This window comes from Nelumbo lutea, chromosome 4, assembly GCF_056320005.1.
Source record: "Nelumbo lutea isolate HS-2025 chromosome 4, American lotus-T2T, whole genome shotgun sequence".
Taxonomy (NCBI): Eukaryota; Viridiplantae; Streptophyta; class Magnoliopsida; order Proteales; family Nelumbonaceae; genus Nelumbo; species Nelumbo lutea.
In genome coordinates, this window is record NC_142687.1 from 100592910 (window position 1) to 100663599 (window position 70690).

A 70690-nucleotide genomic window follows, 5' to 3' on the forward strand; every position below is an offset into this window, starting at 1 on the left:
AATACATAATTTGTTATACCAAAAAATAACTTTTATACTTATGTTAATTAATAAATGAATATGTACAAATAAAGAATGAGCTAGATTGAAAATGACTATTTTTTTTATAGCCCCAAAATTTACTCCCAGTTGGCCACCATAAAATTTTAATAAATATAAACATAACAAAACCTATGAGGGGGTGTAAAAGCCTCACCCCTCTAAAAAATCTATATGCATAGAAAACATTCCCAAATAAGAATATAAACACATAAGCAAATAAACAAAAAAGGGCATTCTCTAACTCCCCCCCCCCCCAAAAAAAAAAAAAATATGGAATGCCTAATTTATTCATACAAATAAAGCTATATATCTCAAATGGTTTTTAAGTTGGTGGTTTACTTTATGAATCTAGGGTAGTAGTTTAAAATTGGTGATTTACTTCTTGCATATACATCATCTAACTCCATGTTCCTTGATCATTCAAAAATTTTAAATTTTCCTTCTATTGTCACTTTTTTTTTTTCAAGTGGCAAATGTGGTTCCACCAATCTGTTATATGATCCTCTTCAATAGTTAATTTCATAAAACTTTGCCAAATTGGCTCCTTATCCTTATATTCATTTCTTATTTGAAGTTCATTTTGAGATTCTTGATGTAGGTTTGATCCCTTTTTACCAATGTCGGTTTTAATGCACTTGCAATATAACATAGGATTCTTTTTGTTATGAATCATCATTCTTGTTCATCTCCCACTATCACTCTCCTTTCGTTCTAGATGGTTGCTTTTGAAATTTTGAACTTTTGGAAATGCCAATTATTTGAATAACCTTTTCCTAACCCTAGTTTAGAAATTTAAATGGGCTAGAATGACTTATAGTCTACATTTATTTCTGGTCTTGGTAAACATAAGCTTGCTCTATATACAATGGAGTACATTTTATGGGGATAGGAGTGGAAATTGGATGGATTGGGTTGAATGCATGTTGAAGACCAATCAACCAATAAACCAACCTTGCTCATTAATAACCCGTATTTTTAATATGTACTTGTGATGCAACCTTCCCTTCCTCACCCATTTTGTCCAACTTGAATATTTAAAACTATTTAAATAGGAAAAAAATTATGATGTTAGGATGACATGGAAATAATTTAATGGGTTTCTCCCATATTACTACATGTCCCTACCATGTTAACATAAGCTAAAAAAATAATATTCACTAAAATGCTGGAGAGGGAAAGGTGATAGAAGAGATAGAAAAGATGGAGAGAGGAGAGAGGAGAGAGAAATAAATGAAAGGGAGGATATGTGAGAGAACAAACTGGAGAAAAGACTTAATAAAAAGGCTGGAGAGAAGGAAAGAGAGAGAAGAGAGTAAGAAATGGAGCAGAAAGTGGATGGAGAAAAGAGAAAGAAGTGAGGGGAGAACATATGATGAAGAAAGATGGAGGTGAGATAAACGAAGAGAAAAGAGGGGGAAGGGGAGAGAGAGGAGAAAGGAGAAAGAAATTGTGAGAAAAGAGGAGAGAAATTACGAGGGTGAGAAGGGAAAGAGGAGAATGTAAAGAGATGAAATTTTTAGGAAAGGAGAAGGAATTATGAGGAAAGATAGGAGAGAAATTATGGGAGAAAGAAAAGAGAGGAAAGAGAAATAAGGGAATAGGGAGGAGAGGAAACAAAAGAGGAAAAACTTGGTAGGAGAGGGAGATAGAGAGTGAGAATAACAGTTGATAAGATGGTGACATATCTGATTTCTATTATGCAGTTGATCCAAATGGATATTCATGGCCCAATGAAGCAAAATCCTTTCAATTTAACCCATATTCAACTAGTATACTAAATGGGTTGGTTATAAGTTAATTTAACCCATATTCAACTAACAAAATTATCATTTCTATATTGCAGGCCTTGGATGTGTTATATCATTCCGAGGCTCAACCTAAATATCTTTTCTAACTATTGGTCTTACCAAAAGATAAACAAAATCATTCCCATGTATGCAGGAATGAGTGAAGAGGCAAAGAATGAAATAGACGAGAAATCAGAAGGCAAGGAGAACATTCCATCTATTTGTTCACGAGAGGTAAGCAAGCCTTTACATATACAAAGTGTTTAGCATGGTTCTATGACCACCTTAATATTAATTCTATCAGTCAACCTAGAAGCTTAAATTGTTAGGTGAGGTCCCTAGATAAATTTTTATTCTCTAACATGGCACTTACATGAAAACCCATCGAGCTTGAAGGTGGACAAGTACAAGCCAACCCATACATTGTGCTGAAATTCAATTAATTATAATAGGACAAAGAGGATCCAACGCTAGACCACTTGGACATCAAACATGCTTTGATACCATCTCAAGGAAATGTTCAACCTAAAAGCTTAAAACTGTTAGCTAAGGTCTCTCAATATGTTTTTGTTCTCTAACAAATTCTCATTTCTAGCTATGTCTCACAATAGACAATAAATATAACCAATACATGATAGGAATGTATTGTAGGTACTTAGTTAAGTTTCTTATGACATTTTTTTTTTTGTCTTAAAGATGATTTTTCTCCTTTCTTCTCCATTCTTTGTTTCTTTGTAGGGATCGTCGACCACCAAATCAGTGAAAAAAAGAAGAAGAGGGAAAGGATTCAAGAGGGCCTTAACGGTGAAGCCAATAGCTGTGAAGAACCTTCTATATGGTTCATGTTACGACCCCTCTTGTAGTGCTATTCATTCAAGGAAAGATTTGCATGCATGATCAACCATGTAGAGATGGAAATGACATATTCTTTAGTTTACCTCTTTGTATTATCTTTTAGAGATATGAATCTTGCCTTTTACTCTCTCCTAGCACCATGCCCTCATCCACCAAAGGAAAGTAAGCTTATTTGTTTATTTATTTTATATGGTCACATGGTTTCAATCTCTATATTGGCCTAATGAATAATTAACTAAGTTACTTATCAAATAAAGAAAAAGGGAATTATCTAAGTCAAAAAGACCACTATCATCCATTGATCTCTATATAGTGGGCATAGATTCAATTTCTAGGATATTCCATTTTGATCAAAAGTGAAAAAAGTAATGCCAAATGGATTTGTAATAGGTAGTAGGCCATTTTCAGATCTCTAGGTTCATTGTTCTTTGGTGGATTTAAAATTTGAAATTATTGATTGTTGGCCAACCATGTAGGAGTTTGAAAATAAAGGAAAAAATGTTTGATGATTTAGGCTGGAGTAGAAAGAAATGATCTAAAAACTAATAATTTAACAATGGATCTAACATTAAATAAAACCAAATGGAAAAATAGGATTCACTAAGGCAACCCCATATAGTTGGGATAAGGCTTGGATGATGATGAAAATGACTACATTTAGGGCTCATTCCTTTTTTGGATTTTGAGAGGGGGATAAGTTAGTCAATGGGATTTTGATTCCCAATGACCAAGACACCCATGCCATGTTCCTTTTTCAAAATTATGTATGGTTTATGAAACAATTATTTTCCTTATCTCTAGGTGGATAAGGAACTTCCCACCTAGGGGGAAGTTTCCAGTACTTAGATGGACAAAATTGAGTCCGGATATTCTCCTCACACAACATGCCTCACACCGACCTCATAGCATGTCCTGGCCACACACCATATTTGTATTTATTATTTTGTGAGGTCAGTGTGAGGTGTGCTCTGTGAGGAGCAGATCCCATGCCCCTTTTAATAATGGTCTTTTATGGCTAAAATGGTTATTTTCTTATTTACCTATGAAATAAAAAAACATGATAAATGCAATTACCCGGATAAGTATTTCCCAGGAAACACTTACTCGGATAAGTAACTTCCCAAAAAAACAAATGGGCCTTAGTCTACCAACATTTTTTTATAGAGAAAAGGGTAGCCTAAGGCTATGCTTATCTAAAAGGACAATCTCAATATTATCTCAACATTTTATATAGATTACATGCAGAGCATACTTACCCTGATGTATAAGGTACACTGATCCTGATCAATATCCCCCATCAAGAAAGATGGGGAATGAAAAACCATGAGCTTGGTATTCACTATTCATGTCAGTAAACCAAGTCGATGTCAATGGGTTGGTAAGAATGTTGGTAATTTGCTTGAGATTGGGAGCACACTTTCCAATAAGAGAATGATCTTCCACTTTCTCATGTATGATATGAATGCCCAATTCTATATGTTTTTTAATTAAAGTTGGAAAGGCAACAGAAGTTGCAATCTCACAATAGACATTGATATTGTGAATTCCCATTGTATATGATATGTATGATATGAATGCCCAATTCTATATGATGTGAATTCCCATTGTCAAATTCTAAATCTGACAGTGTGAATTGCAACGTAAAGTAGAGGAAAACAATTTTGTCACATAAGGCCAATGTGGGGTTGGACCACAATGTTTCAAACCCAAAACCAATTAAAATAAGATCGTACCTGATTTAGAATTCCCACAAGCACAACAGATCACTATGGTTTTCACACCTTTACTTACACTGTCATAAGCCCAAAAAGCAGTTGTAAGTGGCATAACTTATATTGATCTTGCTATAATAGTTTCTCTCTGAAGTCTCTAATGGTTTCCTCGATATTTAAGACAAAAAGTAGAAGTAGAACAATGCTAAATAATTCAGCTATGGGACATAAACAAAGTTGGTCCAAGAAGTGTTAAACAATTTGCATGGTTTTAATATTTTGAGTTGGAATCCCACTCTGTAGCTCTCTCTATAAATGAATTGGCTGGTGGAATGTAATTCTAGAATTTGTTGTAATAAAGGTTGCAAGAGACTTAAATACATTCTCTTGCCACCCTAAATCAGCCCAAAATTGAACAGGAAATTACTAATTAACCAACTTTTTTTTTCCAATTCAAACTGTGAATATCCTCTATGTGATGTTTAAATGGCATGGGTCCCATAGGATTCCAATTCAAACCAATATTGAACTCCCTACCATTCTTGGACAAAATCCTAGATGGAGTGGGACTTTTTTCTTTAATCCCAAAATTTACTCCAAATGACAGGTGGCCAGCGAAATTTTATTAATGATAAAAGGTAAACCTAAGAGGGGGGCGTAGAAGTATTGCCCCTCTAAAAATATATACAAAAGTCATCAGCTCATAAAATAGTTAAAAAAAACATGTTTGATGTGAAGGGATGGGAGATCCATCATATGGATGGCCGAACCCTGCAAGAAGGTTGGGCGAAATTTCAAAAATTTCTTTCTCTCCCATCCAGGAATCATATTCCCTAATTTAGAAAACTACATTTTCAATGGTCGTTCTTGAATCAAAATCGGACCACATCTGAAACCAACAAAAGAAGTGAAGGATATACCTGATACAAAGTAACAGTGACTCCCAATGTAGGTGTTCATGCCCAAGGAGAAGACCAAAACCCACTTTCACTGAAGATGACAGTATACGATGAAGAAGGATAAACAGGATGGTTCTTCGGCAAAAACCTAAATTCTTCAATAAGAATCGAACAAGGGCTGGTGAGCACGACTTCAGATTGTTTCTTCTAACAAGAAACAATATCAAGAACCTTTATTGATTAGTTCAAAAGGTGGAAATCGAACTGGGTAGGGCGGCAAGAACTAAGGAGAACTCTGCAGGTTGTTAAGTATGTGAGAGTGTCTTTTAACTAAAGAATTTGCCCCCTATTTATAGCCTTCTTTGGATTAGCCTCCTAATCCAATTAGAAGAGAATTTCTTGATCCAAATCTGATATTTGGATTTAGACTCTTAAATGGATAAAACTTATCTTATCCTTCAGCTAATCCTAATCAGGTTATAAATCAGATTTCACTCCCTTTTAATTAACCAATTTGAGTCCAATTCGAAATGGGCTTTAGGCCTATTAAGTCACATAGCTCACTTACCCTTTAATCTATTGGCTAACTTGGCTCTCTTTGTATGGCGTATGACCCTGCCACATGGGTTCAGCCCAGCCTCTGTTACAAGGCCTGACCGGATTCACTATAGGACACAGTGAACCCCCGAGCCATGGGCTCTTAATGAGCCCAACATTTACACTAAACGGTCCTTAGGTTCAACCACCTTATGAAAACCCAAGGACTGGGGCAGATGCAAGATTAGCCCATCAAGTATTACCCTCAATGGTCTTACACTTAACTTCTCAGCCCTTAATGATCAAACACTGCCCGACAAGAGAGGACATCTCCCTCTGCTGCAAGGTACAGTGTTGCACTCTCTACTTACATGGATCTTGAGAATTAAAACTTTTTGCAAACAATTTGAAACCATAATATATAAGTATATCTCTATATAAATATATTTTGCAAAACCAAATTTCAAACATATTTGAAATCCACTACCGGTAGTTTAGGTTTCCATCAGAGAGAGTGCATACCCCGATCATTCACTTTGTTCGGCAAAGGGGCTGATCCCATCACAATGATCACCCACTCAGATGAATTATCGAATTGTCCCAACATACACAGGTTTTGACCCCCTCTAAGGATCTCACTGATTGGTATATCAAAGATAACCTAATTTGACACCTAGTGCAGTACCATAATCGAGTTTAGGGGTCAAGTGTAACATTCAAGTTTTTTCCCATTTATCTTGAAAAGGCAATACTGGAATTTGGTCCAGTACAGGGTTTCAAAAAAACCCACACTACATGTACCTCAGGTCTTACCCTGGCAGCTGAGACAAGCGACCCCAACCAACTTGATGGCACATCAATGTCAGCCTTGGTTGGATAAATCTCCCCATATCTATCCAACAACTATTAAAATTCTAAACTAACACGAGTCTCATAAGTGTCCAATTTAAGGGTATTACACAGAAATACACCATAATAACATGAATCAGTTATGTGCTTTATTCATTTACAATAAATGACATTAAGTACATCAATTTGATTGGAGCTAATGGCATACACTATCTAACATGATGGACCATCAAAAATCATTTACTACATACCAAAGGTATACCTGAACCATCATCCTTTAATAAAATTTGTGTATGTTGTGGCAACTCATCAAAGATACTTTAATAGGTAATGATACCACCATGTCTCCCTAATTTATATAGAGAATCAACCACACGATTTGCCTCCCTATAAATATATATGTGTACAATAAGCAAATCAATACCTTGAGCGATATCCATCACCTCCCATACCAATACCAAAGTTTCCAAGGATGAGGAGTAAGGCCCTTGAAGAATTAAAGAATGGGTTTCAACCATCACCTTGTTCAAGTTGAAGGATTTCTCCAAAAAGATTCCATCTTGAAGAGCATAATTAAGCCTTTGCTTTTAGGTTGGTGATGATGCCATAGGGAGCATGGAAATCTCCAATTTAACTATTCCGACCATCTCTAAAAATTCTATTAGGCCTCGTTCGCTTTTTTCTAAGTTACTTAGTCGGGTAAACGCACTTACCCAGGTAAGTGTTTCCCAGGAAAGACTTACCCAAGTAAGTGCATTTACCCATGTTCTTTTATTTTTCATGCAAACAAGACAATGACCATTTTAGCCATAAAAATCCATTACTACAAGGGGCATTTTTATCCCATTCAAGTGTTGGCTACTTTCTCCCAAGGTGAGAAAGTTATTTACCCACCTAGGAGATGGGTATACCCAGGAAAATAAACTTTCCCTAGTCCCCACAAAATCCCATTGACTAACTTTCCCCCATCTCAAAATCCAGAAAAAGAACGCCCCCTTAGTTCTAATCCAGCCAAAGAAAATTGCCATTGGTCCAAACTAACCCAACCAAAATAATTTTGGTGTGTAGGGTTCCTCTAACCAGTTCCAAGTAGAGAAAATAACCATTTAAGAACACCTATATACTGATCATCCATTCTCTGATGATTCAGTTCGTAAGACTGCGTTTGGAAACGATGCAAATGGAGTGTAAATCCTGGTTAAGGGTAAATGACAAAAAACGCATTTTCCAATGCATATTTACATTGATAATAAAATGTAAAAGTACATCAATAAAAAAAATAAATTTACATGATTCGAGTGGGCTTTTGATTAAAAAAAATGACATGTGCTTTATTGAAATTTGTTTTTGCATCCATTACAGCTAAAAGTCTGTTTCATAAGAAGATAAATTTGTCATGCAAAACTAGCATAACTTTGCAATTTATATGAACCCTTTTACACTCTACATATTTACATTCACACTTATTTGCATTGTTCCCAAATGCAGCCTAAAAAATGTCAAATAGATTCATGAATCCAAACAATCAGAGTCTATTGAGCAGATAAGCAGACATCGAAATTTGTGATTATGTCCATGGTTAGCTAATCTAAGCTACCATATAGGTCAGTCAAGTGCCATCCACCATTTTCATCTAAAACATCCTTGACTTCAATTGTTGCATCCACATTATCTACTGTAGGAAGAAGATCAATAAGCAGGCCAATGTCGAGCCACCTGTCAAGCCAAAAGTTAACATTCCTTCACACCAATTATCCACCTGGAATTTGCAATGTAACCACCAAATCCTCCAAGTTCTTGTGGCATTAGATGGGTAAGTGGAGAAAGAGTAGATAAGTATATGGTGATAAGGATTACAATCCCACTTACAAGGATCTCGCATAGCTGTTGGAGACCACAGTATCCCATTGACAGGGAGAAATAAGTGCACTCTCACTGGACCTCTAGTGAGGCCCCATAACAAGAAATCTACAAAACCATCTTCTCAGTAGCATGTGATCTCATCTCTTAAGATAAATGTAATATAGGACATCATCCTTGGTAGTACTTCGTATCTTCTTGCACATATGTGACCTTCTGAATAGTCGCAAGAATGTAGTCTAAGTCTAACACTCATGGTCTCTTGGAACCAGGGGTGATCATGGGCCATGCCCATTTGGGTTTAGCATTAATGATAAGTGCTTTAACCTAGGCCTAGGCCTAGGCCCAGCCCGGCCCAATCCACATCCCAGAACTAGTTTGCAAGTCCAAGCCCAACCCTATATGAGCACGAGCCAGGTTTGAAGTGTCGGGCTCAAGCTCGGCCCAAAATTTTTTAGGCTGGCTTGATGTAGGCTCAGGCCAAGTTGGGCTTGCACATAAAAACCTGGGCCCAGGCTCAGAAATTTGCAGGCTAGGGTTGAGCCGGGCCTAGGCCAAGAATGATCACCCCTCCAGTTGTTCATTAGAGCAAGGAAGATTTTGGAATGGTTCAAGTTCAAGCCATGCACGTTGTATGATGACCTTCTCCGAAAAATAAAGAACTAAGGCTCTTATAGAGGGACTGGACTTATTCTTTTTGATTCTTTCACCCTTGAGCACCTTGCTTCGATTATCTACTCAAATCTCCTGTCCACACCTTTATTATCTTAATCCGCACCACTCCTCGTCATTCATGAAGTAATGATCCTGATATGAGAGCTCATAGATCATCTTTGTCCTATTGACTTACATTAGAAAACTTTAGCTTCAATATCAATCTTGGGAGAACAATGTCGCCTAGGAGAGCAGCTCCCCAACAAAATAAATCACATTCACTACCGGTGGTAAGGTTGCAACTTGGGCCGGGTTGGCCTGAACCCAATCCGAAAATTCAGATTGGTTGGATCAGATTGATGCTCGGGTTAGGATTATGGTTGAAATTCATGAACTCGACTTTATTTCGGGTTTGATTAGGGTTGACCCTTTGGGCAAATCGGCCCAACCCAAATCCAACTCTATAGTATATGTCATGTATAAATATATGTTATATGTATTATATATCATATGTCGATTTTTTAGATATATGATAGTTGCATAGCCCTCACTACATACTATCATGTCTTTCTTTTAAGATAATCACTTCACTTAATCCTAAATGAAAAGACTAAAACCCTAATAACATATTTTATGTTTTTTGAATATTTTATTCTTCATCTCCCATCTAATGTTTGGCGCCTATAAAAGACATATCATAAGTCATAACTCATAGTAAACTATAGTCATTTCAACACTTGTTTTTTCGATTTTGTACTTAAAGAACCAATAAAAACATCAACAAACAAATACTAATAAAACATAGGATTAATATATAGTGAAAGTGAGTTAAGATTTGATAATAAATAGTTTTATGAGATTTTAAGGGATGGGAAGAAGGTAGGATTGGGCCCAACCCGAGCTCAGCCCAACCCAAAGTCAACTTTGGATTGGGTTGGTTAGGGTTGAAGGAATTTAGTTAGGGTTGGGTAGATCGGATTGAAGATCGGGTTGGGGATTTAAAACTTATGGTTGGGATAGGGTTGGCCTCAACCCAACCTAACCCAGTCTGACTTGCAGCCCTAACCAGTGGTGGAGGGAATGTTGCTAGCCCTCCAGCATTAAAGATTTATGTTCCCTCAACCGATGAAAAATAACTAGACCATGATTTGCTAGTTTGGCTAGAAAATCTTATAGACCTAAGGAGAGACTAGATTGGGCATAATAAAAACAAGAGCTTGTTTGTTGAGTCAAAGACAAAAAAGATCAGTTGCTCCTTTGGTTACACAACTAATTCTTAGCAACACATTAACAACCTGTTAGAATAGGTTTTAATATAGCAATATAACTAAAGCTATGAATCCTCTAACCATGACCTCAAGTGTTGCAACAACCTACATGTATTGATCAATTTGCTTATTATTGCAAGAGATTAAAGGAATCAAAAATCAATTAGAAAAAAAAAAAAAGATCAAGAAGTAAGCAAGTTAATGAAGGACAAATCAAGTCAAGTCAATGTGTTGAGTTGAGTCTAAGTCATAGGATTCTCTTGGTTTGAGAAGTTTTCCAATTTGGTAAAGTATTTGGAAAAGGGGTTCACCATCACCAACATCATCCATGTCCTATTCCAACTATAATCCTGTTTCACTAATACTTTTTTTAAACCCCAAAATTGAAGCAAACAATATCATTCACCAAATAAAGCACTTGCCAAGGAGGGTGCACTTTCCCTATATAATTTGCCAAACTGGTTTTAGGAGGAGTCCACATGACCAATATACATTTTCGAGGTTAGGGTTGAAAGACTCTAATATGTAGTACATCTCTCCAAGAGGGGTCTAGGGAGGGGGAGGACCATTATATTTCTTTTGAGTGATTATGGAAGCAAATTGCAAAGTTCCCGACTAATCAACATGGGTTAAGACGAATTATTTGGTGTAGTTGGGAATTAGAGCTGGCATAAGTGAACCACAGTAGAATTTTGGATCTAACTGAATGGTGTATATTATAAGAACATCAAGAATATGTGGGATGTACTTCCAAACCTACCTATCCATCACTCCATCTACTAGGAGGTGATTTGTGCTTTCAACAGAATTGGAGTTGCAACAAACGCATGCTTATTAGGAGTGTTCATTATATGGTTCAAACAGCAAAACTCAACTAAGCCAAATCAAATTTGAGGTTTGGTTTAGTTTATACTTATAAACAATTTGGTTCGGTTTGAAATATTTCTAAATTATAGTTTATGATTTTGGTTTGGTTTATTGAATTTTATAAACCGAATCAAATTGTAAACCGAAAACCAAAATTTTATATACATACATACATACATACATATATATATATATATATATATATATATATATATAATGAACTCTTTATTTTATAATAAAATAATAAATAAAAGTTTTAAGTTTTAATTTTTAGGGAAACTATTTGGGCTTTCTAATTGGGTTAAACCCAAAATAACTTAGAATGGTCCAAAGTCCCCAAACCGTATTAGAAACCGCACTAAACCCTAATAGAATGGTTTGGTTTGGTTTGGTTTCCATACCAAAATGGTTTGATTCAGTTTAAAAATTTCTCAAACCATAATTTACTGGTATGGTCTAAGATCTTCTCCAAACCACACCGAACCGGACCATGAACACCCCTAATTCTAATGCAAGAGAGATACCAAGATTTTGAACACTAGTATAAGTGGAAATATCTCCCTGAAGGATTCTCCATTTATATAGAACAATCTTGGTTGGGGTTTGCATATTCTATATAAGCTTGGTCTAAGGGACCATATTGCCAATGCCACTAATCATATTCATAGCTGATTTACTTAAGAAGCACCTAAGCTAGTAGGCCTCCAAATCCAGCTGTCCTTTCCATTACAAAGAATGATACTAGCAAAAGTAATCAACCTTTTCAACTGTAACAGTATAGTAGGATCAATCTCCTCAATAGAATAGTGTATCAGAGGCCCTCCATCACATCATTTATCCATCCAGAACGACACCTCTCCTACCTTAATGTGCCAAATAGAATTTTCAATTAATAGATCCAAAAGCTTACCATTGGATTTCCAGGTAGAGGACCCTTTAGAGCTATCCATATATAAATAATGCTTATTATGAAGGAAACAGTCTGTGAAATAATTAATCTTGCCAAATGCCACAGACCCTTCTCAGATAAGGTTCTCCAAAGAGATTTTAGTCTAAAGATTGTATTCAGATCCACCAACTTTCTCAGCCCAAGGCCACCTTGCTTTAAAGGCACATACCTAGTACAAAATCAAAACGATCAATTGGTTAAACAATCTTCCCTTCACCCCTTTTTGTCTCTATCTTTCTCCATTTTCTCCATAAGATGTGTACTTAGTTGTTGGTAGTATGACCAAGATTCAAAGTATCAGAAACATCAAGTGTATTGGAAAGGCAATTTTATGAGACGTATCAGGATACGCCTTGAATACGCATGCATATCGGAAAAAACTAAGATACGCATAGATACACTTAGAAACACTATAAATACTTTAATAAATCATAAAAATATATCAACAACACTAAATATAAGACCTCAATTAGGTGTGCTTACATTAAATTAATATATTTTAGTGGTTTTATGAAGAAATATTTTGTAGTTAATTATAATTTCATTAAAAATCCTATGCTTAACTATAATTTATAAATTATAATTCTTAAGTTTTAATGTTTTATGGGATGGAAAAAAAACAACTCTCCTAGCCAACTATAAAACATGCATTGGCACAACTTCTAAGTGAAAATATAATTAATAATTATTTATTATTTATTTTCAAAAATTATAAAAAAGTAAATAAACATTATATAATATATTCAAAAGAAAGTTATTAAAGAAGAAAATTCAATTGCTCTATGGATATGATAGATAAATCCATAGATCTAAAACATATTTAGTCTGTATAGGCAGAGAAAAATTACATTTTTCATTTTTTTTGTTAATTTATATTTTCCCCAAACATCTTCATGAAATTTCCATAAATCTACTGATAACACGAAAAAAAATTGTGATTTTGAATGTAAGAAATGTAGATCTACATAAATTTAAACATTCAATAAACAAAAAGAAATCACAAAGTATTATAAAAATTTGAAAAAAACTTACCTATTTTTTCCATATTTTTTCAAATTTTGAAAAATCTTAAAAAAAATTAACGATTCACACTTGTTGATGTAAACGTTTCTGGCCACGTACCAATGTTTTGTGATGTAAAATTTTTTTGACTAAGTTCCTCGTTATTTGACCCGGTGGTGACGTGCCTTGGTGATGAGCTACTTGGTAGCAAACTGCCTGGTGGAGAACTGCCTGGTGGCGAGTTGCCTGGTGGCAAGCTCCCTGGTGGTGAACTGCCTGGTGGCGAGCTCCCTGGTGTCAAATTGCCTGGTGGCAATCTCCTTGGTGGAGAGCTACCTGGTGGCGAGCTCCTTGGTGGAGAGCTACTTGGTGGCGAGCTCCCTACTAGGCAGCCTATGACTTAGAGAAATGGTGGAGCTCCCTGGTGCAGCGCAAGCGCAACCTGATTGCCCTCTGCATGAGGTGGCCTTTTTTCCTTTGTAGGCAGTGGGAGCTGAGGGACCTGCGAGAACTCCATCTTTTCCTCCTCTTTGTAGGCGGCGGGAGCTGAGGGACCTGCGAGAACTCTATATTTTCCTCCTCTTTGTAGGTGACAGGAGCTAAGGGACCTGCGAGAACTCCATCTTTTCCTCCTCTTTGTAGGTGGCGGGAGCTGAGGGACCTGCGAGAACTCTATCCTTTCCTCCTCTTTGTAGGTGACAGGAGCTGAGGGACCTGCGAGAACTCCATCTTTTCCTCCTCTTTGTAGGCGGCGGGAGCTGAGGGACCTGCGAGAACTAAATCAGAGGACCCGGGGGTATTTTCCTAGTGGGGGCTCTCCAACGCTTAAGTTAGCACTCTAATTGTAGAGAGCTTTGAAGATGATATTGGAGAAATGAGAGTGCTAGAGAGCAGGGATTACCTCCATTTTTTCCATCCCCCCGGGGGTATTTTCCTGGCAGGGGCTCTCCGACGCTTAAGTTAACACTCTGATTGTAGAGAGCTTTGAAGATGATATTGGAGAAACGAGAGAGCTAGAGAGCAGAGATTACCTCCATTTTTTCCATCCCCCCCTTTGGAGGGTGAGGTCTTTATATACCGGAGTCCTCGCGGGTTAGGTGGGTGAAAAGCCTCCAAACGGTAAGACTCGTCACATCCTGTCAAAACTAGGGTATGGTGGTGAACTCCTCGAGGCCGTCAGGCTGGCGCTTGTGCCAGGCGGCTAGGTCGGCGCCTGGGCCAGTTTGTTAGGGCGGCGCTTGTGTCAGTCGGCGGGTTGGTGTCTGGGCCAGATTGTTAGGTCGGCGCCTGCGTCAGTCGGCGGGTTGGTGTCTGGGCCAGTTGTCAAGTCAGTGCCCGTGTCAGCCGGCGGGTCAATGTCTACGCCAAGTCGTCAGGCAGGAGATCTTCCTGCGATACGTCAAAACTACTCCTGTACTGAGCTACCCTACAAGTGGCGAGCTGCTTAGTGGCGAGCTGCCTAGTGGCGAGCTGCCTATGCAATGCCTAGTTGTCTAAGTTGCTAGGCTATGAGGGTGAGCTACCTGTGGCAAGCTGCTTATGGTGAGCTGCATGTGGCAAGCTGTTTATGGCGAGCTGCCTATGGCGAGCTGCTTATGGTGAGCTGCCTATGGCGAGCTGCTTATGGCGATCTGCCTATGGCGAGCTGCCTGTGGCGAGTTGCCTATGGCGAGCTGCTTGTGGCGAGCTGCCTGTGGCAAGCTACTTATGGAGAGCTGCCTGTGGCAAGCTGCTTATGGTGAGTTGCCTATGGCGAGCTGCCTATGGTGAGCTGCCTGTGGCAAGTTGCTTATGGCGAGCTTCCAAGAGGCCATACTTGGTTGGCATGAGGTGCCATGTGTCACAATTCCACTGGAGGGCCAAATCTGCCCTCATCAATTGCCCCCCAATCCCGAGCTGAGAGTAACTCAATGAAGGGAGTAGATTTCTTTTGGCCCGTAAGTCGACGAGCTAGTAAGTGCTAATCCAATTCCTAGTGTGGCCCATAGGCTTTGGGAGTAACTCGTAGTCTACTCTTCTTTGACTTTTGCCCGTGCCGGAGAGGCGACCGTGTCTTAAGTAGTAATGTGGCCCGTAGGCTTTGGGAGTGACTCGTAGTCTACTCTTTTTTTACTTTGCCCGTGCCGAAGAGGCGACTGGGTCTTAAGCAGTAATGTGGCCCGTAGGCTTTGGGAGTGACTCATAGTCTACTCTTTTTTGACTTTGCCCGTGTCGGAGAGGCGACTGGGTCTTGAGTAGTAATGTGGCCCGTAGGCTTTTCCTGTGAGGTGTCAAGCTATGATTGTGCTGCATCAACTTCGTAATGCCGGTCACCCACTCCTACAAGAAGCTACTAGGAGCTCGACCTTCAGGGGTAGCACTACCAACTTTAGGTCGCCAACTCACACGGGAGCCTTGGAAGGCTCGACCGGTAAGGATGCCTATGTAGTCGGTTGGCCGCCAACTCCCGCGGAAGCCACGAAGAGCTCATCATTGTACAGGGGTCCTTGCAAAGAGGACTGACGAGGCATTATCTGAATTGAAAGGTTGGTAGAGCTACTTAGTCTGTTAGCTCCTTGCATAGTCTTTGAGTTCATAAAAGATGTAAACTATAAAATGATAGCTTCGATTTCTAAAAAGTGAGGATTTAGCTTTCTGGGAGAAGAGGACTTAGCTTTTGTAAGATGAGAACTTAGCTTTTTGTAGCGTGTTCCCATAGACGGCACCAATTGATGTAATCGTTTCTAGCCACGTACCAATGTTTTGTGATGTAAAATTTTTTTGGCTAAGTACCTCGTTATTTACCCGATGGTGACGTGCCTTGGTGATGAGCAACTTGGTGGCAAACTGCCTGGTGGAGAATTGCCTGGGGGCGAACTGCCTGGTGGTGAGCTCCCTGGTGGCGAACTGCCTGGTGGTGAACTGCCTGGTGGCGAGCTCCCTGGTGTCGAACTGCCTGGTGGCGAACTCCCTGGTGGAGAGCTACCTGGTGGCAAGCTCCCTATTAGGCGGCCTGTGACTTAGAGGAATGGTGGAGCTCCCTGGTGCAGCACAACCTGACTGCCCTCTGCATGAGGTGGTCTTCTTTCCTTTGTAGGTAGTGGGAGCTGAGGGACCTGTGAGAACTCCATCTTTTCCTCCTCTTTGTAAGTGGCGGGAGCTAAGGGACCTACGAGAACTCCATCTTTTCCTCCTCTTTGTAAGTGATGGGAGCTGAGGGACCTACGAGAACTGAATCAGAGGACCTGGGGGTATTTTCCCGACGGGGGCTCTCCGACGCTTAGGTTAGCACTCTGATTATAGAGAGCTTTGAAGATGATATTGGAGAAACGAGAGAGCTAGAGAGTAGGGATTACCTCCATTTTTTCCATCCCCCCCCCCCTTTGGGGGATGAGGTCTTTATATACCGGAGTCCTCGCGAGTTAGGTGGGTGAAAAGCCTCCAAACGGTAAGACTCGTCACATCCCGTCAGAATCAGGGTACGGTGGTGAACTCCTCAAGGTCGTCAGGCTGGCGCTTGTGTCAGGCGGCCAAGTCGGCGCCTGGGCCAGGTTGTTAGGGCAGCGCCTGTGTCAGTCGGCGGGTTGGTGTCTTGGCCATGTTGTCAGGTCGATGCCTACGTCAGTCGACGGGTCGGTGTCTAGGCCAAGTTGTCAGGTCGGCACCCGTGTCAGTCGGCGGGTAGGTGTCTAGGCCAGGTCAGGCAGGAGATCTTCCTGCGATACGTTAAACTACTCCTATACCGAGCTACCCTACAAGTGGCGAGCTGCCTATGCAATGCTGAGTTGTCTAAGTTGCTAGGCTATGAGGGTGAGTTGCCTATGGCGAGCTACCTATGGCGAGCTACCTGTGGCTTGCTGCCTATGGCGAACTACCTGTGGGGAGCTGCCTGTGGCGAGTTGCCTATGGCGAGCTGCCTGTGGCAAGCTGCCTATGGCGAGCTGCCTGTGGCAAGCTGCTTAGGGCGAGCTGGTTGTGGCAAGCTGCTTATGGGGAGCTGCCCGTGGCAAGCTACCTATGGCGTGCTGCCTGTGGCAAGCTGCCTGTGGCGAGCTGCTTATGGTGAGCTGCCTGTGGCAAGCTCTTATGGCGAGTTGCCTATGGCGAGCTGCCTGTGGCAAGCTGCCTATGGCAAGCTGCCTGTGGCAAGTTGCTTATGGTGAGCTACCAAGAGGCCATACTTGGTTGGCATGAGGTGCCACGTTGTGACGGTCTGACACAAGCTTAGCCTTGCCTATGCTTGGCAGGCTTACATTAGGGACATGCCTGTCATTTTTGCCTGTAAGATTTTTGGGAGAATTGATGCCATCTTCAGGCAGACCACCAAAAGCTTAACGTACTCTTTGAGGAGGGGTGGTCGACCTCCTTGGGTGCCTAACCTTGGCACTCCTAGACCATCATCCCCTTGCGGGGCGGCCCTGGTTAACGGCTAGCATGGCTACTAGGGTTCCTCATGGGCGCACACTTGCTCATGTGGACAGTGTTGGATCGGCACTGCACTGCCGATACTCAAGGGAGGCTTGGCATGCGGGCTTGGCTCAAGCACGTCCCTTCACCACGCCAGTCCCTTGCCCAAGCTGAGTGAGCTACCCCGTTGCCCTTGGCGCACGGGTGTGTTTCGGCCTAAGCGGTTGCCTATCATCATGGCACACAGGTGCCAGTCATCATCGACATACAGGAGACCCATCACATCGGTGCCAAGTCACCTCAACGGCGCATGGTCGCCTTGCATTATGGTTGTCCCCCTTTAGCACGTAAGCGGCGCCTCCCATGGACCTGTCTGAGCCAGGAGAGTGCCCCGGCCATTGGACTTGAGGTCATGATCCAGTGCTACTGACTTTGGTGGAGCCATCCCATTGGGCAACTCCTAGCCTCTATGCGTTATAAAGGGTATTTCTGGCCTGCCTTGGCCAGGACGCCGCACGGGTTCTTCCGCTGTAGAACTACCCCCGTGATAGTTGGTATCAGAGCAAGTTGGTCAATTGTAGCTGCAGTTGGTTTTCAGCATATTAGCCCAGAGCCAGTTGAAGCGGTCATTTCGACAAGCAGCATTTTATGGGGTGCGGTCCCTAGGCACTTCCACCCAGGATCGAGCAGAATTCAGATCAGGCCTGGAAAGAGGTCATTTCAGTGTTCGTGTCCCCATTCCAATGACACTAAAACAGCTTCCCTTGCGGTTGCAGACGCATTGGTTGCTGTTCTCATGCGGGGGCAGACGCGTGAGCCTTGATAGGAATGTGGGTACACTGTTTGAGCAGATTGTTTATCAGGCCTAGCAAGAGGCCATTCAAGGTTCGTGTTCCCATTCCAATGACCCTAAAACAACTTCCCTTGTGGGTGCAGATGCATTGGTTGTTGTCCTCATGCGGGGCAGACACGTGGGCCTTGTTAGGAATGTGGTTACGCTGGCCGTTGGAGCATGGCGGCCTTACACCGGCAAAGTTTCAGGTGGACATGCTTAGTTTTCTGGTTGAACACTTGCAGCAGCAGAAGCTCATCACAAGTCGAGTGCATGTTCGGCAACTCATGGGTAAAAGTTGCCACACTCGCACAGATTGCGATCAAGTCTCCTTGAGGCAGCAGCAGTGGGGCCCCCTCGGAGTGAAGATGTAGCCCTAGTCAGCGAGGCGAAGCGTAGTTTCAAGGGCCAGGAGAGCATAAGCCATGGCTAGGTTTGAGTAACCCGCACAGGGCGAGGTGAAGTCTACAGGCCAGCATGGTGAAAGGGTACCCAGGTCATCGCCAACATGAGGAGTAGACCTATCAGCATGTTCGGTAGCATCACTGAAAAGCTACCAAGAAGACGGTTGAGCCTTGAGGTAAGATGATACATGGGGTGGACCTCTGCGAAGCACCACACACATTTCTTCGAGGGCCCTTCTTTCACAAATCAACGGCATAGCCATTGCGCGGTTTGAGTAACCACAACATTGGAGGGGTGAAGTCTAGGCAGGCCGTCATGGTGAAATGGTTCTATCCCCATAAATGGACACCAACATAGGCAAGACTCGGGTTGACCAGGTGAGCCTAGGAATTGGTGGAAAAGTGGATGGCGCGGGACACAGACGCGCATTCACATGAAGACCATTGTCGAGGTCGACAATGGATTGAGTGGGGGAGCCTGTGACGGTCTGACACAGGCTTAGCCTTGCCTACACTTGGCAGGCTTACGTTAGGGACATGCCCATCATTTTTGCCTGTAAGATTTTTGGGAGAATTGATGTCATCTTCAGGCAGACCACCAAAAGCTTAACGTACTCTTTGAGGAAGGGTGGTTGACCTCCTTGGGTGCCTAACCTTGGCACTCCTAGACCATCATCCCCTTGCGGGGCGGCCCTGGTTAACGGCTAACATGGCTACCAGGGTTCCTCATGGGCGCAACTTGCTCATGGGGACAGTGTTGGATCGGCACTGCGCTGCTGATACTCAAGGGAGGCTTGGCATGCGGGCTTGGCTCAAGCACGTCCCTTCACCACGCCAGTCCCTTGCCCAAGCTGAGTGAGCTACCCCGTTGCCCTTGGCGCACGGGTGTGTTCCGGCATAAGCGGTTGCCTATCATCATGGCACACAGGTGCCTATCATCATCGACATACAGGAGACCCATCACATCGGTGCCAAGTCACCTCAACGGCACATGGTCGCCTTGCATTATGGTTGTCCCCCTTTAGCACATAAGTGGCGCCTCCCATGGACCGGTCTGAGCTAGGAGATTGCCCCGGCCATTGGACTTGAGGTCATGATCCAGTGCTACTGACTTTGGTGGAGCCATCCCATCGGGCAACTCCTAGACTCTATGTGTTATAAAGGCTTGTTCTGGCCTGCCTTAGCCAGGACGCCGCACGGGTTCTTCCGCTGTAGAACTACCCCCGTGACAACGTGTCACAATTCCACTAGAGGGCCAAATCTGCCCTCATCACTTGTCCCTTGCAAATTTTTGCCAATCTAACAATCTAAGAATGAGGATTGGAGTTTTAGAGTCATTTGGGGGTGAAAGAAGGCTTATTTCAGGGAAAAGAATTTTGTTTTCCCCCTTTTTTTCAGTTTTTTGCCATATTTGTTTCATTAATATGCTATCGATGCGCCTCAATACATCCCTGATATGCCCTCGATACACTGACATTATGGTCCAATATGGGTCTGATACGCATGAAAAAAGATGAAATGTTTGATTAGTATGTATATCCTGTATTTGTTTTTCAAAGATATTTGTTTTTCAAATATGTGATATGATACAGGGCATATCATATCGAAATTTTAAACCTTGGGTATGATCTTATACAACAAAGCCTAGATTGGGAGCCTTAAGGAGTGATTCTAAATACAAGAATGTGTTATAAACCAAAACAATTGCTACTTGGGGTCAACAATTAAACTTGATTTCTTCATAAGCAAAATATTCCTTTGCGTCTTGTGAGTATATTCCAACCATGATGGCAAATCATTATACACCATTAACCAATGCTTTAAAAACTGACTCAGAACTAGAACCACTTTGGCCACCAGTTTTTGGGCCAATGGTTCAACCAGACAGTTTGTCCCAAATTAAAATAAAAATTGGCCAAAACTATTGTTCTAGTCGAACGAATCGATGGTTTGACCACTTGGGCCAATGGATCATTGACCAAGTTAACGGTTTTTGGCCAAACAACAGGTTAGGGGTAAAACGGAACCGATTACCTGGATAGTTCCCAAACCAAACAATACGATGGTCTAGGAAAACACTGCCATTAACTTTGATGATATTAAATTCATCTTCAACTCTTCATTTGCCTAACTTTTGGTATGAATTGTTCGTCTAACTGCTGTCCTTCAGAATCCTCTACTATTTTTTTTTTTTTGGGGGGGGGGGGGGTTAAATTGCTAAAACTTCCTTGAAGTTTTTGACTACTGCTAAAATCTCACTTAAAGTTTGGTAATTTCAATAACCCCCTTGAATTTTATGACACAGTTGCAAGTAAGCCCCAAGCCTCTCATTATAATCCTCTAAAAAGAGGCATAAAAATGTCAGAAATACCCATACAATTATTATTGGGGCTGATTTCCATATAAAAACAATACAAACTTTATAAACAAAAAAATAAATAAATAAATAAAAGAGAATTTGAAGTGCAAATTTGAAAACAAATGAATCAATTTCAAAAAACGAGACCGGAAGGTTTTGGGCTAGGGATTCATATGAAGAGAAAATTTAGAAAACAAACATTTTAGTAAAGTAACTGTATTAGTATTTTGGACATTTTGAAAGCTATTGCTATCAGTCATGCGGAGAAGGATGTCCTTATTCAATCTGTTCACGCAATGTCACTAATCAAGTTTCCCCATAAATCTATTGATAGTATTGAGAAAACCATTCATAATTTCTGCTGGGGTGTCTCAAATAAAAACAAGCACCCTCTTAGATGGTGCTCTTGGAATACCCTCTCCCTTCCTTAATCTCATGGAGGCTTAGGTTTTAAGAGACTTAAATTGGTGAACCAAAGTCTTCTGAAGAAAGCAACTTGGAGATTTCTAAATGAAAAAGACAGTTTATGGGCACTTGGAAAGCAAAGTATCTTAAAAATAATGTTACTTTTCCCCACTCCATCCCTGCTTCAGGTTCCATTTACTAGAAAGCTATTGGGCCCTATTTAATTGAATTAGCCTTTGAATGTGGACATCTGGTAAATGAAAACTCTTCTTTCCCTCTTTCTCAGAGTCTCTGGATCCAATCAGAGGGTCAGTTGATGTGAACCTCTCAGCCTTTACCCCGCCATCTCAATAATGCTTCTATTGTAGATCTTATACAAAGAAGGGTACTGGAACTCAGAAGTTCTTCAGGCCTCCTTTTCCTCGTCTGAAGCCAATAGAATCCTTCGAACCCCTATCTACCCTTCCCTCAATACTGTCTCTTGGATTTGGGTTCATCACAGTTCTGGCAAGTATTCAGTCAAAGCAAATTATAAAAAGAGTTATAAATTTCTTTGCCAAATATCAATCCAGATCTGAAATTCTGTCTAGGAAAAGTGTGGACATTATCTTTGCCCCCTCGTTTCCAATTATTTATTTGGCGCATCTTAAATAACTTCATCCCAGTTAAAGACCAGTTAAAATTGGAAGATGACCAAAAATTGTCTTCTTTGCAAAGTCGAGGTGGAATCTTTATCCCACTTATTTATCAATTGCCAATTTTTACAAACAGTCTTGTTCTCAAATCCTTGGAATCTCCATATCCATAACTTGTTTCAAAATTCTCTGGTTTCGGATATTAAAAGGATGCACAATCCAATCAATGACCATAGTCTGTTTCTGCATATTCTCAGCTGGTTAGCTATTGCTTGGTATTTTATTTGGCATGCTAAAAATGATCAACTTTTTCAGAATAGTTTCATTGCCCCTGCAGCAGTGTCTAAATCTGTGAATAATCTATTTCGTCTTTCTTTAAATTCGAATAATGATTCCCCTGCTTTAAATCCTCCTGTAAGTAATCGTCTAACCCTCTGTTTGTCTCATCAAACTGAGTACCTCATATTTACAGATGCAGGAAGGATTTCGAGCTCCTTGTATACATTTGGTATCATTAGTCTCAAAGAATTTATCCTGTTTAAAAATCATAGGTCATACTTCTACAGTTAATTCAGTTCTTCAGGCAGAGCTATTTGCTGTGTTGCAGGCTTTAAAAGAACTTCAAAGTTCGAGAATTTAGAGAAGTCTGTATATGTGCTGATTCTCAGTTACAGATATGATCCTTAAATGATCGAAAGGAATACCCTTGGTCGTGTCACTGGCTGTTTTTGAATTCAGTAATGTTATTAAGGAGCCTAAACTTGGTGAAGTTTTTGTATATAAATAGAACATATAACACAACAGCCCATGCGGTATACCAAATAGCTAAAACTCATTCTTCTTCTTCTTTTTTTGTTAGTTGTAATTATCTTTATGGGATACCCATGGTTGAGGACTGTATTTCTATCTCTTTTCGCTAATATAGTTTTTTATTTCTAAAAAAAGAAAAACAAAAAAAAAACAAAAGAATCTATTACAATTACCAAACTATGAGAGAGGTTTCAGCAAGGTCAAAAACTTGGGGGAGATTTCAGCAATTTACCATTTTTTTTTTTTTTGACAACGAATCATCTATTGAATGTCAAGTAAATAATACTAAATACTGCACTTGCTGCATTACTCTAATCATCTAACCACCGTTGGCAAATCAATCCCGCTTATCCTCACTGGATAAAAGACTGATTTATTGCCGCGGGATTTTCGGTCGGGCCAACGGCTCTGAACTGAACTACAACTGTGAGAAAATAGAGGGAAGGTTTATAAGTTAAAAAAGCCAACGTCTCTTCCTCTCATAACTCTATGTTCAAGTAGAACTGTAGCTATGGTATTATACTTCGGGTGATAGCGCTCCAATTAAAGACAAGTTGCACAGTTCTAGCCACAACTTCCCAGAAATCAGCGTTCTTGTTTTCTATTTTCTATCCTCGCTGATTGCTGTTTTGTAAGTGAGTTCCCAAAACGTTGCATCGTATATCCATTGGTTTTTGTCAGAAATCTCTCTCCATCTCTCGTTCTCTGGTTTCATGGAGTTCTAAAATGGGTAAAGTTAAAATGTGTGGTTTATGCTTTAACTTCCTGAAACTAATTCCTTTGTTTTTGCGTGGTTAGTTTATTCTTCTTCGCTCGTATTGTTTTCTAATGGATTTTTAAGGCGAAGGGTAGGCACGGACTAAGGTGGGGGCTGACGTGCTGTGGGCCTTTCTGGTTATTCGTCTCTCCCCGCCCGTTTGCTTCAAATGGGTGACTGGTTCCAGAAAAGAATGATTTGAGGAAGAGCCGAAGAGAATACCAATAGGTTGAATCCAAATGGCTTCTTCTCAAATCGAAATTGCTTCGCCTTTTGACTGTCTTCTGGGGAATCACAACCAGAAATGCTGGGAAAAAGAAAGAGAAGGCAACTCCATATTTCGGGCATCTTTTCACAAGAACCTCAGAGAGAAGTTGAGAGAAGTCCACCCCTGTGTTTCCCTCCCTAGCCCAACAAATTCTAATGCTGCTTCCTGTAAGAAATCTCAATATCTCATTGACAATTGCGAGTGTTGGGTGGGGGGAAATAAGAGGAATAGTCACAATTTTGCACAGAACAGAAAGGAGGATGTCAGTGCAGAATCTTCAGACGTTCGACGCAGGCGCTCACGGATACTTGATCGGTGGGCTTCTATTCAGGCCCGGGATGTGATTACGACAATCGAGAGACAGAACCGTGATGCTGAACTCTTGGCTCTCTCCCAGTCACAACCTGTGTCAACAAGGCAGTCAGCGTTTCTAAGAGGGGCTTCACCAACTCCAACAGACAGTTCCGTTGATATCCCAAAACTGCAGGCTTCTTCCCTTGTTCGGATGTGGAAGCAATATGAAGCAGAAGCAATGCTGTCGAGAAGCCCGTCTGGCAGCTTGTGCAGTTCTGTTAGCATTTCTATTGAAAATGCTTCATTTTCAGAACCCTCATCTGACTCTGAAGCTTGTGACTCTGATGATGAAAGATGCGAGATGTTGGCGGTTGCTGAAGATTCTTCTGCAGATTCAGAGTCTGATCAGACAACTCCAAGCGAGAAATACTCATTTTCGCAGGACCAGATTTCAGAAGTAAATGAAAGCAAGAGGGCAAGAGTTGCAGAAATCATAAGAAGTCCAAGCCCTGGATGTCAAATCCACAGTCCAGTGACTTCTTGGAGTGATGAAAATGATCGGGAGCAGTTCCCCTCTATGGAAAGTCCACAGCATACCCACTCCACATCAAGAAGAGAATGGAGGAATTTCCCATGCATTAGAAGTCTTTGCATTGGAGAGGGGAAAGCAACAATCGATTTACTCATGCAAATGGAGCGTGAGAGGCAAAGAGAGCTAACTACACTGGTAGAGCGTCGCGCGGTATCAAGGTTCCCACACCGAGACCTCATTCAGGTGAATTCCTTTCTCTCAGTTTGGAAAGAGTACAAATAGTAATATGTACAGTGCAAATACATATAAAATAATACAAAATACAAGGTTTAACACTCTACATATTTGTATTTGTACTCCTTCCAAACTGAACCTTTCTTTCAACCGCTGAAAATAAATATATAGCAAGACATTTTTGCAATCTTGCCAAGAAGAGCTTATTTATCGCTTCCACTTGAATGGATATTAATTTTGTTGGTCAATGCATGTGTAGTCATTGATAAAGCTCAGGTTCCTACATGAAATTGCTGCTCAAGATCAAAATCCCCCACCTTCAACAGCATCTCAACTGGACCAACTGGAGAATGGAAGAACCATAAGGTACAAATCTTTCTTTGTTTCTGTGAGATATCATGGTTAACCTAGCCTTGGATGACCACCTTATTTTGCGTTTGGTTTACCTCTCTCGTTATTTGATAAGAAATACATCTCTGTCTTTGGTCTAAATGACCATCTAATCATGGTTCTGCTACCACTTCTGAAGCAACCCTTCTTGGACTCTGTTCTTCCATAGTTACCTTTCAGCTTCTTGAAAAGGTAATCTACAAGGTGACTTGATGACAGATGTAGTAGTGGTTGAACTGAATGGAATGCTAGGTTATTGGTTATATACAAGTAGATCTTTTATTACATTACTAATCCATTCAGGGACAAAGCAACAAGCTAGTAAGTTCACCTACTTCAGCCATTACGAATTCACCCCCATGTCCGTTTCTTGTCTCTTCATGTCTTTTCTATACTTGAATAATTAACAATTATACAAACATCTACATTTTATTGAGCAATGAAAAATTATAAAATCTCTCTTGATCCCAAATTTGTCCAATAATTTTCCGGTTATCTACTTTGTGTGATTACATTTTCTGAGCCATCAGAATACCAATAACTAATTTGAAATCCAACTAGACTTTAATCAATCTCAGTCCATGTTAAGAGTTGGGTTGGTTGTCCTCAAGTTGAGGATATAATAGATTTTGAAGGGAAAGAGTTTTCTCTATAAAGGGATTCATACATAGCATTTGAATTTCAAATTAATTGGACTTGGTCTTCTATTTGTTCTTTATATGGCAATGCCACTTCATGGTAAAAGAAATGCCCTAGTCTTATTTTTATAGTAAGAGTTTTTTTTTTTTAATCCATGCAGAAGAAGTGTAAAAAATGTCCTTGCTAGCGACTTCCAACTTGCAATGGACCAAGTTATCCTCTCTTACCCACAAATAAAAATGCAAGAACAAAACACAGAGGATGAAGAAATGAACACTACCCCGGACCAATATCATGAAGTGAGCTATGATTCTAATTATGCTGCATACCCGATGCTGCACCTACCATTGAGATCGAAAAACTGGTTTCAAGGTCATGAAGAAAGCTGTGATTCTAATGAAATTGAATCTACATCATTGCAACTGCCGCTGCCATCTTACTTCCAAGAGAGCTCAGAAAGCTCATCATCCATATATCATCATTTTCTGGTTAGTTTCTTTCAATCTGTTAGTCATGACTCTGTATTAAATCCCTTTTGTAAGTTAATCACATGATGTTGTTTCTCCCATTGCTACAGAATATGGAAATCATAAAAAACCCTTCCGAGAATCAATATCATGGAGTGAGCTATGATTTTGATCAACTGCCTCTACCTTCTGAATTGAGATCTAGAAACTGGTTTCAAGATCATGATGAAGAAAGTGTTGATTCATATCGAGTTGCATCTACATCATTGCAATTCCCACTGCCATCTACATCTTACTACCAAGAGACCCAAGAAAGTTCACCGTCCTTTAGTCATCATTCTGTAGTGAGTTTCCCTTCAGTCCATTAGTCACAACCTCTGTATGGTGTCCCTTTGCAGGTCAATCACATGATGCTGTTGCTCCCATTGTTACAGGAGATGGAAGTCATAAATGACTTGAGGGGGTACATAGAGCAGCTCCATGAAGAGATGTCAGCGCTTCGAAAAGCTGTAGAGAGCTGCATGAATATACAACTGAAGTTGAAGCACTCTATTAAGCAGGACAATTCAGGCTTTTCAGCTGCTGTTTACCATTCTGGTAAGTAAAGAATAGATAAATCTAATTGGCCAAGCCAAAACTACAAAGTAATTGAATTTAAACTCGGTATTTCGGTTTCAGAATTGATCATGGGCATCCAAATAATCATCTAATCACCCACCATCAATTTTAGATTTTCGCCACATGCTTGCACATGGAAAATATTGGATACCTTCTTAAACATAGGTCTCATCTAGAACCTTGATAATGCCATGAAATAGATGAACTCGTTTCTTTTCAGTTGCCTTTTCCAGAGTATGTTGTAGGATTTGGTGAACTAATTGTAATATTTGAAACTGATGCTTCCTGATCACTGCTTCTAGACCAACTACCCCTGTTAAAAAATAGTAAACAGTATGCCTATGTTGCTTTCTTATTTTTCCATATAATTCTCTTTCATTAATTGGATGATCCCAATAAAACTGTATCTCAAGAAGGGGAAGCAAAGGAGCTGTCAAATTGGGCACCGATAAGAAAGGGCAGTTGCTGTATATGCTATGAGATGCAAGTTGACACACTTTTGTACAGGTATTTGTTCACTTTTGGACAAACAAAATTGAAACTGTCTGGGTTGAATATTTATTATATTAACTAATAACCGTACTCCGTTCTTCAGATGTGGCCATATGTGCACCTGTTTCATGTGTGCGCAGGAGCTACAGTGGAATAGAGGGAGATGTCCCATATGTCGAGCTCCCATTATAGATGTCGTCAGAGCATTCTCAGACTCATAGAGTACTAATATTGGTCTGGAAGACGACCTCATTTTTGACACAATTTTGGAAGTTTAATTGGATAGCAGCTGGTTTAGCATATAAATGCATTTTGAGTAGCGGCTGTGCTTTTTGTTTTGTATACAGTAAAAAATCTAATACATGTAACAGGTTTCTCCTTTTAAATGTTTATATGTTATGTATCTGAACAGGTTCTTCTTTTTAAATGTTTATATGTTATGTATCTGTAGATTATTTGCCTCTTTCTCTCTCAAACGGCTGGAGTTGCTGAATTGAAAACTGGATTGTTTTGTCTTCTAATTGATAAAATAATTAAATAATAAAATTTTCAAGGTTATAGTGATTTACCCAACGTTAGTTTGTTCTCTTTTTTTTTTTTTTTATAAATCAAGAAAAGGGGCTATACAGAACGGTGGGGTTAACACGTCCCCAAAAATCAAAACTACTAATAACACTTACTGCTGCTTTTGGAAATGATGCAAATAAAGTGTAAATTCCGGTTCAGGGTAAATTTGCACTCTAGTTCACTTTTGCCTGTATTTGGCAACATTACATTTATGCATCGACAAATGTCAGACCAATGCATATTTACATTGATAATAAGATGTAAAAGCACATCAATAAAAAGAAGTAAATTTGCATTCAAGTGGACTTTTGATATAAAAAAAAAAGAAAACATATGCTTTATTGGAATTCATGTTTGCATCCATTACAGCTAAAAGTCTGTTTTGTAAGAAGATAAATTTGTAAGTGCAAAACTAACACAATTTTGCAATTTATATGAACCACTTTACACTCTATATATTTGCATTGTTTCCTACCACAGCCTAAGGGTTTAAGAATGTAGGAACCAGTTGCACCTTTGGAGTGCATGAAATTAGCTAACCAATCCGGAGCAATGTTGCCTTCTCTATATGCGTGATGATACTCCACTTTACCTTCTAACCTCTCAAGCAAAGACTTGCCATCCTCAATGATCGATTTCACTCTCCACAAGGGATCAACATAGTTCTTTAGACAATCAATAACAGTTTGAAAGGGCCACACTGTGGGCTTCCCATGCAGCTCATGCTTGGGACACATTGATAGTGGTTTCATAAATCTTGTATGCTCTGAAATCCAATATTTGGCCTATATAATTTCTAGTTATGTAAGCAATGCTACAATATGCTGCAATATTTAGTAAGTTTCTTTGTACCAAAAATGTATTAAAGCAAAAATGTTATAAAGATTAAAAAAAAAAGGTAAATTACACATAGATACCTGTATTCCTATACTTTGGGGTAATAATTGATAGGTATCTCGAACTTTGGAATGCAACTGAACTTTCAGAGATAGACACCTGGTCCACTCGTTAGTATTCCGTCCGTTAAACATTTGATAATGGCAAAACTATCTTTCTAGTTTATTTTTGGATCGATTTGCCCTTGTGTATAAAACCCCTTCTTGCTCTCTCGATGGCGATTTTGACCATCACTTGGAGTCGGCCATCAAGACGTACCAACTGAACTACTCTAATGGAAACTGGGAGCCTGGTCCCCTGGACGCCGAGAAATTCTACACTCTAAATTTGTAGAATACATACTTTTTTGTTCAAAATTTTGCAACAAACTGAACCAACTGCTAAGCCCAGAAAAGACAACTTGAAAGAAGCTTTAATTTTGACCAATTTGCCCTTAGCCACAGTTTTTCAACTGGAGGGCCAATATTTTCCTAAAATTTGCTGAAAGAACAGCCTTGTGCTTTTCCTCCACACAGTTTTTCAGCCTTGTGCTTTTCTCGTGCAGAGCCAACAAAGCTTCCTTGATCATCTGGAAATAAGGAGGATGAGAGGGATGAGAAGCCTTGGCCGCCTTCGGCTTCTTTTCCTTGGGGGCCTTCACAGGCTAATCGGGCTGGGTAGGCTTCTCCGCCACTGGAGACTCAGTCGACGGTTGCTCCACCGTCATTGTCGCAGCTTTTCACCTTCACTGATCGACGACATCACTAGGGAATGATAACCACGGATACGAACTCTAAAGACTTGAAGGAATAATACGAAAATACATCGCTTTCGCTTCGCCATGACCATGAGAAATATAGAAATTTAGAAATACAGAATGGTTGGGTACCTTCCTTGCCTGCTGGTGAAAAAAAAATAAAAAGGGAAAATCAAACAGAGCTTGTCAGAAGAGCCGATGATGGCAAGTCCTTTTAAATTTTATGATTTTAATAATTAAAAAAATATAGATAAGCATTTCATTAATTTTACAAAAATCGGTAACGTAAGTTAACGGAAATAGACCAGGTGTTTATTTCTGAAAGTTCAGGGTACCTAAGTGTTACATTCGAAAGTTTGAGGTACCTATCTGTTACTATCCCTAAAATACATGATATCTATCTGTAATTTATCCAAAAAATTGAAGCTTTTCTAGGTTGGCTGCTTGTGGTTCATGATCTCTACACTATCACTACATCTCTCTAGCAATTCAAACATATCAAGGTTATTGAAGAACTTAAAATGATTTTTTAGTTGCTCAAAAGAAGATTGCTACAACATCTCTTTGACGAAAAGACCTTATCAAGTTGTGCTCAAATTGTGACAATATTTTAGGATCTTGTTGAAATCATTTGCATGACTCTCTAGATGCTCAACAAGATTGAATTCAGTACAAATAACCTTCGAGACCAATGGGTAGAATAGCTTTCAAAAATACATTTTGAAAGCTAAGTGTCAAGTTGTTTGTTAGGCTAGACTGCCAAGGCTTCATAGAGTAGTCGACTATTCAAAAATATATGGTTAACTTACTGTGACAATTGGGGCAAGTTTAGTGGGTGAGACATAATCAACTACCCGAAATAGGAGAGTCAACTAACTATGGTAGTCAAAGAGTCAACTAACTATGATAGTCAAGTTTTAAATATACCCTAACTGAGAGGACAAGTCAATTACCCAAAAAAGCATAGTTGACTAACCTAGACAGACAGTTCAAAATGATATCAATTAAGTGATATGGAGGAACTAGTTGACTAAGAAAGAAAAAAAAAAATCTTCTCTCCATCAAATAGCCACCTAACAATTTTGACAATTGATTACTTCAAATAAATGTGACTATTTGAAGTCTCGGATGACTATTTATGTCCATGGAAAGCCTTCTAACATGTCAAAAGAATTTTGAATCATTTCAAGAAGGGAAAAATCCCTCAAACAGCTAAAAAATAATCATTTGTTCTCAAATCCTCTTTATAAAGAGGAGTTTTGATTGATTCAAAAATAAGAAGCAAGCGAATGAATCAAGGTTGAGAAAAATTGTTCATTCCTTATACATAGTGTATATAGTTTCATCCATGTGTTGGGAGTCTATTCATTGAGCTAAACATCTTTTGAGGAACTCTAGCAACTAAATTTGTGCTTTGCATTGTTATAATTTCCTACTCAGAGGCTTCTCTTCCTGTAAACTTACTATTGTGCTAGAAAAGAAATATCTTGTAAGAAGGTAGGTATTCAAAGATTTTTAAACACCATCAAAGTCTTGTTAGCACCTCTATTAAGTCTAACTACACATGCGCTTGGAAGTCTTACTAGTTAGGTCTTCTTGGCATCCATGAATTCCCACTAGTTTAGGTCCTACACTAACCCTTGATGTCTTGCTGATTGTAAAGGCTTTGTTGGAGAAGTCCAACTAGTTACTGCAAATCCTTGGTGGCAGTTTGAGGTATAGGATAGGCAGGGTTAGTCAAACCACCATAAAAATCTTATGTGCCTTTGTGTGTGTGCGAGTGTGTTTTCTTTACATAGTTTTCTTGTTTATTAACTTTACTAGCATCATCAAATAGCTGCAATAACTTGAAGATCTTGCAGACATTGTTTTTATTTTTGTATTTTCTTTCTTTATATCTGCAAAATACAAGATCTCTTGGTCTTGGTGCAATTACTAAGTTACTAACCCTATTAACATCTATGAACTGCACTAACTCTCTTGTTCAGTAGTTTAGGATTTATCCGTTAATGTCTTCCAGTTACCAACAATTGTTTACTTTCCGATAATAGCTAGTTGCGGGTCCTCTGATCCTCTCTATTCAATTGCTATTCAGGCATACATCACCAGTGCAACTACCATTTACTTATTGTTTATTTACATTCAGCTACCCATTTAATTTCTCTAGTTTATTTACTTTGAAAGTGGGGAGAAGTCTTCAAAAAAATAATAATAATAAAATTTTCAAGGGGATTGATTTGGCACACAACAGGTTTGAAGAACTGACGCATACTTTTTATTTGTAAGTAGTGTATGTACTTCTTAACAAATGATCGAGGAACCCTATCAAAATGGGATGTGCCGAAATCATTCCCCATCTTTAACAATCAACTTCGGCAAGACGCTCTAAGATACACGCTTTCAATCTATCTCCTATCCATTAATATATGAAAATAATTTCAACTTTTACAGGTTGCACATGTCCTTGGCAAAACTAAGGAGTTTACCTTCTACCAAAAATGAAAGAGCACCAGGTGCTGTTTACCCGATACACTACGAAAATACAACCCCGTTTCAAAACACAGTTGTTAATCCCTCAAGAATCTCAAGTAATACTCACACTGTAGTCTAAGTGGTCAGTTGACATCCCTCCCAGACTCCATCACTCCATGTTGGGTAAAGCCAGTGAACCCTGAAAGCATCCTTGCTTCTCTGGGTCCAAACCTACAACACGAAAAACAAAACAAAAAACAATACTGCGCTGTACACAACAATCCTGGAGACTCTCCGAAGAGCACTTCAGAACCATAACCAAAAAGCTTTAGAGAATATATATAACCCTGCACCCAAGGTACCATTACCAACTTCGTCTAGAAATGCACTCCATTACCATTGGTGTGCACACCATTTAATGACCCATTCGGAGTCTTATTTGCATACCCATTTTGATGAACTTTCACCGTTGGTTGTCCATTGCTTATTCCATTCGTTGTTACTGCCTTGTAAAAACGAAATGGATTTTGCATGATATCTTCCAACTGGCCACTGGCTGCTGATAGAAGCCCTGTAACATTTCATACAGTGGCATCAATATTTAACATTATCAGAGCAGTACAAAGCTGAACTTGAAAGTAATCTACAAGAATAAACTATAACAAAAATAAGCAGAATTCTAGATTAGCAAACAGAATATGATACAGAATGTTAGATTTAGATTCTTTTAAATTTCGTGACTAGAAAGCATATGAATTCTATCTAGAACGGTAAAATGCTCAGTAGGAAGTGAGCTGCCTGGGCAACCGAGTTTAGGCACCTCAGGGCCTGTATTGAAGCATGTAAGGTAACAAGGCCCAAGTATGTGTATCCTGGGGTTGAGATAGTTTAGCTGTCTGCAGTATGCCCTATAAGATGGAAATATCACTGTACAGATGTGGATCCGTGATGGCTTGAGTGAAAGAAAATCTGTTCAAGCTTTAGCCAAACAGTACATGAATGCTTCAGAGAAATGTCATGAAAACACTTATAAATAGATAACTCATAGTGCCTCGTAACTAGAATACCTTGATCCATTTCATATAATCAGCACAATTTGATGAAATGGGCTGAGGCTGTGTTTGGTAAGAGTGCAAATAAAAACACGTTTGATGGAAATACATGTATGGTTCATGAAAATGAGAGTTAATTTAGTTTTGCACTGATAAATTTTGTATTCTTACCAAATGGTTGCTGTTGGGATGGGTACAAACACAAATTCCAAGACTGGAATCCACCTTTACATTGACTAGCTATGAGTGCAAAGTTGGCATCCATTTTACTCCCATTCTGAATGCAAACATGTCTTGGAATTCATAATTGCTGTCATTTTCAGCACACATATATTTTTGCCCAATGCCTGCAAAACTGAACCACAGTACAAATTCACTTTGGTTCAGTGTTTGCACTCTTACCAAATGCAGCTTAAGTAACAGGTCTTTGTCAAGTAATACAATCATGGAACATTGATTGTGTTGTATATTACAAGTCTGGATCTGCCGACCACGTTCACCCAGCCATACATGTGGAACATCGGTTGTGTTCTGATCACCGGTATTCTCAATGCACGGCTGGATGAGTGTGGCCGGCAATGTGTTGTGGTCAGCATATCCAAACTCATAAATTACATGGTCCATTTGGAGGTTTCTTTTCTAAAAGTAGCAAAGCCATACCTTTTTTTTTATTGATGAATAGCGAAGCCAGACCATTTGGCTCGTCTTTATACATAGGATCACAGAACAGCACATTCTCATCATTTCTTTGTTAAAAATTGCACTTTGAGATGAGAGAAAGAAAAATACCTAAAAACAGTGCAGAAGGTTTTCCTGGCCTTGACTTGAATTCAGGATGGAATTGAACTCCAACGAAGTATGGATGACTAGGCAATTCAACAATCTGTATACAAGCATGAAGTCAATATTATAATTAATTCATCGTTCATTATAAAGTTTGTTGAGCTTCAGCAGTTCTCTTGTTTCCTTTTATTTAGTGTTATTGGGCCCAAGGCCCAACAGTTTATGTTTTTTTTTTTATGTTTGTTTTTATGTTTTTTTTTATGTTATTAGCAGTAGCAGCCCTATCAAGGGCATATGGGTTATTGTATTCTCTTTTATTTAATAAGTCTTTCCGTGCAGTCTTCTGCACTTCAACAAGCTTGAAAGACCAAAAATTGGTCTTTTTCCATTCGATAACCAAAAGCTGGAAAGATAAGAAGACGCATACGTGGAAAGACCCAAATGGACTGAAAACACTGAATTTTGGGAAGCTTTAAACAAAGAGCTTTCTGGTCTTTGGTGACCAGAAAATCGGTTTTGGATACACTCAAACCCAATCGGATCATTTATTTTTTTGTGAAAAAGGGATCTTTGGTGTTAGTGCCAATAGTATATGTGGATGACATTGTAGTCACAAGGAATGACCTGAGATTGATGCCTTAAAGAGGAACCTACACCAAGAGTTTGAGATTAAGGACCTTGGGGAGCTAAGGTATTTTCTGGGTATTAAAGTGGCAAGATCCAAATATAGGATCTTCATTTCCAAAGGAAAGTAGGTGTTGGACCTACTACAAGAGATAGGAAAACTTGGGGTTAAACCAGTTGATACACTCATTGACCAGAATCACAGAATCAATGCTTTAGATAGTGAGCTACCGAAGTCTAAAGGATCTTTGGTGGTATCAAAAATTGGTGGACGGTGGAACGACTGTTATACTTGTGCCACAACCAGATATCTCCTATGCAGTTAGTATTATGAGCCAATACATGCATGCCCCTCAAGCTTATCTCTGGGAAGCCATTGATAGGATACTTGTCTATTTGAAAAGACACCCATGCAGAGAGATATTGTTTGCTAACCATAGACACTTGAAAATGGAAGCTTACACAAGCAAATTCGGCAAGGTGCCTACATAACAGGAGATCTACATCAGGATTTTGCACTCTTGTTGGAGGTAATTTGATTTCATGGAAGTGTAAAAAGCAACTAGTTATAGCCAGATCAAGTGCAGAAGCAGAGTATAGAGATATGGAACATGGTGTCTCAAAGATTCCCAGGTTTGGTCCTTATTAGGAGAGCTTGGAGTTGATGTAGAAGAACCTATGATATTATACCACGATAATCAAATAGCAATTAACACTGCCCATAACCCAGTTAAACATGATAGGAAAAAAGCATATAGAAGTGGACAGGCATTTCATAAGAAAAAAGGGTGATTCCTAGGGAAGTTTGTCTGGCATATGTTTCATCTAGCTTACGACTTGCTAATGTACCCAGCAAGGGAGTTCCAAAAAATAAGCTAGAACATGACCTATGCAAGTTGGGAATGTGTGACATTTACTCCCAATTGAGGGGGAGTGTTGAGATTCACAGAGTTTTGTTTGTTTCCTTTTATTTTATGTTATTGGTTAGTGTTATTGGGCCCAAGGCCCAAAAGCTTATGTTTACTCTTTATGTTATTACTTATTAGCAGCAGCAGCCCTATTAAGGGCATATTGATTTGATCATTGTATTCTCTTTTATTTAACAAGTATATAAGTTATCGAGTGGGGTGGCCAAATCAATTATTGGCTTCTCCCATCTCTTCTTCGCTTTCTTCCCTTCTCTTATATGCAAGAAACTCTTTTCTTTCTTTCTTGTATTTCTGTTATCAAATCAGATTACAGTTCTGAATTTTCTACCAAGTTTTTTTCTACAATACATTAATATATATAGGATGAAAGTTCCATCTCTAAATACCTCCATGCGCTGACCAGTTTCATCTTTGCCAACAAATAAGAGACCAGCATTTTCGAGTTGCTCTACCATATCAGGATTGACCTACAGAAATCCAAAATATTTTCCCCAGCTGTCAGTTCTTACTGGTCAGAAAATCATCATGTGAAATGAATTGAGCACAGTAAGCCATGTCTATAAGTACAAATGGGCAAGTTACCGGATGGGGCATATGCTTGTTAATACATCATACCTCATATCTATGCCGATGCCGCTCATCAATGATGCTTACATTGCCATATCTAACACAAAGCAAGATAAGATGAATGTTAGTAAACCATCAATTCTGAATCCTTCAAGTTATAAAGCATTGGTTTAGATTGTTTTTATTGGGGATGTATTCTTAATACATACAACTTTGCAGATTTACAATCAATAACATGGAAGTATGTCCTCCTTGAACCAAGACGCATGGTGCCCCCCATGTGAGTTTTTGAACCCTGTACACAAATAACCGAATTGCTCAACTAGTAGAAACAAGCAAAAAGACCACTACCCAAAATTGGTCCCACCTATCTGTGGTCTTGGGAGGAATAGACTGGGTGCAGACTTAGCCTTTGGCATTATTTTAAAATAGGCCTTAGTATGGAATCAAATGTATGGAAATGAAAAATGTATACCTCTGGCATAAATATTACACAAGGATTTGTAGTTTCAGGATCAAACTCAGTGCTGTTTGCATCTTGCAGACCAAGAACAGATCGTGCAAATTCAATGACAGCAATTTGCATCCCTAGACAAATGCCAAGGAATGGAACTTTGTTTTCCCGGGCATACTTTGCTGCAAGAATTTTTCCTTGTACCCCTCGATCACCAAACCCCCCTGGAACTAGAACACCATCTGCACCCTGAAGCCAAAGCCTGTTCAGATAACTGAGAAACAAATCATAGGAGGCATAGGGAAGAAAACCCAATCTAAGCACAGTTTTACTCCAAATTATTCTAATATAATAATCTGCAAGTGTAGCCTACCTTCAACAGATCCCATGCAGCTTTGTAAGCATCAGGGGTCTGCAAGCATAAAATGTCATCAAATGATAAACTGAACACATGGGATTATACAAACATAGCATGCTAAAATCAAGACTAATAGCAACCTCTCTTGCAGCTGCATCTTCAAGGTCAGTAGCCGCAACCCATTCCACTACTAATTTTCTGTGGCAAGCAATAGAAGCATGCAAAAGAGCCTGAATAAGAAAGGAACATTGTAAATTAGATACTAGCAGATACCTGCTTCCATTACATATAAATACATATGCACATATGTATGAAGAATGTAGATGCACTTTATTTATACATGAAGTGCATATGAGGGTAGGGGGAGCAAATTTGTATAAATCCTGCACCAAATATCTATCTAGATAAAAACATTGCAACATGGATCACCCCTGCCATTATCAAATCAAGCGACTTGTGGGACCATCTACAGAGGCTACAATACCAAACTACTAAATATTTCAAGGAGACATAAGCCTCCTCAAGAGTAGTAGTGGTAAGCTGTAATGTGTAATTCTTTCTTCTTCTTGAGGTGTACCAGAGGTGTATGCCTCAAAGGAATACATGCCTCCAGAGTATGACAAATCAAAGCATTTTTGAGTGTGTCTCACCTCCAGGCATATGCCTCAACTGCCTTTTAAAACACTGGAGGGGACAAGGCTTAAATGGTGATGATGATCACAAGGTGCTCTAAATCCTGCTTACTTAACTTGAAACTTGCTCAAATTCTAATGCAACACATCGAATTTCTCAGAATCTCCGGGACTCACAACAACTGAATTGAGTTTCCAGAGATCTAATTACCCAAATAGAGGATTCTTGACAAGAAAAAAGAAGATTTGCATGGTCTTCAGATAAAATTAGAGTGAAAAAGATGGGATGGCTAATGAGATCTTAGTAGCAGGTGAGTTCACCTTCAATACAGATAGGTAAGAATCTGAAAGGCCAGTATATTTTCCAACCATGGCAATTCTGACCTGTAAAATTACATGGTATGATGTGTCAGTGCAAACAGAGTATAAATGTCACTCAAGTATCAGCTAGTTCTGTAACATACAGGCTCATGCAACATGTCACAGAGTTCAGCTCTAGCAGTCCATTCCTCCAAAGCAGGCTTCCTGGCAACACTGCATATGAGACATGTGATGTCAATATGCTACACAAGCAACTACATGTAGATGTCACAGGAAAGAGACAAGTAGAATATAACCCCAAATCAAAAGATGAAAAACAAAGAAAACTGACTACAGAGCTTGTAATACAAACCATTGAAGGTTTAGTGCTTTCAGAATTGCTTCATGTGCCTTTTGATCCTAATTGGAAAGAAAAAAAAATCAGATATTTGTGCTAAAAGAATTTTAAAAAAATATATATTGAAAATCAACATAACTTTCATTGAAAAGAAACCCTGCTAACAGAAAGCAGTCAAGGGAACAAAACAAGGGCTTCCCACAAGAAGCCCAGAACCAAGCAACAGAAATACAAGAAAACAAATTTACAACATTACAAAGATACCACCCGCTCCTGGACTGCCCCAATCCAAGTGATGTTTCTCAACACCAGACTTAGCTAGAGAATCAGCCAAAGCATTAGCACTTCTAGGTACCCAATTGAATGAGACATTCAATAAGGAACCTAAGAGCTGTGCCTGTCCTACCAAATGCCTAAACTTCCACAGGATCAAGTCCTGCTTCTTCAACAAGCAAAAAAGAATTTGACAGTCACCTTCTACCACATTTTTACAATCTTTTAGCTTTAACGACTCCAAACCCTGTAATAGGGCTTTCACACAGCCCGTAAGGAGTTGCCAATAGCCCTCTGGCTCTGGTCCAGAGAAACTGAAAATGTTTCTATCATGGTCCCTAACGACACCCCCAATACCTGAACTTCCTGGATTTCCAAGGCAACAGCAGTCAAAATTTAACTTAAGCTTCTTGACTTCTGGTGTACACCAACTGACCACCCTCCTGGGAGCCCTCTCCTGAAAATCAGCTACAGCTTTCCAGCCCCTTAATAGATCGTTTAGGAAACACCTTTGAATTCTTTGGTTACCAGAGCCCAATGGGCGACTCTGACCTCAGTTAGCTCAATTAAATCTTCCACCCCTCTTGCCTTCTGCTAAAAGATTCATGAGCTCCTTTCATTCCACCGACTCCAAAGCACAGCCCCCAACACATAGCCACAGAATTCTGTGTCATTTTGTGTGACATCTAAATGAGGTTGTGCTGAATAACTCAATGATGTCTGTAGGAGGCACCCAGAGATACCCACTAGAGAGAAAAGGTACTCCCATAACTGAGAAGCAAAGGTACAAGGCAGTAAAAGATTATTAGTGGAATCCCCTTCTCTCATACAGAGGATACAAACATGAGGGGAGAGATACCAATTTTTCCATTTCTGTTGAAGCCTCTCACAGGTGTTAATAATTTGAATGGCTGCTTTCCAACAAAATACCCCTTCACTTTAGGAGGAATAGGGCTGCCCCACACTTCTTTTTACAGAAAAAGGAATCAAATTTATAGGTTGAAGCAAAGTTTGGAAGAAAGAAGCACAAGAGAACAGCCCAACAGTATTTAGGTTCCCACACTCTCCCATCCACCCCTAAAAGGTTAAGGCTTACATGGAGTTGGAGAATTTCAAGCAAAGAAGTCAACTCATCCACTTCTTGCTCTCACAGCCCTAACCCAAACTCCAGACCCACCCTCTTCCATGGAAAGGCTTGACAGAAGTTGGAGTTTCCCCACCACAAGTCTTCCCAAAACTCCACCATAGTGTCAGAGATAGCATCATACCTTACATGTTGCAAGAAGGTGGAATTTTAAGCAATACCTGAATCCCATCAATTAAGATGAAGTGCATGGATGCTTTTAATAACTAAATGCCCCAAAGCCTCAGGTTTATTAGGAAACCTCCATAACCACTTGCCAAGATGCAAGTTATTATCTTTCACCTCCCTAGGCCTTAGGCTTCCCTCCTCCTTTAACCTGCACACCTTCTCCCAAGTCAAGAGATGGTCCCTCCTCTCACTTACAAAATCCCAAAGAATTCCCTTTTTTTTTTAATTTTGAATGCTACTTTCATGGAAGCTTTAAAGACTGACAAGAAAAATATAGGCAGGTTAGATAAAGTTGATTTAATCAAAGTTAATCTCCCACCTAATGAGAGGTAATTCCTTTTCCAATTTTCTAACTTTCTTATAAACCTCTCAACTATTGTTTCCCAAAAGGAAGCATCCCTAGGATTGCCCCGTAAAGAAGGCCAAGATACTTCATTGATCACTGCCCAACTGCATATCCCAAAATTTTAGCACACTCCAATTCAAAATCCTCCATCTTGCACCCGACCAAATTGCACTTTGCCAAGTTGACTCTCAACCCTGGTACTCTTTCCACTATCTCCAAAATTCTCCTAAGGGCTCTCACATCTTGAATCCCTCTAAACTCCCCCAAAAGCAAAGTGTCATCAGCAAACTGCAGGTGAGAAACCACTTGATTCAACTTCCCCACCCTGAAGCCTCTAAAAATATCACCCTCATCAGCCCTTCTTAACAATTTGCTAAAAATTTCTGCCATAAACAGCATTTGGGATAAAGGACCTCCTTGTCTGATCCCCATAGAGGCCCTAAAAAACCCTTTTGGGAGCCATTAATTAAAATTGAGAAATGGGTAGTTTTTAGGCATCCCATTGTCCATTTTATCTACCTATGCCCCAAACCCATTTCCCTCATTACCCATTGCAAAAAAACCCAATCTACATGATCATAGCCATAGGCTTTCTTTAAGTCCAATTTAAACACAAAACCCTTCTTCCCTGACCTTTTGCAGTCCTCCACTACTTCCTTAGCTATCAAAATTTGATCCAAGATTTGCTTCTCTTTGACAAAGGCCCCTTGCTCCAACAAAAAAATTAAATGGAGCACCTCCTTTAGTCTCAACGGCAAAACCTTGGCCACAATCTTGTACAAACCTGTGGTGGGACTAATATGCCTTAAGTCATTGGTTGAAGAGGCACCAACACACTTTGGTACAAGGGAGATGAAAGTAAAAATTATTCCGTTTCCCACCTTACCCCTTCAAAAAAAATTCTCTTTAGATCATCTTCTATGATATCCCAACGTTCATGAAAGAAGCCAGTGTGAAGCCATTTGGAGTTTTGGGCATGGGCTTTATCCCCACTCATTCCCATTACTGCTCTCTTAATCGCATCCAAAGAGAATGGATCCTCTAACTTTCTAGCCACATCCTCTAGCACTCTACCCCATTGGATCACTTCCAAGATTGGCCTAGGGTCATCCCTCTACTCATACAATGTTTTAAAATGAGAAATCAAAGCCCCTACAATCTCATCCTTATCTTGGGTTTCTACACAATTTACTACTATTTTGAGATCATGTGTTTCCTTCTCCCATTTGCCAGTTGCCACTACATGGAAACATTTGATATTTCCATCCCCCTCTTTCAGCCACAAACACCTTGATCTATGTCTCCAACTTATTTCCTCCCTTCTAATTGCTGACTCTACTCTCTTTTTCTCTCTCCTCCTCACTTAAACCCCTACCCCTCCTTTCGTCTTAGTCAAATCTAACAACTAAAATTGCTTCATTAGTTCCACTTTTTTTCCTCTATCACCCAAAAGTTCAAGTATTCCAAGTCTTCAACTTACCTTTTATTAATCTCAATTTTTGCTTGAATTGAAAATCCTCCCACCCTTCTACTTGTCTCCATCCACCATTTCTCAATATTTTTCTTGAAATTAGGGTGATTGATCCACATCGATGTTTTTAAAATTGTATGATTCACGATTCGAATCGTAAATTTTATATTGAATCATGAACAAAACAATATGAATCATATACAAGAATCGTTTTTTGCAATAATCGTGTGATTTGTAACCAAATTGCTAAATCAAATCACAAAAAAATTGTGATTTGTAATCAATTTTACCGATTAGTGATTTTATCAAGAAAAGACTATTTAGCACCTCTCCCCTTGAGGTTTTTGTTTTAAAAATGAGGGGCAATAGTGTCATTTAAATTATCAAGGATCATTTGCCTTCCTAATCAATTGAAGAAGCTTTCTTTCTCAAAAAAAAAATCAAAAGCTTACAACAAAAGGAAACTTCCAGGTGAGAGAGAAAAAACCCTCTTGTAAAGCATCAAAGCTCCATTGTACCTGTAAGTACTTTTTTGTTTTTTTTTTTTTGGATGCAAAAACAGGGCTTTCGCCCTTCTTGTTTTTTCCTTATCTTTTCTAATGCAAAACAGGTGCTATTCCGCCATTTTTTCCAGTCGTTATTTGGTGCAAAACAAGGGCTTCACCTATCTTTTTTTTCACCTTATTTTTTAATGTGAAACAAGAGCTCTGCTCCAATTGTTTTCAGCCTATTTTAGCATAGAAATAGGGCTCTACCCCTATTTTTTATCTTTTTCTCATGCAAAATAGGGCTTGCTCAATCATTCCTAGTTTTCTCCCATATTTTTTGCACAAAACAGGGGCTCCAGCCCCTTGTTTTTACATCATCTTTTGTAATGCAAAGATCAATATGGCATGGTGTTCAAGGTTTTTTGACAAAAATACAATGGCTAGTGTTGGAATAATGTTAGAATAACTTAGTTGCAGTTGTTAGGGCCTGTTTGTCTAATTAAAGTGTTTTTTTATTTCGTTTTTTATTTTTGTCATGTCTGTTATTGTACTCAGGGGCACAAGGGTCTTTTCCCTTGTTATTTCTGTCGCCCTATATATATTAAATAAACACTGGCGCCACCAGTACTGTTGCATTGCAAACTCTCTCTTTTCTTTTCTCTTCTCTTCTCTTCTCTTCTCTCCTCTCCTCTTCCACCTATCTCTGGCCGGCTACACTGCCAAGATGGTATCAGAGCAGGAATACTGATTAAAAGAGAGCAGACCGATCAACCCTACGTCAAGAGAAGATCGCTCAACCCTACTGATTAGTGGAACAGGCTAGCAGAAAGGAAATCTGATTCTGGACAACAGAATAGCTACGACTGGTACAGTTCTTCCTCTATTTTTCTCCTCTTTACTCGACTTGATCATGGGCCGAGTGAAAACCCTATGAATCTGGGGCGGCTGAATGCTATCGAACCTGTGTAACCCTAGTTGTCTTGGATGGTGTGATCCTGTTGATGTGTTGAGACAACTGTAGGTCAATGCTGACCTGTCTTCTCAATGGTTTGAGTTGACTATAAGCAAGAAGGATCTCTCCTGCTGATTAGTGGCTGTTAGCCATTCTAGAATTCTAATAGGCAGGTTTGAAACTGCCGATTATTACCTCAGTTTTGTCCAGAATTTGGTACGGTTTGTGCACAATCTGGTTGGTAAACCCTAGTGTGTGGGTTTGAACTGAGTGGAGCATTGCTTTGTGGAGTAAGGAGGGGTCCTAAATCCGGTGTGTGGGACTAAGTAACTGCTTGACCATGTCGACTGAGAATTCTGCTACTTCAGAAATCTCAGGGAGCCACAATGGAGTGAGTGGGGGAATGGATATGAGCTTTCCCATGGCTATCATTCCCTTTGATGGTCTGAATTACCTTGAGTGGTCTAGGGGGATAAAACTCTACATCACTGCTAGGGGGCGAATAGGATATATCAATGGGAGAGTAAAGGAACCGAAGTATGGAAGTGCTGAGCATGATAGGTGGGACCAAGAGAACAGTATGGTGATGTCTTGGCTCTTAGTTTCAATGCTGCCACAAGTAAGGAAGACCTTTATGTGGGCTGAAACTGCTTGTGAGATATGGGAACAAGCAAAGTCCACTTATTCAGAACAAAGACACTATGCCAAGATATATCAACTACAAGCAGAATCTTCTACTTGCAAGCAGGGGAAGAGGAGTCTCTCGATGTACTATTCTGATTTGACATCAATATGGAAAGAACTTGATCACTATCAGAATGTGAATTGGAAGTGTGATGAAGATGCAAAAGCCTATAAGTCACTTGTATCACAGCAACGTGTGTTTGCCTTTCTCCTAGGGCTGAATCAGTCATATGAGTCCATCAGGGTACAGATCTTGGGTAGTAAAGACTTGCCATCAGTCCAGGAGGTATATGCCTTGGTGCAGTCAGAAGAAAGCAGAAGAAGTGTGATGAATGGTGTAGAAGGGGAGTCAGTTGCCCTAGCGGTCCGGGGAAATTCAGATACAAATGTCAGAGGTGGTTTTAAAAGGGGTGACACTCAGAAAAAAAACAGAAGATAAAAGCAAGCTTTGGTGCACTCACTGCCAGAAGACACGACACACTAAAGATACATGCTGGGATCTCCATGGAAAACATAAATGGGCACAGGATTTAGGTAAGAAGTCAGCACCGAATCAGGGCAAGAAACCAGGCCAACAGAATCAAAGAAGGTATAACTCAGCTAATCTGGCATCGACAGAGACTAGTCCTTCCGTAACTCAGGAGAGACATCCCGGTTCTGACCCTAAGGAAGATATTATCAATTCCTTCCGTGAACATTTGGAATTGTATGGTAGGACTCTCCACCAGGTAGATTCTAGGCCTACTCCTACCTCATTTGCATCTACATCAGGTAATGCCACAGCCTTCCATGTGTCATCTCATACTACTGATTCACCTTGGATTATTGACTCCGGAGCCTCAAATCACATGACCGGTAAGTCAAATTTGTTCCAGACATATAACCTTCTCTCTGGAGAGATAAGGTAAGATTGGCTGATGGTTCCTTTTCTACCATAGCTGGCCAAGGCACCATATCTCTCCCACTTGGCCTTACTCTACCAAATGTCCTGCATGTTCCGAAATTACCTATTAATTTGTTGTCCATTAGTAGTATTACTCACTCTTTGAACTGCTCAGTCACCTTTTTTCCGTCTTCATGTGTGTTTCAGGATTTGACCTCGGGGAAGATGATTGGTAGAGGAAGCATGGTGGATGGTCTCTACGTGTTGGAGAATAATGCTGGTCTAGTGGCGACTGAGTCCACAAGTTCGGCGAGTGAGAGTCAGGCCTATTTATGGCATAGTCGTTTAGGTCATCTTTCTTTTGAGTCGTTAAAAGTTATGTTCCCAAAGATTTTTGAGTCCTTGTCAGTGAGTCAATTACAATGTTAAACTTGTCAGTTGAATAAGCATTGTAGAAGCTCTTTACCTTTAAGAAATAAAAGATCTGAATTTCCATTTCATGTTGTTTATTCTAATGTTTGAGGCCCTGTTACTCTACCTACTGCGGCTGGCTATAAGTATTTTGTTACGTTGATTGATGATTATTCTCGATACACGGGTTTATCCTATGCGATCTCGAGATGAAATGCCACAAATTGTGAAAGATTTTCAACGCATGGTGTTCACTCAGTTCCAAACGGAAATTCATATTTTCCAGTCGGACAATGCAAAGGAATATTTCCATAGTGATCTCACGAAGTTCTTTGCTTCGAGTGGGTCACTTCAGCGAAGCTCTTGTGCCAGGACACCCCAACAAAATGGTGTGGCTGAACGAAAAAATCGTCATCTACTCGAAGTTGCTCGTGGCTTGCTAATTCATATGAATGTGCTGAAACAGTTCTGGATGGATGCAGTATTGTGTGCGACATATATCATCAATCACATGCCCTCTCGGCTACTAGAGTATAAGGCCCCACATCAGCTCCTGTTCCCTACAGCCCCGCTGTCCACCATTCCGATGCGTGTCTTTGGGTGTCGTTGTTTTGTCCACAATCTATCACCTACTCGTGGTAAACTTGACCCTCGGGCTATTCCTTGTGTTTTTCTTGGTTACCCCTCATCTCAAAAGGGGTATCGTTGCTATGATCCCATTGCCCGTAAGTACTATGTTTCCATTGATGTCTCATTCTTTGAGAGTCAACCGTTCTTCTCGGTTTCTCCTCAGGGGGAGAGTAGGGTTGAGGAGAAACAGGCGACGACTCAGATTCAACTACCTCCTTTACCCGATCCTCCTCCGTTCCGGGTTTTCCATCGTCGTCATAAGAGCCAGCAGAGTTCAAGAGTCGTGGAGCCGGACACTATGCAACCAACATCATCGGATTCACCCGAGGCAAATCCGTCTCATCAGCCAGGTACACTTGCTCTCATTGCTCCTTTAAATATTGATTTACATGTCCCCAATGATCTTAATATTCCTATTGCTAAGAGAAAGGGTGTTAGATCTTGTACCACTAATCATCCTATCTCTAACTTTGTGTCCTATGAGCATGTTTCACCCTCGTACCTTGCCTTCCTCTCCTCTGTGGACAATGTTCCCATCCCTAAGACCGTGGCAGAAGCTTTGTCAAAACCTGAATGGACAGATGCAATGCAGGAAGAAATTGATGCCTTACAAAAAAATGGTACGTGGGAGTTGGTAAATCTTCCTGAGGGGAAGGAACCAGTGGGGTGCAAGTGGGTGTTTACAGTGAAACACAAAGCTGATGGAACTATTGAAAGGTACAAGGCTAGACTGGTAGCAAGAGGCTTCACACGGGTATATGGAGTGGACTATGCAGAGACTTTTGCCTTTATAGCGAAGATGAACTCCATCCGGATTCTCTCCTTTCCTTGGCAGCAAATCTTGACTGGGATCTTCACCAATTGGACATCAAGAATTCCTTCTTGAATAGTGACTTGGAAGATGAGGTGTACATGACCCAACCCCCAGGGTTCTGTGCCAGAGGCAGTGAACAAAAGGTGTGCAGGTTGAAAAAGTCCCTATATGGATTGAAACAATCACCTCGGGCTTGGTTTAGTAAGTTCCATGTAGCAGTCCAACAAATGGGATTCAAACAATGCCAATCAGATCATACCTTGTTTGTAAAAAGAGGTGAAGGTAAAATTGCAGCTCTTATTGTGTATGTGGATGACATAGTGATCACGGGAGATTGGGAGGCTGAAATCCAGAGACTAAAAAAATTCTTAGCCACTAAATTTGAGGTGAAGGATCTAGGCTCCTTACGATACTTCCTTGGAATTGAAGTTGCCCGCTCTCAGAAGGGCATCTTTATTTCCCAACGGAAGTATGTACTAGATCTACTAGAAGATACAGGCAAGTTGGGGGTAAAACCATCTGATTCACCTATTGAACCTAATCACCATCTGGGAGACAATCAGGGAGAGTTTTTTAAAGATGTAAAGATGTTCCAGAGACTTGTGGGGAGACTTCTGTATTTGTCTATGACCAGGCCTGATATTGCCTATGCAGTGGGTGTCCTTAGTCAATTCACGCACAGCCCGATGACAACTCACTTTGAAGCTGCAGAGAGGATCTTGAGATACCTCAAGAAGTTTCTTGGGGCTGGTTTGTTGTTCCAGAAACATAGTCACTTAAAAGTGGAAGTATATACTGATGCAGATTGGGCAGGAGCAGTCAATGACCGAAAGTCCACCAGTGGTTATTGTGCCTTTGTAGGAGGAAACCTTGTCACATGGAGAAGCAAAAAACAAAGTGTGGTGGCTAGATCCAGTGCTGAAGCAGAATATAGAGCGATGGCTCATGGGGTTGCGGAAATCATGTGGATAAGAAATCTGTTAGGTGAACTGGGTTTTGCAGTAAACAATCCTACTTCACTCTACTGTGACAATAAAGCAGCCATCAATATTGCTGCTAATCCAGTTCTGCATGATAGGACGAAACACATTGAAGTGGACAAACATTTTATCAGAGAGAAACTTGAAAGTGGAGAAGTGTGCACACCATATGTCAACTCGGAAGAGCAACTTGCAGATATCTTTACCAAAGGTCTTCATCATGTGCGGCACAAAGATTTGTGTGACAAGTTGGGCATGATTGACATCTATGCTCCAACTTGAGGGGGAGTGTTGGAATAATGTTAGAATAACTTAATTGCAATTGTTAGGGCCTGTTTGTCTAATTAAAGTGATTTTTTATTTCGTTTTTTATTTCTGTTATGTCTGTTATTGTACTCAGGGGCACAAGGGTCTTTCCCCTTGTTATTTCTGTTGCCCTATATATATTAAATAAACATTGGCGCCGCCAGTACTGTTGCATTGCAAACTCTCTCTTTTCTTTTCTCTTCTCTTCTCTTCTCTTCTCTTCTCTTCTCTTCTCTTCTCTCCTCTTCCACCTATCTCTGGCCGGCTACACTGCCAAGAGCTAGAATAATTCTCCTTCTATCCAATATCCATATTCCATATATCATCTTTTGAAGTTGGTTATGCTTCTTGTTAGACGTTTTTTATACATAAGTGATTGAAGCCTGAACTCTGAAATTTTGACGAACTCTACATTCCTTGATCAACTAAGATTACTTTGTTAGCTCCAATCTGTATGCCTTTATTTATGCTGATATGTGTGTATTTTGTTAAATTATCATATTCTTGCCTTCTTGGACGTGTAGTTAGGTTCAAATTAAGCAATTATATCTCTCTTGTTTTTTAGTCTTTTCTTTTTTTTTTCGACATATATTTTTTTGTCTTTTTCATGAATTGCATGTTTGCCCTAAATTATTGAAACTTGAAAGTTGAAACAAGGACAAAACATTAGATAACATTATAGTTATTTTTTCTTTAAAAAACACGGAGATAGGATTATAGATTCATGGGATAACTTTTTTTTGAGAAAATTTAACCAGAATTTATTAAGAAAAAAAAGGGGGATCAAGGGGAGATATACAAAGCGGGGGGGAACCCCTACAAGTTACAAAGGAGGAAGCTTGTCGCTATACAAATGCTCCAAATGCACACCAAATTTAGCTAGGCCATCTGCAGTATGATTGTGTTCCCTAGGAATCCAAACTAAATTAACATTCAAACCATCCAAAGAATCCCAAGCTTCAATCAGATAATGATACAATCTCCAAGGGCCCCCCTCTTTGTCTCTTAACCATTTTATCGTATCTGCTGAATCACCTGCAATGATCAAATTCTGAATTCCCAAATTCTTTATTATCCTGATTCCAGTGAGAGCAGCCATTACTTTAGAGCCTTAGTGGAGCCAACCCAGCCGATTGGACCGCTAAAAGTCCAGCAAATATTGCCCCTTTCGTCCCTAACTATACCACCAATACCTGCAAGGCCCGGATTACCTAAGGCACAACCATCAAAATTAAGGGTTATCACTCCTTCACTGATGGATACAGGATGCCTCAAGGATGTTTGCTGGGGATGAGGGAGAAACAGAAAGGGATGAATATCTCTGATAAGATCATTGACTGAAAGTCCTTTGAACGGAGCTGAATTCACCATCCAAAGGATGTAAAGATAGGTAATATCTGAGATTAACTCCTCCAAGGTTCTGCTTTTATTGTCGAAGATGCGGCTGGTTCTTTCATCCCAAACACCCCACATCACTGCATGTACCACTGATTGCCAAAAGACCTTACCCCTTTTGCTTAGCCCCGTTCCTTGACATTGATTCAAGATGTCCATAATGTGTTTTGGAAAAGCCCAGCTATAACCTGCCATATTCAAGAAGTGGGACCATATCCTTTGAGTGAAACTGCAATGAAGAAGAATGTGAACTGCAGATTCACCCTCGCTGAGACATAAAATACAAACATGAGGAGAAATGCAGTGTCTTCCCAAAAGTTTTTTCTGTAGGAGATCACAAGTATTAACTTTCTAGAGACAGGCTTCCCAAATAAAGAAGCAAATTCTTGAGGGGATGTGGCTACACCAGATTTTCTTGCAAGGAAAAGAGGAATGCTGATCATTAGCAGTCAAAGCCCTGAACATAGACTTAGAAGAGAATTCGCCATTTGGGTGAAGGGTTCATATTCGGGTGTCAGAATGAGAGGGGGATATGTAGGCATCTTTGAGGGTTTGGATTAAGGCTATTAAATCAAAAATCTCCGAGTCCCTTAGGGGTCTTCTGAGGTGAGGGTTTAAAGAATTCTCGGCAGTCTAGTTTGGGAGGCAAGAAGAAATAGAGGCTTCTTGGTCAAGGATAAGGATAAACAGCCTAGGGAAAGAGGTTTCTAGGGTAGATTCCCCCCACCAAAGATCTTTCCAGAATTTAATTTTAGAACCATTTCCCACTTTATACCTTATAAAAGGAAAGAAAGAAGTATGAATGGAACATATACCTTTCCAAGGATTTGTGGCCTTTATCCTGTTCAAATGGAGATTGCAATCCCACCCGTTAGTATTTCGTCCATATTTACTTGAGATGACAATTGTCCAAAGAGCATTGGGTTCTTCCGGAAATCTCTAGAGCCATTTGCCTAGGAGAGAAGAATTTTTCTCTTTAAGCTCTCCAATACCCAAACCGCCTTCCTCTTTTTGGTCTGCATACTTGTTTCCAGCTGACTAAATGGTTTCTCTTATCTCCACCACCTTCCCAAAGAAATTCCTTTGAAGCTTCTCAATCTGATTTCTGACTTTAGATGGAATCTGGAATACAGAAAGAAAGTAGACTGCAGATTTGATAAGGAGGCCTTTAAGAGAGTAAGCCTACCCCCTTTTGAGAGATAACACTTTTTCTAAGTCAATAGTTTCTTCTCGCATTTCTCCACCACTGGTCTCCAGAAATTGAGGGATTTTGGATTCCCTCCAAGAGGCATCCCAAGGTAGGTAATGGGGAGATTCTCCTCTTTGCACCCCAACAAAGATTTGAAATTTTCTAGAAGTTCCACTTCCACTGAGTTAATAACAACAATACTACTTTTGCAAAAGTTAACTCTCAAACCAGTGACAATCTCGAAACATTCGATTACCCTTTTAGTGTTTGTGATGTTGGTTGAGGAGGCATCCAAGAATAGGATTATATCATCAGCGAACTGTAAGTGAGAGATGTGAATTTTATCCCTACCCACTTCAAATCCTTTCACCAAGTTGAGAAGAATTGACTTGTCAAAGAGATAGTTAAATATATCCATCACCAAAGTGAAAAGTAATGGGGAAAGAGGGCAACCTTGTCTTAGACCCCTACTAGCCTTGAAATAACCTTTCGCTTCACCATTTATCGAAATTGAAAACCAAAGAGTGCCAATACAACCTTTAATCCACCTGATCCATTTTCTTCCAAAACCTCTTAGCCTTAAGCAATCAAGAATGCAGTCCCAATCCACTTTGTTGTACGCCTTCTCTAGATCAAGTTTCACAAGGACCCCCAGGATCCCAAAGGGTTTTTTGTCTTCCACACACTCATTTGCAATAAGAATGTTGTCCACAATTTGTCTTCCTTTTACAAAAGCAAACTAATTTGGGGAAATTAGATCTTCAAGGACTTCTTTAAGTCTGTTTGCTAGAACCTTCGCCAAAATTTTGTATATGCTCCCAACAAAACTTATAGGTCTAAAGTCTTTAACTTCCAAAACTCCCCCTTTCTTAGGGATGAGGCAGAGAAAGGTAGAGTTAAGGCCCTTGTTAACAATGGCAGATGAATGGAAATCCCTGAAAAACTCCATTAGATCTGACTTTACAATTTCCCAACACTTTTGGAAGAAAAGAATAGGGAAGTTGTAAAAATGGTGGCAAGTTGCAACTTGCCACCAGTGTTTTAAAAGGCATGGGAGGTGTATGCCTGGGCGTGCCTCCAAGCGAGGTGCTCCCAAAACGCCCTGAGGCATAATCTTGCGCTTTTTTCATGAGGTGTGCTAGAGGCGTATGCCTGTTGCGCCTCATGCACACCTGATATGAAAATACAAGAAAAAAAAGAAAAAAAAAATGCGTGGGAGGTGTATGCCTGGGCACGCCTCCAAGCGAGGTGCTCCCAAAACACCCTAAGGCGTAAGCCAGAGGCACTAATACCTCTGAGGCGTACGCCTCTTGCGCTTTTTTCATGAGGCATGCTAGAGGCGATGCTTGTTGCACCTCATGCACACCTGATATGAAAATACAAGAAAAAAAAGAAAAAAAAAAGAAAAAAAAAGAAAAAAGAAGAAAAGGAAAGGAAAAGAAAAGAAAGGAAAAGAAAAGGAAAGGAAAAGAAAAGAAAGGAAAAGAAAAGGAAAGGAAACGAAAGAGAAGAAAAAAAGAGAAAAGGAAAGGGATGGGAAGAAAAGATAAGGGGAAAGAAAATGGTTTGCCCCCTGCCCCTTCGACAAGACCCCCCCCCCTTTGAACTACTGTCATGCATCTTTGTTCTTCTTAATATAAAAGATTTTTATTAAAGATAAAGAAAAAATGAGATCCCCCCTTCCTCTTCATCCTCCTCCTAACCCCCCTCCTCTTAAGAAGGCTTACGCTGTGTTCGGGATGCTTACGCCTCTTGCGTTCTGAATTACGCCTCACGCCTCTAGGTAGTGGAACGCCTCGCGTCACGCCTCTGCGTTTTAAAACATTGCTTTCCACCATGTTGCAACCTTCAATGGTAGATTAGAAGTATTGTAGAATGTAGTGATAATATTAATATTAGTTTTGGAATTGGTGTTGGCAAGTTGCAACTCGTAATGTTCTCAACTTATTATATTTTTTTATATAGTAGGAAATATGGTGAAGGCCCAGGATGTTACATGGGAACATTGTGTCAAAGTTGATGAAAATAACAATTTGCATGTGAGATGCAATTACTATTGGTGGAGAATTTTGGGGAGGTGTCTTTAGGATGAAACACCACCTTGCACGGACAAAAAACCAGAAGGAGATAAAAATGTATGAATCCAATGCAGAGGCCAATTTGAGGGACTTCTATTTTGATGATCAACTAGAAGCATAGGATCCCAAAGGAAAGGCAAGGTTCATGCACACTATGATTCTTATGTGTATAAAAAGGGAGAAAGAGTCATCAACAAGAAACTTCGAATCAAGTGTGTTAGAAAGGTGATAAAGATAAAGTTTGTCAATCCATTACTCAAATGTTTACACAAATGAAGATGATTGATATTTTTTGATGGACAAGGCTTGTTAATTCTTAGTTTTCTAGTTATGACTTACGACTTATAAAGAATATTTATAGGGCTACATGTATATTTGTGCATAGTGGGGCACTCTTTTGTATATTTTGTACAAGGGACCTAAATAGTATATTGGATTGCCCCAATCATCTTTTGTTGACTAAAGTCTTGGGTCTATTGTCATTGTCATGTAAAGTTCATTTTTTTATCACCAAAACAAAGAGAAAATATCTAATTAAAGAAGAAAGAGAGCAAATACAACAAGAATTTGTGAAAAATACACAGTCGAGCCCCCCATAATTGTTACCACTGTGCCCAAAACAAATTTTGCTTCTGAACCCCTTGCTTAGCAAGACTATCTGCCAAGCTATTAGCAGGTCTTCTATTCCATCAAACTTGAATCTTCAGATCCATTAGAGCCACTAGAAGCGCTTGAACAAATTCTTAAGCTGCCAAGTCACCCCTTAACCTTTTCTCAGCCAGTCTACTACAATCTGAGAGTTCCCTTCAATGACCAACTTACTAACGCCCATTTCTTTGGCTCTCTCCACCCCAAAAACTGCTGCTAATAGTTCTGCTCTTACTGAATCCCCATGTTCAATTGGTCCAGAAAACAAGGCCTGGATAACACCACTTTTATCCCCGAAAACCCCTCCAATACCTGAACGTCCCGAATTACCCAAACTGCTGCGTCAAAATTCAACTTCATTGATCCCTCACCAGGGGGAGACCAGACCTCCAAAATTTTTTGTTTTGAAGCGGAAGAAGCAGCAGTGGTTCCCCAATTTCTGACAAAGTCCTCCACCTTGAAGGCAGAGAAGAGCATTTTGACCCAGTGTGCCACTCTAATAGTAATAGTTTTAATAATTGCTTCCGAGCACCTCTCCACTTCCTCAAAAATTCTCCTATTTCTTTCTTCCCACACTGTCCACACCACTGTTATTCTAGTACATCTCCATAACAGTCTACCCCTCCTTTTCCTGCTTCTCAACACTGCAAGGCTAAACAACTGCTCCAAACTGTCAGTTTATCACTACTACTACTACCTAATTATATACTTATATGGGGGTATATGGGTCAGAAAGTTTGTGCGAAGTCTTTTTTTTTTTGAGAGAGATTTAGGTATATTTTAGAGTTCTTTACTTTTTAGAAAATCAGAAAAAAAAAATCTTATGATTTATGATATGATCCTATTTAAACCCCTTTGCGATCTATTATACGATTACAATTTTCAGAACACTGACCCACATATTTTCAAATTTAAAGGAGGTTGGTCTAAAGTTTATCTCCTTGGATTGTAGAAGGATCTGCCAAAGGCCCAACAATCTGAGATTGATCTAGCCAGAGTTTTCACTCCCACCTCCCCGAAATGATCATCTCAACCAGAAGTAACAAGGAACCTGACCAGCTTGAAGCACACAACACTTTCTTGCAATTGGACCATGTATATTGTGCATTCAACAATGGGATATCCCTCGACGAGCTTTCATTGATGAACTCATTGAACTTTCTCATAGTTTTCAAGATTCTAGAAGACCCCATATTCTTTTCATCACAAAACCAGATAGTATTAAAATCCCCAACTACACACAAAGCCCCTTCACATACTCTACTTAAGCTAAAACTTTCCACCCAAAGATTTTCTGTCTCTATACAACGATGGACCAAAGATTTTCCACACACTCCACCTCCTAAACCTCCCACGCCCAGAGAATCCCACCAAAAGCACCTATTGAGGGTAAGAAGACCCACTTTTTGTTTCTTAATCCCCAAATACTCCTCAATCAAGCATCATTTACCATTTTTAATTTGGTTTCTTGCAGCAGGACCTCCGAAGGTTTAATTCTCCTTTAAAAAATTTTTTAAGATCCTTCTCTTCCTCGCACTACCTAATCTCTTACATTCCAACTGAACATCTTCATTGGAAAACAACGGGCCCTTGAGCTTTGTCTCCTCAACTACCAATTTACCTTTCCTTCCATCTTCAAATCACCTTTTCCTAGTTTTATTTGTCTTGTTTCCACCCCCTTGTTCAACTAATTTGATACCAATCTCCTTAGTAAACCCAACTAACTAACTATTCTCTCCCCTAACCTTCTCCCCCCCACTTCTACTCTCATCTACAATGCCTTGCCTCATTGTCTCCTCCCTCTCTTCTAACATTTCCTTCAAAATTTTCTCCTTCCCTCAAGGCTTCCTCCACATACTCCACCATTGGCCTCCAGATTCCTTCCCCCACTACATTCAGAATTTCAACATCTTTTAGCGAGGAAAAAGAAACTTCCTCCTCGTTCCCCCCTGAGGCCTTGTGGCAATTTGTGTCAAAGAGTGACCCTGCTCCTTCCCTGCAAGCTCATACAAGGTATTACAACAAGGAGAAGCTATAGGAAAACCATACTGAGGTAAAGTAGATCATGGAGGTGCTACAAGAAAGCTTACTCTCAAAAGCAAAGGAATGTGCCAAATGTTTGAGACATCATAGAGAGTGATGATATTTGTTGCCTGAGTAACAAGTGTATTCATACAATTAGAATCTTGCATAACACAGCATAAATGTAACTTAAGCAATTCACATGAAGGAACATTGATAATTCAATTATAGTACCGGAACATGGCAAAATTGAGAGAGTTTTCCTTTCACATTTTCATCCAGAGCCTGTACAGGGAATCTAAATTATAAACTCAAGACAATTACCATAATATCAAATGCAATATGTTTGTGCAAACTCAGATATAATTGCTGACAAGAGAGAAAAAGGAAGTGACCTTTGTGCTGCGACAAGCTAAGATATTTGGTGTTAATCCCAATCCTCTTAGTCCCCGAACACTGTGCTGAGTTGGTTTTGTTTTCTAAAATCAAAATAGAACCATGCATCTCGTCAGATACAATACAGGACTCCTAGCCAAGGCAGCATGGTGCCAGCATATGCATACTGCATACATCAAGCATATAAATTTCTTTTAAGAGCTTCTGCACTATCATGTATATGCAAGTAATTCAAATATACCTGTTCACCAACAACATTCAAGACAGGCACGAGACTGACATGAACCAGGCAGAAGTTGCCAGGGCCTAAAAGAGGAATATTTATATTTATCAAAAAAAAAAGAGGAATATTTATACAAAACAAACAAAAAGGGAAAGCATGATTATTTTAGGATCCAAATTCAAACAGATCTCTTTATGCCATATGATACAAGAAAAGTAGGTAAGAAATCTACTGACCTACACAGTATGAAAATTGGCCTAGTGCCTCAATAAATGGCATAGATTCAATGTCACCTGTATAACAAATGTTACTGTTAGGCTAGTTAAATACAACAACAAATGTAGCCCTACATGGTTGTTTTCAGTATACCTATAGTTCCACCTAATTCAATGACACAAACATCAGCTGGGCCTTCTTTCCCATCCACTGGTATCAGTGCTACGCGCTCAATCCACTCTTGGATTGCATCTGTGATGTGAGGGACAACCTATGAGAGAGAGCAGACAAATACATGGTCATGTAAGGAGATGTCAATCCTTTATTAAAGGAAAAGAATAGTCACAAGAACCAATCAAACATTTAAGACAAACCTGGACAGTTTTTCCCAGATAATCTCCCCTTCTTTCTTTGTCAATAACCGACTTTTATTACATAGAAATAATGAAAAGAAAAAAATAAGTGACTTTAGTAACTTAAAGCTTCAAGCTTGTTTTATTGCCTGATCCTCCAGTTTTAGACTTGTTAAAACAGCGATAACCAGAAGAGAATGATAAAATTAAGCAAAATACCTGGTAAATCTTCCCAGTGGTGATATTGTTGTCACGGGTCAACTTGATATCTAGGAACCTTTCGTAGTTTCCAAGGTCCAGGTCCACCTTCAAAATACAAAAATAGGACACATTATTTTTATAAACTTTCTATTACACTAACCTTAGAAAAGCAAAGTGATCAACAACCTTAGAGCCCTACCAGATGATAGGCAATGCATGAAAAAAGCAACACCAACTATGATGATGATAATGATAATGATAGACAAGTAGCACACAACTTCTACAATAGTAAATAGTACCCACCACAAATAGATGGCACCCACTCCATTATTTACCCACGAAGGGAAGTTGTTGACCCTTTAAAGAACATATGCCCCCTTCATAGGTGTTGAAGCGAAGAAAGATAACGAAAAGAACAAGCATATCTAAAACAGAGTTTCCTCACCTCACCACCATCATCTAAGACAAACACCTCACCGTGCTCAAAAGGAGACATAGTTCCTGCATCGGTGTTCAGGTATGGATCTGCATATGTTGATAGGATATGTGAAAATCATTCGTACTTGACTTGCCTCAAACAACATCAGGAATGTAACAGGTAAAAAGAAAAAGAAAAACCACTGAACAGAAGGCATTCCCTCCCCCTCATAATAACACTTGAGTTGAAACCAAGAATAAATTTCAACATAACTTGAAGTTTGACAATCTGATGTCAAGAACAAAAAGAGATCAAATAAAATTGATGAAAATTGTTTTAAGAAGCTTCTAGAGGCAATTGATGCATGAATACTGTAAATAAATCAAATCCAGCAAGAAAATTTGAGACACCGTCAAACCCAACTAAGAAGTCTCACTAGAACAGAACTCATCCATTTCCAAAGCAACCATTTACACTGAGAATTATCCTCTACTCAAAACTCCATTCCTCATGCCAGTAAATTATTTAAATCATAACCCCCTCAAAAAATGAATAAATAAATAGAAAATATAAATAATAAATTCATTAAAGGGACTTCTTCTGAAATGAAGGCCTTACTGGTGACCTAAAAGATGCTTAACATCATACCTATCTAACCAAGAAATATCAGTATTACATCACATGTAGCAAAAGTTCCATTTACAAAAAAAGAATACCCAAATCACAATTTTTTTCTACAAAAGAAAAACGAAATGAAATAATATTATTTGGATGATGAAAAATTCGCTTTTTTTAAAAGTAGAACGCACTGGACGTCTCAACTAATCCTTGAAGAACAAAGGAGGATCATGTATTAAAACATGATCATGCGCAACAAAGCAGAAATATAAAAATAAATAAATAAAACTGAAAAAAAAAATCTTTCCAACACAAATACCTCTCTCTCTTTCCGATCAAAGAAAAGGCACAGACCTATCTTAATTGAAGTAATGCGAAGTCCACAGGCCTTTAGAACCACTCCAATGCTACTGGCGGTTACTCCTTTTCCAAGACCGCTGACGACTCCGCCGGTCACCAAAACGTATTTCATTTTCTTCCCGATTAATAACAAATTAACAAGCACACAAACAAATAGTCCCCCTCTCCTTCTCTCCCCTCCCCTGTTTCACCAATAATAAATACTGCCATCAACAAGATTAATTCCAACAAACACATGAAATAACAAGAAGAAAAGATTTGAGCACAACTCTGTAAGCATGCACTACACAAAAACGACAGACCTTGTTACTTACTTCTTTTTTTCTTCTGTATACTCACTCAAAGGACACAATAATAGGTCAAAAGGACTGGTCGGGATGCTGTTTAAGATACCCAGTTCGTGCTTCCTTCTCTCTCTCTCTAATGAACAAACGACGTTACCCGACTTGCATTTCGTCGGAAAGACATGAAAGAGAGAAGGAAATATGACAGGGTGGCGGCAGAGATTAAAATGAAACGGTAGGGAGTGAGGATGAAGGAAGGATTGGATGAGTTTATGTAATATAATATAATATAACCACCCCCTAAAGCCTCCTTTGTCTTGCTTTATTACACAAAACGCAGGTAGAAATGCGTTTCCCCTCCAAATTAAAGATTTTTTTTTCCTGCTTACCTTCCCCTCGTCTTTCTTTCTTTCTTTCTCTAGGGTTTTTTTCTCTCTTCTCCTTTTGCTTTGGGTGGTTTTTATTTGATAAGATTTATAATTTTATATTAAAATATGAAATAAAGAATATTTAACCTTGCAGAATCATAATATTGATTTACGGAAAAGTACGGATTCTCTGAATTCCAGCCCTCGCTACGTTTTTTCTCCCTTATAAATCACATCCTGCCCATGAATTTAACATCAATTCACCGTTAGATGCATACTCTTCCTTGATTTTAGAACTGATTGGTCATTCTTCCTTGATTTTAGAACTGATTATATACTCTTCATTCCTAGGTCATAACACTGCTTCTGGTATGATTCTTTTTCCATTAATGACTCAAAAAAAATTCTGATATGGGCTGATTGATCATTCTTCCTTGATTTTAGAACTGATTATATACTCTTCATTCCTAGGTCATAACACTGCTTCTTGTATGATTCTTTTTCCATTAATGACTCAAAAAAAATTCTGATATGGGCTGATTGATCATTCTTCCTTGATTTTAGAACTGATTATATACTCTTCATTCCTATGTCATAACACTGCTTCTTGTATGATTCTTTTTCCATTAATGACTCAAAAAGACATTACATCTTTACATTCTCCATGGTTGTTTAATCTCAAACTTGGTCTTAGGCTTTGGTTTTCACTGCATCTCTTTTTTGGGCATAAGGCTGGGTTGGGTTAATCAGGCCCGCCCCTCCTTTGTCACAGTGAGGTATGAGGATGGTTGCGTTTGTATGTGATGCAAGTAGATATGTTTATGGGCCTGGTTTAGGTCCGGCTTTGCCTTTAAATAAATAAAAAATCATTAGGCCTGGGCCAGCCCATTGGGCTTAAAATTTTGTCCAAGCACAACTTAGGACAGGTCGGGCTGGGTCAGCCCTTGGGCTACCCAACCCATGAACATGTTTAGATGCAAGCATTGATTTCAACCCATCGTTGACCCAGTTGGTTGAACCATTCACTGTCACCTAATCTTAATTTCATGTCCAGGCTGTTAAAACCTAACAGTTGGTTAAAAAATGTTGATCTGGTCAAAAACTGTCCAACCCGGGCAGTTCAACTATTCACCCATTCAACCCAGTCATTGGATCGCGGGTTGTACATTCAATGTATGTGTAAACTTCTAGAGGTTATAACCTTGCATTTCGATGTCTAATTGGGGTGCTTTGTCCTACTATTTTCATCAAAAAAAAACCTTTTTGGCCTCAATTTACACTTTTTAACATTTTTTAGAAATAAAAAATTAAAAATATAAGTTAAGCATAAAATGTACGTATATTATATCTTATAAATAGTTATACATTTTGTATTGATAAAGTATATATTACACACATACAATATAACACGGTTTGATCCATTCTACTTAGCCTGTAGTGACCCACAATCATGGTTTTCAAAACCAGACTAGGCCGGTTTTGAAAATAAGGAACCGGTCAGGTGACCGGTTTTGGTTTTCCCCAAAACCGTTGATTTTGGTCAGCAAACCATTATTCGAACGGATTTGACCATTTTTTTTTTATTTTTTGTCAAAACAAGCCGACTATTCAATTCGAACAATCAGACCATTCAACCCGATAATCGGACCCCTGACCGGTTCAATCTCCGTGTCGTTTTTAAAAACCATGCCCGCAACCCACACTATTGGAAATCAAGAAAATAGAGTGTAATGATAAATGACCACTTGATTTATTAGAATTTTTATGATACCAGTTTATTTGTTACAAGTTTTCTTTTTTTTTCTTTTTTCATATCATAATGCATAATTGTTTATTATTGTTTATAATACACAAATGTATTAAGTACCATTTGATGCCATCTAAAATACATGAAGCGGCGGAAACAACGGAAATGTCCATATTTCATTCAAATGTCACTTTTATTTTATCTAAGCGAAAAAAAAATAATACAATTTTTTTTATACATGACCAGTCCAACCAAATAAAGTTTTTGTTTGATAAAGTAAAAATACATATGTAAAACAAAACGGCTCTCCCCATCACAACATGCCAAATACACCCTAGATTACCATATTGGAACCAACCAAAAAGTAGAATACGTGGTTTTTAAAACTGGACCGGATGGTTTTGGCGTTTTTTATTTATTTTTTGTCAGAATGGGCCCTCAATTCAATTCAAGCGGTCGAACTATTCAATCCAGAAACCGGACCCCTAACGGATTCATTATCCGGTTGGATTTTAAAAACCTTGGTTGAATAAGGCTGCAATCCAAATAGAAACGTTGAAAACTGAAAGCTTAAGTTAAGTCGGGGAATTACAAGTCAATATTCTTGATATTATAAGACAAAACATGGTAGGCCATATGTGGGTGGGATATTGAAGATGTGGGCGAAGTTGGTCACTCTCATTTTCCAAATTTAGGTTTCAATTCATACACAACTAACCGATATCCTTGTGACTTGTGATAACAACAAAGATACACAGTGAGAATGGGAGAGGTCAATTTAGCGTGTAACATCACTTTAATCCATCTATCAGAGACTGGGCGGACAAAGACTGGAATGAGAAAGATGATCCATTCGCTTAACCGCATCAGGATCGATTGAGCTGTAGAGAGGTCACTGTGGTCTGTGGGGGGTAATGATACTTTGGCCCATGAACTTCCATTTGTGATCAAGAGCTACCTTACATTTTTATATTGCAAAACTTTATTATTGAGGTTAGCATTTCATCCTTTTTAAATTTTTATGCATGATACCATTTTGTGCTTTCCGTTAAAACCCAAGTTTTGAACGCATATATTTAAAAGAGACGGAAGAGAGTTGAAAGAGATAGATCATCCACCATTATTGGTTTCAATCAATCAAAATGGTTTCATAAAAAAACCAACTGATATATGGTGGTTCAGTTGGTGGGATCTTTAACTTGTACCAGAGACCAGAGACCTGGTGTAAGTACATGGTCGGCCATTGTACGTCTTGCAATGTGCGACAAGTGCAATAATATATGAACATTTGAACACATGTAAAGTACAGCACTGTGTCACCGCCGGGTGATGAAAAGACTTGTATCACAATCTAATGTCGCACCTAGCTTTTTTATTACATTCTCTTACCTATCCATAGTGTTTGCACCCTTTATAATTATCACCATCACAGAGACTTGAGAGTTGAGACGAGCATGCATCGGGAAAAGGCAGGAGCTCGAGTTCTAAAGTAATTGCATGTGGACACATGGCAAAGCCTAACTAGTCCAGATGGTGTAAGTTAAGGCCTCGCTTGTTCCAGGTGTAAATACAAAAATACACCAGTGTAAATGAAAAACGGTCAGATCTATAAATACAAAAGTTGAACTGCTTCTGTGTTGTTTTTAGGCTGATGTATGTTTGGAAGAACAGTATAAATGTAAATGTATTTTAAACACTTGTTTGGAATTAACATCGGTGTAAAACTACACCCATGCTTGAAAATGCAGCCATTATTTTTTTTTTTGTACGTGTATTCTCCTACTTTGCCGATCCCACCACTTTATCGTGTTTGCTTGTGCATCAAACTCTGTCGATCAAAGGGCACACCTCTCTAACATTATGATGTGGAGGTACTTGTTTTACATGATTACCCTATACATGAGTGCGCAAGATATATATATATATATCACCAATCAGCTTCTTCCTCTACAGAAGGTGATGAAGGAAAATTTGGCCCAACCTCGTAATTACGCAACGCGTGGCAAAGGCAACAGCCCGGCACAACAGCACGCCCAAGGCGCGAGCACCAAACGGAGGAACCAGCGGTCCGAACACCCTACTACGAGTCCAAACTCCCTACAAAGAGCCCGAACTCTCCCTTAGGCCCCGAGCCAAACACAAAGGGCAATAACCCGAACTAGCCTGCCCCATGGCAATTCGGGACACACCTCTATCCGAACTCAAGACTTCACCTCGCTCACCACTCCAGTACTTCGCCTCCAGGACGCCAAAATGAACAACCGTACCATGCTTGACACCGAGGAAGTTCGTATCTAGGGGCGGCGCACCTGACTGACTTGGGATCTGACGCTTGACAGCCGCATTTCAAACGGCCACCTGCCACCGCCATCCCCAGCTACAGAGACGGCTCTGATAAGAAGCAGTGGCGGTTCTATCCCAGCAGAGGGGATGACACCCGAACTGGCAGAGCACTGAAGTAATCATACCCAACCTAATAGAAGCCTCGGAGTGAGTGTGCGAAGTGGTTATAAAAGGCTCCCTACCCCCCAAGAACAAGGTATGTGAACTTTGCGCCATCTAGTTTTATCTTGCCTTTGAGAGAAAACCTACTTGAGCTTCAGAGCAATCTCCCCGGGTTCCCCCCGGAGTTCCCTCATCTTCTCTGTTTCAGGTTCCCTGTAGCTCCGTTCAGAGGCAAGGCCGTTGACAGCTAGGACCGGCCGGATTGCACACCATCAATTGGCGCCATCTGTGGGAACGCTTCTAAAAGCCTCCCTCTAAAACTCTCATAACCTCCTCTTATTCCAAAAAACTCCAACACCCATGGCTTCTTCCAGCAATGTCGGACGTGGCACAGAAACAAACACCACCAGGGACCAACTCCAAGTCCCCATGGTGTGCATCGAACAGTTCACCATCTCCCTTCCGGTGGATGAGATCCCCAGCTTGAATGCGCCACAAGCAATAGCGCCCATAAACCTTCCTGCGCTGAACATCCCTCTTCCACTCCCTATCGAAACAACTTTTGTTGAACCAACTGCTGTCCCCCCTGGCGACTCGCCAGAACCAGTTCGACGACCTGATCCAATGCATGCGGGCAATGCAAACCCAAATGCAATAGTTCCAGCAGCATCAACTCTAGTAGGACCAAGTACTACACCATCTCTCTCAACATCACTATCACTAGCAGTTCCCTCAACTACCCCTGAATCAATCACTGCTCCCACCTTGGCACCCTGCTCCGAAGCCAATTAAGGCCTCCCCTCAAGGTGGACGCCCTCACCGAGGAGAAGCCTCCCAACTCTAGAACCCCCCTAATAGTCAGGTCGAAGGGAAAGAAAAATCGCCCCCGCCTCGCAGCTCGCAGGCGGGTCAGGAACCTCACCCGCAAAGTCAGCACCTCGGTGCTCCAAGCTTGAGTTCCCACTCACGGAGAACCGGTTCAGCGCCCTAGCAACAGACTACCAACATTCCGGGCCCATCGAGCTCAGAAACACAGAGGCCAGCAGCGCCAATACCAAGCCCGCTCAACAACGAAAGCACAGACAAAGTCGCCGAACTGCCACCCGTGTCCTACCCGAGCTCAGAGGTAAGGGAGAGACGAGCACGGACGAGGTAAAAGCTGCCCCAATTCTCTCAGTTCCTTCCCCCCTCGTATCAGAACTCCTGACAGTCCCCATGCCCAGAGACTTCAAGCTCCCACCTTTGGACATGCATGATGGGTCCTTTGACCCCAATGACCACGTCGATGCTTTCCAGTCCCAAATGCACCTCGCTAGGGCCAGTGAATCATGCATGTGCGTCTTCACCACCACCTTCAGGGGGGTGGCCCGCACCTGGTACAGGAACTTAGCCCCCGGGTAAATAAGAAGCTGGACCCAGTTCGTGCAGGTCTTCACCGCACACTTCGTTACCAGCAAGTGGTGCCCCAGAACTGAGGAAAGCATCTTCAGAGTAGTCCAGAGGGAAGGAGAATCCATCCGAGGCTACATCAAGCAGTTCAATGAAGCATGCATGCAGATACCGCGATTAGACCCCGCAATACAGCTCACGGTGACCAAGAGAGGAGTAACGCACAAGGAATTCAAATGGCACATGGTAGCCAGCCAGCCCGCGACCGTGGCCGAATTCCTCAAGTTCGCGGACAAGTTCATGAGAACAGATGAAGAAATCAACCAAAGAACCAAAGGCGGGGTCGAGAAAAGAAAAAGAGATTGTGAGCCCTCCAACCCAGGCGACGGAAGAAACCAAGCCCAAGAGGCGAAGCCAAGCCAGCCGTCCCAAGCTCCCTTAGTAGTTCAGACGGATTACACGCCGTTAAACACAAGGCGGACCGAGATCTTGATGACGATCAAAGACGCCCCATACGTAAAGTGGCCACCTCGCCTAAAGAGTAACCCAAATGAGAGAAATAAAAATATGTATTATAGTTTTCATAGAGATCACGGTCATAATACCAAACATTGTAATAATCTCTGAGACGAGATAGAGAGACTCATCCGTCGCGGATACTTGAGAAATTTTGTACAACATAATGATAATAATAATAAGGCAGGTCGGCAAGGGGAGCACGGAAAGGATGCCCCCGAATCCAGCAGCAGACCGACCGAAGCATTGCAGCGACAACCTCCAGAAGAGAGACCAGTTCGGGGAACCATCCATGTGATAGTGGGAGGTTCGGTGGTAGCAGGGTGTACTTCGGCAGCAGCACGAACGTTAGTTCGCGAGGTAGCCCGAGAAGAACAAAACCCTCCAAAGAGGTCGAAGACAGAAGAACCGATCTTCTTCACGGAAGACGATGCGCAAGGTGTCCACTACCCCCACGATGACGCGCTTATCATAAAACTAAGGATCAGTGACTTCAAAGTCAGGCGCGTACTTGTGGATTCAAGTAGTTCGACGGACATCCTCTTCAAGTCGACATTTGACCAGCTACAGTTGCAGAGAAGTGAGCTAAAGCCCGCAAACATTCCTCTGGTGGGCTTCAATGGAGAGGAAGTCCATCCCCTCGGGAAGATAACAGTACATGTGGAAGTCGGCACATGGCCTTGCGCGGTCAGACTCAACCACAATTTCCTGGTGGTTGCGACCCCCTCCCCATACAATGCCATAATAGAGCGGCCAATTATGCATATTCTATGGGCAGTGGTCTCCACCTACTATCTAGCAATGAAGTTCCCCACAGACTTCGGTGTGGGGGTAGCGCGGGGCGACCAGCTTGAGTCCCGCAAGTGTTATGTTGCCGCCCTGAAGGGAAAAACCAAGGCAGCCAACAACCTCGAACTGGAGCGGCCTACGGAGCAGGGCAAGGAACGAGCTTTGCCCACAGAGGAAATGGTCGCGATCCCGACTTCAACTATAGATCCGACTCGAACACTAAAGATCGGTGCTTCCGTCAAGGAGCCTCTACAAACCGAACTAGTGAGTTTCTTACTTCAAAATTTAGATATTTTTGCATGGTCCACGGCCAATATGCTTGGTATTGACCCTGGCCTTATAACTCACAAACTTAACACTGACCCTGTAGTCAGACCCATTAGACAGAAGAAACGCAACTTAGCCCTGGAGCGCGGGAGGGCGGTCGACGAGGAGGTCGAAAAGCTCCTCGCAGCGGACTTCATAAGGGAAGTTCATTACCCGAGCTGGGTAGCCAACCCAATACTGGTGAAAAGGCAGACGACAAGTGGTGCATGTGCGTCGAATACACCAACTTGAACCGAGCTTGCCCAAAAGACTGCTTCCCCCTCCCCAGAATTGACCGCCTAGTGGACGCGGCCTCGGGACATGAGTTACTAAGCTTCTTGGATGCCTACTCAGGCTACGACCAAATCAAGATGGACCAATCCGATGAGGAAAAAACTAGCTTCATAACCGAGTTCGGCCTGTACTGCTACAAGGTCATGCCCTTCGGACTGAAGAATGCTAGGGCGACCTTCCAAAGACTTGTAAATAAGCTGTTTCGGCCCTTAATTGGCACAAAAATAGAATGTTATGTAGACGATATGGTCGTCAAGACGCAATTCTCACAAGAATTAATACAAGACTTAGATTCTGTCTTCCAAATTCTGCGTCAATTTTGCATGAAACTGAACCTCAACAAATGTGTCTTCGGTGTCACCTCGGGTAAGTTCCTAGGGTACATTGTCAACCGGTGTGGTATTGAGGCCAACCCGGACAAGATAAAGGCTATCCTAGATATGAGACCACCCCGAAAGGTAAAAGAGGTTCAGAGGCTAAACGGTCGCATAGCTGCTCTGAGCCGCTTCGTGTCCAAATCGACAGACCGTTGTCTGCCTTTCTTTAAGGCAATCAAAGGCAAAGGGTTTGAATGGACCCGAGACTGCCAGCTCGCGTTCGACGAGCTAAAGAGCTACCTCGCCACTATGCCAACCTTAGACAGGCCCGAGGAGGGCGAGGTCTTAAAATTGTACCTCTCGGAGAGCGACGAGGTGGTCAGTTCGGTACTAATAAAAGAAGTAGATCGGGTCCAGCGACCCGTCTATTATGTTAGTAAAATTCTGTAGGGAGCAGAGATGAGATACCTGCAGATAGAAAAGCTAGCATACGCACTGGTAATTGCAAATCGAAAACTCCACGCATATTTCCAGGCTCACACCGTCATTGTCTTGACTGACAAACCTCTGAGGCAAGTCTTACTCAAGCCCGAGGTTTTCGGTCGGCTGACGAAGTGGGCCATCGAGCTCAGCGAGTACGAGCTCCAGTACAAGCCATGAACTGCCATTAAGGCCCAAGCCTTAGCAGATTTTATCGCCAAGTGCACATTCAGCCTCGAATCCCCTGGACCGGTTGAGCCCGAGATCCCCAGTTCGGGTAAACCCGGAGATCCCAAGCCAATAGAGTCTGAACCCCATGAAATAACAGCTAGTGTGGCATCTCTCCTAGTTAGGCCAAGCGCGAACTGGGATGAGGAGCGTTGGATCCTTCACGCAGATGGCTCCTCGAACCAGCAAGGCAACGAGGCTGGAATAATCCTACGCGGCCCGGGTAGCACAAAATTGGAATACGCATTATGCTTTAAGTTCGCAGCATCCAACAACGAGGCAGAATACGAGGCACTGATAGCCGGGCTGAACCTAGCGCAAAAGGTAAGAGCAAAGCACATAGTTATCTGTAGTGATTCCCAGCTCATGGTCAACCAAGTTACGGGCGAATACGAAGCACACGAGCTCTCTATGATCGCATACTTGGCAAAAGTAAAGGAGGCTCTGCTCAACTTCCAGTCACACTTCATCAAGCAAATCCTGAGGTTAGAGAACACTGAGGCGGACACCCTATCTTGGTTAACCAGCACGAGTCACAACACCATGAGAATCGTGTACATAAAGGATTTACCTCGGCCTAGCATTCTCGGTGGGGTAGAGGAGGTCGCTCCCATCCTTGAAGCAGAGCCGAGCTGGATCGACCCACTCGCGAGCTTCTTGCTAGATGGAACCCTCCCTGCAAACCGCAATGCAGCCAAGAGGGTGCAGCGCCAGGCAGCCAAATATGTCATAATAGACGAACAGTTGTACCGACGGTCCTACACGCTCCCCTACCTGCGTTGCTTGCGACCTGCCGAAGCCAAGCTCGTACTCCATGACACTCATGAAGGTCTGTGCGGCGGACACCTGGGGGGCAGAGCCCTCGCCCAAAAGGCACTTCGACAAGGATACTACTAGCCAACGTGAAGGCAGAAGCTATCGAGCTTGTTAGAAAATGCGACCAATGTTAGAAGCATGCCAATATCCACCATCAGCTTGCTGCCGACCTCAAGTACCTCACCAGTCCATGGCCCTTTGCACAATGGGGCATTGACCACCTGGGGCCATTCCCGCCAGCAACAGGTGGGAGAAAGTTCCTAGTGGTGGCAGTAGATTACTTCACAAAGTGGATAGAAGCTAAACCTCTAGCAACAGTTACAACCCGAAACATACAGAACTTCTTCTGAAAGAACATAGTATGTCACTTCGGGCTACCTTGGGTACTGATCTCCGACACCGGCAAGCAGTTTGAGGATATTAAGTTCCAAGAATGGTGCCAAAATATGGGAATTCGTCAGAACTTCACATCGGTCACACACCCACAGGCAAATGGTCAGACAGAAGTAATGAACAGAGCTATCCTCCATGGACTGAAAGCAAGTCTAGACCGAGCAAAAGGGTTGTGGGCGGACGAGTTACCGAGTGTTCTATGGGCTCACCGAACTACAAAAAAAACCGCCATGGGAGAGACCCCCTTTAACCTCACCTACGGCACTGAAGCGGTAATCCCAATGAAAATTGAAATACCTACACTGTGATTAGAAGCATATGATGATCAGACAAACGGAGACGAGTTACATACCAACCTCGACCTACTGGATGAAGTAAGAGACCTCGCGCACATCCGGACAACGGCCTACCAACAAAAAGTAGCTCGGTACTACAATGCCAAAGTAAAGAAGCGGAGCTTCCGCGTCGGCGACCTGATCCTCTGTAAGATCATGGTACCCGAACCCGATGTAGGCAAACTTGGACCAAATTGGGAAGGGTCCTATAGAGTAAAGAGAGCGCTCAAGGGGGCATATGAGCTTGAAACCTTAGAGGGCAAACAAGTACCCCGAGCGTGGAACATCGTCAACTTAAGGCGATACTACTTATAGACCACCAAGCGAAGTGGACGAAATCGCTACTAGAGCCCAAGGGCCAGGATGCCGAGCTAACGAAGGAACCTCGGCATAGGCAAGCAAAGAAAAGTCAGACAAAGGCTCAGACATAGCAGAGACTTGAGTATTAAACATCAAAACAGGTCGTGCGAGTGTAGTAACCCGAGCAAGAAACAGATCGGGCATATGATCAGTTCGGCAAATACAGTCAATTTGGGAGAGAACAACCAACACTTAACCAAAAGAAAAGTCATTCCATTTCAATATAAGGGAGTGTACATTTCGGAAAAAAAAAATTTACATTTCATAGGCCGGGGGCTACTTCTTCATTATCAGAAGCCACTTCAACAATACCCGAAGGTCCTACCTCGCCCTCGGAATCTGGCACATTATCAGCAGTGTTGGCCATCTCTTGATTTATGCGCGAAGTTGATATGGCACTGATATCGAGCTCGGGGTACGTGTTCCGGATCATCCACCGGCTCAGTTTAAAACCCCTTCTGTACGAGTCCACCATCAGGTCATCAAAGTATGGTGAGGCGATGTACTCATCAACGGCCTTCTTGTTGGCATCTTTGATGCCTTGAGAAAAGATCTGCGTCCTCTCCCTAATATCCTCCTGAAGGTATTCGACCTGATGCTGCAGAACTAGCCTCAGGTCTGCCATGTGCTTCACAACAACCCCCATGGCCTCAACATCTCTCTAAGACCTCGCCTGCCTGGCCATAGCAGCGCGAGCAGCCGCCTCAGCAGCTCGGGAAGTCGCCTCGGCAGCACAAAAAGCCTCTTTGGCAGCTCGCGCCCGCCTCGAGCTCCTCTCCACCTGGGCCGCCAAGGCATGAATAGAAGAGTTCACCTACCAAAAGGAAAGAACAAGTGAGTAAGAGAACGACAGTAAGAGGGATAAAAGCAAAGAAGCTCAACAAGAAATCTGACTCACCACCATAGCGTGAGTGGCAGCACGACAAGTGACCTGGTTCAAAGGAAGATCGGTCCACGCCGCGACCTCCTCGGGGAAGGTGGCCTCCCTTCTCTTTTGAAGAGTGTAGTTCAGCGACAACACGCTCCTGAATTCCCCTTGGGCTCCCGAGCCTGAGGGCCCAACTCACGTATAAGTAGACCCAGAGTAAGCGGGAGCACTAGAGTAGGCGGGAGCCCCTGTGTGAGTAGTCTCGGCATAAGGGACCACTGCAGCTTCTTGCATTGGAGGAACCACCTCGAGCTCCCTGGGCAAATCCTCTGATGGGAAGTCTAGTACCTGAGGCTCCGCATCTTGGGGCAGCTCAGCACGAGTTTGCTTGGCGACTCGCTTCCTCCTCTTCATGCCTTGAAACAGGTGCCCACCGCGAGTCCTTTCTGAGTCCATCACACCTGCATAAAAGAGTTCGGCATCAGAAAAAATGAAAGAACAAAGCAAAACAAGAAACCTCTGAGCAAGGAACCTACCTGAACTCAAGCCGGCCGCA

General features: G+C 40.9%; 3 protein-coding genes across 14 annotated transcripts in view; 2 read left to right on the forward strand and 1 right to left on the reverse strand.

Moving 5' to 3' along the window:
• LOC148862206 (nuclear polyadenylated RNA-binding protein) overlaps window positions 1–2895 on the forward strand; it is a 5074-nt gene extending 2179 nt beyond the window's left edge. The window contains exons 2-3 of the mRNA XM_088941113.1: window positions 1984–2063; window positions 2568–2895. Coding sequence (XP_088797239.1) covers window positions 1984–2063; window positions 2568–2726 — 239 coding nt within the window. The 3' untranslated portion in view covers window positions 2727–2895. The remainder of the gene's footprint in view (window positions 1–1983; window positions 2064–2567) is intronic.
• A 21082-nt stretch (window positions 2896–23977) lies between these two features.
• On the forward strand, window positions 23978–28376 carry LOC148862207 (uncharacterized). Of its 4 annotated transcripts, none has more exons than XM_088983087.1 (7): window positions 23978–25206; window positions 25457–25563; window positions 26387–26714; window positions 26804–27037; window positions 27128–27290; window positions 27725–27818; window positions 27907–28376. In XM_088983087.1, the coding sequence occupies exons 1-7, from the start codon at window positions 24109–24111 to the stop codon at window positions 28022–28024; spliced, it is 2142 nt and encodes a 713-aa protein (XP_088839213.1). In that variant the 5' UTR covers window positions 23978–24108; the 3' UTR covers window positions 28025–28376. The 4 variants fall into 4 exon arrangements, with proteins under 4 accessions (XP_088839213.1, XP_088839214.1, XP_088839215.1 ...); XM_088983088.1 differs by having other exon boundaries at window positions 27728–27818; XM_088983089.1 differs by lacking the exon at window positions 26804–27037 and having other exon boundaries at window positions 27092–27290.
• A 1630-nt stretch (window positions 28377–30006) lies between these two features.
• On the reverse strand, window positions 30007–59397 carry LOC148862208 (uncharacterized). Of its 9 annotated transcripts, none has more exons than XM_088983093.1 (24): window positions 58514–59397; window positions 58194–58381; window positions 57249–57328; window positions 56822–56908; window positions 56624–56674; window positions 56403–56520; window positions 56270–56326; window positions 56052–56116; window positions 55810–55893; window positions 55649–55699; window positions 55483–55545; window positions 38548–38594; window positions 38339–38408; window positions 38196–38258; window positions 37383–37472; window positions 37258–37296; window positions 36906–37133; window positions 36640–36725; window positions 36479–36527; window positions 36250–36330; window positions 34317–34410; window positions 32923–33046; window positions 32603–32706; window positions 30007–30147 (listed from the first exon to the last, which is right to left on the reverse strand). In XM_088983093.1, the coding sequence occupies exons 2-23, from the start codon at window positions 58309–58311 to the stop codon at window positions 32619–32621; spliced, it is 1833 nt and encodes a 610-aa protein (XP_088839219.1). In that variant the 5' UTR covers window positions 58312–58381; window positions 58514–59397; the 3' UTR covers window positions 30007–30147; window positions 32603–32618. The 9 variants fall into 9 exon arrangements, 7 of the variants coding, with proteins under 7 accessions (XP_088839219.1, XP_088839220.1, XP_088839217.1 ...); XM_088983094.1 differs by having other exon boundaries at window positions 30029–30144; XR_016112593.1 differs by lacking the exons at window positions 30007–30147; window positions 32603–32706 and adding exons at window positions 33699–33882; window positions 34188–34232.
• Window positions 59398–70690: the final 11293 nt, after the last annotated feature.

Excerpts from the sequence above, each read along its gene's own strand:
- LOC148862207 (XM_088983087.1), top strand. The coding sequence starts at position 24,109 with ATGGCTTCTTCTCAAATCGAAATTGCTTCGCCTTTTGACTGTCTTCTG. Across the intron at positions 25,207-25,456 it reads CACACCGAGACCTCATTCAG|TCATTGATAAAGCTCAGGTT; the intron begins GTGAATTCCTTT and ends ATGCATGTGTAG. Across the intron at positions 27,038-27,127 it reads CCTTTAGTCATCATTCTGTA|GAGATGGAAGTCATAAATGA; the intron begins GTGAGTTTCCCT and ends CCATTGTTACAG.
- LOC148862208 (XM_088983093.1), bottom strand. The coding sequence starts at position 58,311 with ATGAAATACGTTTTGGTGACCGGCGGAGTCGTCAGCGGTCTTGGAAAA. Across the intron at positions 36,528-36,639 it reads GATTGTAAATCTGCAAAGTT|ATATGGCAATGTAAGCATCA; the intron begins GTATGTATTAAG and ends GCTTTGTGTTAG. Across the intron at positions 32,707-32,922 it reads GTGAAAGTTCATCAAAATGG|GTTTGGACCCAGAGAAGCAA; the intron begins GTATGCAAATAA and ends TTCGTGTTGTAG.